This window comes from Limanda limanda, chromosome 19, assembly GCF_963576545.1.
Source record: "Limanda limanda chromosome 19, fLimLim1.1, whole genome shotgun sequence".
Lineage (NCBI taxonomy): Eukaryota > Metazoa > Chordata > Actinopteri > Pleuronectiformes > Pleuronectidae > Limanda > Limanda limanda.
In genome coordinates, this window is record NC_083654.1 from 1,016,994 (window position 1) to 1,089,082 (window position 72,089).

A 72,089-nucleotide genomic window follows, 5' to 3' on the forward strand; every position below is an offset into this window, starting at 1 on the left:
TTTGTCCATCAGGATGCACTGCAACTCCACTGATGGCAACACACTAAATGCATCACAGCTCAGTTGACTGCTGCCGAGCAGAAGGGAGTCATTGACTGTGGATCTGCAGCTTGACAGTTCATTTTTGCTGAGTGGTGCATACTGTAGCTTTAAGACCAGCTAGAATTTATGTTTATTTGTCAAACAGTCAGTAAGACAGAGTGAGTAGATAATCAACAGCCTTATCATTCTATACAATACAGAGCTGAGTGCTGCTATAAAGCAAAATCTTGCAGTTTATTGTTGCTAAATTAGCCACAATGCTAGGTAAAGATATGATTTGTCAATGGAAGACAATTTATGGGCTGCTATTGTGTAACATTATATTCATTCTTCCTATGTGAAGTAAACTTGAAAAACAGATCTGCCTGTTACACTTGTACTTGTCTTTTACTAGTGTGGACATACAAGTGAGCAACTTGTGTGCTACAGAACAGACCAAATACTTGGATACCCTTGGATGGTTTACTCTGAACCCATTGTCTGGCTGTAAATTATCTCTATACAAGAGGTTGCATGACATCAGTTGAAAATAATTTGATGAAAGTTTGATATTGACTAATTGCTGATGATACCTTTAAGGAGGAGGGAATACTTTACAGCAATTTGAAAAAGATAATGCTTAAACTGTCAACAGACACTGCGTACATATCATTTACAGAGAAATTAAAATCAAATCGGAACAACAACCAGTCGCAACTCAGTTGCAACAAAGTATTTTATATTTTGTATATAACAATAACTTGTATGCTACAATTCTCATTTAAGTGTCATAATTTCAGCTGGAAACCTGCAGCTAAACTGGATAAGTTAAAACTTTCACAGGACCACATTCTGACAAATTCACAATGTTACACAGGCAGATAATGTAGTGAGTAGTGAGGGAATCATTTCTGTCATCACAAGCTATGTTTGAAGCAACCAAGGTGGAGATTTGTTTGAGCAAGTTGTTATCTCTAAAACCACCCCCATCATCATCACCACCATCAGTATCATCACCACCATCAGAATCATTGTCATGATCATTATCACAATTGTCATCATCACTATCGTCTGACATAAGACGCTTCCCCAAAGAAGCAGTTCTAGCCATTAACGGCTTGATAGGAAAAAAGTTCCCCACTCCTGCACTAGAGGTCAGAAAACCAGGTCTGTCTTAGTAAGTTGTTCTAAACCCAACCTAAAAAATTGTAAATATGAATCTTATCAGCATGTCATTTCAGATACTTTGCTAACCTCTTGTTTTGTTTGTTCCTGCTTGAACTTTTGCGCTCCCGGGTCTGCGGCTGCTGATGTCCTCTTCACGTTGGCCTGTGACATAATGGTGAGTGAGAATACATGACCTTCTAGGTAGAGACAGAGAAAACTGGGTAAAATTCACTTTATATTACTATGTTTTGCCTCAGACGATTGAGTAACAAGTGTGTCCATGTGACCTACTCCACTTAAATCCTATAAGAGCTGATTCTGACTCAGCGTCAGAGTGGAGGTGACCACAGATGACCTCCTGTGTATTTACTGCTGAGGTGTACTCTGGGAAGTAGATGTGATGCTGTTATTTAAGTGCACATGGAAACGCTGTAGAGGTGTGGAAGTGCTCTCACAAACACGTCATACTCTTCCTTCTATACCTAATTTGCCTAAAAACAAAGTTGATCCAGGTAGAGATAATTTAAGAGGAGACATTAAAAAGCTTGTAGCATAGACATTCCAGGAACTGGTTAAATATTCTGAGTATTGTGTGATTCCAAAGGCAGCAGCTGTATGACACTATAGTACACAGAAAGGCAACATGTTTGTATATATGCAGTGTTTGTTTCTTCATGTTTGTGGTGATTTATTGACTTGCGTTGCAGAGCAGTGTCTCTGTACGACTGAGGTTCATGCAGAATATATTTCACTCGGAGAGGACCAGTTACTATCTGAGTGTTGAAGGTTTGAAAGCCCTTCTCAGACATATATTCTGTTACATCATAACCACATTACCAAAGACGCCATGGTGTACTAGACACTTCTACATAACTGTCAGTAGATAACAGCAGTATTTTCAGCTTCTTAATTTTTTTTACATTTTAGGAAGTTATACCTTAAGTGCCTTCAGGAACAGGTGTAGTGATGTGATGGCCCAGGCATGGGGCCATGCTTTCCTCACCCTTTCAATAATTATCTCCACCAAGCAGGTTATACTCAGGCTGTGGCTGAGGGGTAGAGTGGTCGTCCTCCAACCTGAAGGTCGGCGGTTCGATCCCCAGTCTGACCTATCTGCATACCGAAGTGTCCTTGGGCAAGATGCTGAACCCCGAATACAAATAGAATAACAAAGTGCTGTGAATAGATGCACTGTATGAATGTGTGTGTGAATGGGTGAATGTGAAACTGTACTGTAAAGCGCTGAGTGGTCATCAAGACTAGAAAAGCGCTATATAAATACAAAACCATTTACCCTGATTGTTTGTTTGGTGTTCCTCTGGACCTGTGCCATGAAATGATAAGTAGACCAAACAGAAATAGGAAGTGATTAAAAACAGTTACTCAAGCATTCCATATATATCGTTATAGTGTAAACGTGTATAATCTACCTACTAATCCCATAAACATATGTCTGTATGTGGAGTGCATATTTCCAGAACTGTTCATTTCATCTGCTTCACACTTGGCATGAGTTTGGTTAGATTTGGACAGGTAGTATTTTTTAATAAAAAACTGAATTGAATGGCGGCCAACACTCTGTAGCAGTCAGTGGGGTGTCCTCTGATAAACGGCAGCAGTGGTCAGTAACTGGGTCCAACCATCGCATCAGCATTTATGGAATTACTTTCTTTTTAAGGAAATTGTCTTTAAAGTGAATGCACAATTTTCTTTTTGTTGCTGCAATGCTTTATATTGAGTTAAATCACAGGAGCCTTTCTTGAGAAAATGTGTGAGCTTGAGTTGCTTGCTTAACAGACCTCTTGAATGCAGATAAGCTACGTATGATAAAATTACACAAGTTCAGTAAATCATTCAAAATTGTCATCCCTTGTTTGTTTATATTTCAGATGTGAATGTTCTTAACTCCACTGCATTATTGAACAACTTTATAGATTAATCATTTACATAAAAACATATAATCAATGAATCACATGTAATGAATCATTCTTGAATAAACAACCCAACTGAATCTAAAGTAAAAACCAGTTCCATCTCAACCAGTTACAATCATTTGTCATAATTGAATATATAAAATGATATAACATACATCTTTGGGGATGTGTGGCTTTTTTTTTGTATTTACAGTTTCTCTCCTCTAGTTTCAATATTTAGTGAAGGAACTAAATTTTGTCATTACTCTTCCACATAGTGCAGCCTCTGTCAGTGTCCACCAGACTGCAGCAGAGAGCAGGGCAGGAGAAATTAACAAACAGGTGGCCTCTGACTCTGATGGATTATCATTATCAAATTTCTCCATCCTGATCCAGTGGAGAGAGGAGGGCAGAGTATTTACTCACATCCAGACATCAGGCACAGTCACGATACTCATTGTACTTCTTCTCTATCGGTGTTGTACATATTTAGCTTGTTTTTAAATAGCAACATGTAATATAACCTTGCACTTGTTTTTTGTTTGCACTATTGCAAATGTATTATTTGAGCATACACCTCCCCAGCCTATGTAAAAAATACTTCTTATATTCAGGTACACAGTACAGTATTCATGTATTTCAAAGATTGATAACAATAGGAATTATAACATTAAAGTGTATGTTTGATAAGGGGTCCTTATTTGTATATTTATCTTATTATCATTTATTAAAGAACAGGGCCATTGTACAGTATTTAAGTAGTTTGACCTAATTAAAAAAAATGAACGTCTCTAAATAAACTTAAAGGTACAGTGTGAGATGTTTTGGGCAAAATAGTCAGCTTGTGTTTGTTGTTTTGGACATTGCTCATTTCATCTTTTAATAAACCACCGATTCTTGAACTTGCTCAATAATTAAGCACAAACACGTGTGTCTTTTCAACCCTACATTTTTTTCATAAAAGAGGCAAAATATGTAAGCTTTTTATCCAAAGAATGGAGCTTTAACATTAAGTGGCTCTTTGCTGATGTTTTGCAGTATAGACAGCAGCAGATGGACCTGTTCTATTTTTAGACCAAATTCAGTCTGATGCAACAACAGAGATGGTAACAGACAGCATAGAGAACAAGTTCTTGATTTTGTCTTGATTCTGATCCTTAAGGCTTTTAGGTGGACGGACGATAAACCATAAGATAAAGCACGTAATTTAAGACTGCATTGGGGGCTATTGCCCTAAACTCTGGATAATCCCCTGACATTCTCCTGAGCGGCTGTATGTGAAGGAGTTTCTCCAGATAGCCCCCTAGTAACAATTAGTAACTAACAAAAAGAAAATAACACTGATTAAGATGTCAAGAAACTGTTTGTTGATAAGGGTCCCTTTATTTTTGGCCCAATTTGGAAGACATGATGCTCAATTGCTATAGATATAGATTATAGAGAGTTACCATTAGCTGACAGGTTTATTCTGCATGGTGGGACTGTGTTTGGCTGAGGCTGTAAGAAATGTTCATTTAATATCTTGTTTCAGTCAAGCAGCAATCATACGCTTGTCTCTGTCTACACCAAACCTCATTTGTATTTGAAGTGTTTTGTCTACAAGCTGGTAGTAATCTTCAGGGGGGACAGGGGACAAGTGGGGGTGGTGGTAGGGGTGTTGGATTCTGGTGTTCTCTCTCTGCTCCTCTCTTGGGAGCCTCCGTGCTCCATGCTGTCTCTTCACCTCAACAGACAGTCTGGCTTAGCACCTGCTCCTCACACTGGGGGAAGGGGGCGGCTGCAAGTGATAGTGAAGGGGGGAAGGGGCTGTCAGAGCAAAGGGTGGCCTTTTGTGAAGTGATGGGGGAAGGAGTGTGTGTATGACTGTGTGAGAAGCTCTGACTGTACAGATTGCTGATGCAGGGAGCATTGAGCTGAACACACCCCATCCCAAACAAAAGCTCTCAAAGTGGCTTAGATATGCTGATTATAACCATGATGCTGTATTCATGTAGACCAGCACAATCTTTTTGTATTGTGTACTGGTCTGCTGCATTCTTCTGCACTGCATGATAAAAGTTAAGATAATGATAAAATTAAATTGAATAGAGTTGCCCAAGGTGAATATTACATCTCAGGCTGCCTGAAGAACCTCGAGCTGCTTAACCTGGCCATGCTGATGGCACAGACCCCCTTTCTTTCCCTTTGTCTAGCTCAGCAAGAAGGTGGACAAGGTATTACTTTGCTTCATTTGAATTATATTTGTAGGAAATTGGAAACCCTTTGGCTTGTCTGGAGCATCTTCAACTGGTGGTTTTAGAACAGTGTGTTTGGATTCATCTTGCCTTCTTTGGCTACATGGCTTCCAAGACTTCCTGGATTGAGTCTCCAGATCAACACCATAGGCATGGTACTGAGGATTGTGGAATTGTTATCTGCATGTTTTGTTTCAGCTCTTTTAATAGCCACACTCTAACTTTACAGATGGGAATTGTCTTGAGAGTGCGGATGACATTAGCTGATCCATATTGCAGTTGCACAGGGGTCTGAGTACTGCCAGCATCGATCAGTGGTTTAAGGATTTCCCCATTAATCTGCACTGTGGTCATTTTAATTGACTGATTACCCATAGGTTTAAAGTCAATCTTCTGACGTGGAACGAAAAACATTTGAGTGAGATTAGCTGGATGTTTGGGGGGAACATGGTTTGGTGTGACCTTCTTGTCCGCACGGCTAACAAATGGGTCCTCTACTAGGAGGTTTTGACGTTGAATAAGCTTGTCGATGTATCCTAAGCAGTCTTCCAGGCGGTATTGCTCCGTGGCTGGCTCTTTTTGCGGGTGGCAACTGGCAACAAACACAGAGTGGCAGCTTCAGCAACTGATCTAGGACCATGCTCTTTAATCAAAACCTCAAGCTCAGGGCAGAACATTCTAAAGTATTGTTCTATAATAATGATTTCACCAATTTCTGCAACTGTTTTATCTATAGGCTGGATCCTCTTCCCATAAAGCTAATTTAGCCGGACATACAGCTCCTTTGGGCTCTCTCTAGGTGCAATGTTTATGGAGCAGAACCCCTCCCTTTAAGGGTTATTATCCTGTTTTTGACCTTGTCATAATCGTGTGAATTATCCATATGCACATAGGCACCTCTGGCTTTACCAGTCAACGGTGGAATAAGGTGAAAGTCCCTGTCAAATTTTTTTCCGACATGCTACTGCAACTCTCGTAATAATTTTTGTCAATTTCTCTAGTTATGGCTCAATCGAGACTGACCTGTTGGAACTGTAGATGGATTTATTATTTCCGAAGGGGAAGCATCTTGGGCCTGTGGATGGTGGTTATCTGCATCTGGATACTCCAGGGGCTGTGGCACCGGTGAACTGGGCTCTGGGACAGTATAAGTGCAAACCTTCACTTCTAGCTGCAGAAGCTGAAACTGATGCTGTAGTGCCTTGAAACAACGCTTGTGTCGTGTGGCCTCCTCCTCCTGGTGTGGCCTCGGAGTGTTGGCTCTCAAACCTCTTCACCCTCAGTGCCTCTGGTTCAATCAGAAACATTGAACACCTGTTCTTCTGGTCCAATGTGTGGGTCTTTAGTCTCTGCTCGATTTACTCTTGTAGTTCGTCCTCTGCACTACATTGCTCATAAATAAAAAAACAGAGTGAAAAAATATTTTTTTAAAATTCTGGAACGATTTAACCATTTATTGCACGTATGGGAATACCTTTATGCTTGGATTAGCCTAGCAGCATGCGCATGCGCAAAACCCCACGGGTGTAGCAGGCAAGATACATTTTTTCAAGATGAATATTATTTACCACAAACATCTCAGTGCTAAAAGGCGGAGGCTGGGGGGTGGAGGCAAGTTGCCCGGCAGCAGGGCGTGAGTGGCAGTGTAGCTGAGCAGGGATCGGTGAGGGGGAGGTAGGTGACGAGCAGCTAGAAACCAGTAGCTGACAGCTTATGACCTTTGTTATTTATCTGTTTTGCCGTTGTATATGTGAATGTAATGTTACTAAAAAACATTAAAAAAGAATGTAAACTATAACTTAAGTGAGTTACTGACATTTCAAGTCACTGTCTGGCAGCACCTGCAGCCATCACCTGTTGCCTAGCAGAGATGTTACCGAGACTTTACCACTTAAACACCAAGTACACCATGTAAATTAATTCCCAGACTTATGTAACGGGAGAATAGACTCTTTTCACCGCAACCATTTTAATATGAAATAGTAGGTAGTAAACATCGGTGTTACTAAGCACATTAATTAAGGTTGTGCTCTATTTAGATAGAGCCTTAATTATTCATCTTTAACAGTAGTAAATACTTGAAAACAATTCTGTGTAAAAGGAGGAACACAACAAAGTTAGTGAAGCACCTGCCGACTCTCAGAATACATTTGATAGCAGATAGAAGTTTTGAAGCTGTGTCAAGATTCTGAAGTGATTTAGTGTACAGAAGCAATCATTTTCAATGCACAAGGCTCTTATTTTGAAACTTGAGATGGGAAAGACTTGCGAGATGTGAGGTCACAACGTGGAGGTCACATTCATCATCACAAGCATGGAAGGCTGAACAGATGTTAAGTGAGAAGAGATATGTAAATAAACATAGGGGTCCATATTCATGTTCATCATCACAGCGTGCATGATTTGCTGGAAAGACGTTATATGAGAAGATAGACGTGATCCATATTTTACTGTCCACATTACATCTGACATTATGACAATACCGTTTAGTTTGGAGCTGGAGTATTGAGCTGTTTAAGCACTGAAGCTATTTCTGTGTTGATTATTTTATTTAAGTTACGTTTTATTTATTATGTAATTTTGATATGTACATTTTGTTAAGAGTGTAGCACTTATTTATATTTGTAGATTTAAGTTAAGAACATATCAAACTGTTAACAGCTTTGGTTAGGGTTGTATTTTTTTCAAATTTGCCATAGCAATATAAAGCTGTTCTTCTTCTGTGTGTCATCAAAAATCCAAATGATACCCAACCCTATACTTAATACATAGACGTGAGAGGGACATCCATCCTCTCATCTCACATCTGAAAAAAAGTGAAAGGCATTACAATTAGTTTGAGGAATTCAGTAGTCTCCCTCTCTTGATATGTTGTCTGCCGTTTTGTGTCTGTAGGCAACAACCTCTCTGTTGCTTATTGTTATTTCTGTGTCCCATTTAAAGATTGTGTTCTTGTTATTCATTATTTAGAGGTTCTGAGCAATGCCTGATCTGATCACAGAACGTTGATTCTCATGCTGTCATATGAAAGTAGGACTACTACACTCAATTGTAACAATAACAAATGGGATTGTATCCACAATCTCAACAAAAAGAGAGATGCCGAGATGGTTTGATATATTTTTAAATTCATTCAACTGAATTTAACGACATGCTCTCCTCTTTTACTGATACACTGTTTGCAATCCATGAGTAGAAATGGAGGCATTGATTTCTATGGCAAAGGGATCCTTGGTTACTGATTGTGAAGCTTTGCCATTAACAGCTGCTTCACCAGCAGTGATTGGAGCAGGCTGCTCCCTACACTGCTCCTATTGGTAATTCAGCAAATACACTTGACTTATTACATTCAAAGCTCCACCCTGCTGTACAAAGAAGGGGGAGCCAAAGGGTGTGGGAGAAGGTGTCTAAGCCCTGTGTGCAGTCTTACAGGAAAGATGTTTCTCTGTATCATTTTAGCCTGGCTATTTTGTTCCCTTTGTACTTTTGTCCCATTAGCCAAAAAAATATATAACTAATTATAATTAAATATTATGATTTTTGAAGCAAGCATAGATACAAAAATTGAGTCAGAGATTCAAAGTGGAGGACAGGGATTGTTTTTCAATATATACATAATGGAAAAATGTTTTTATTTAATTATGACAGTCAATCCACTGTTACATAGGGAAGGATGGTATGGTTACAGGCGGCTGTGGATAAAGACCTTACTACAAACATGAAGTCATAGCTAAGAGTTCAGTACTGTAAAATTCAGACACTGGGGTAGAAAACAGTGATATGGTCCAATGAGACCGATGACAGTGCTCATCTCTGAACATTACATGCATACATGCACACTTCTGACTTGACTTATAGCGTATAATTTGCAATCTTATTAAATCAATGTTATAGCATAATTGTAATATAGCCACTGCGATATATTCTAAACATCTTTTATTGTACCATTCTGATATGGGACACAGACACATGTGCCCCTGATGGTTGCTGTCCTGGCAACAACATTCATAAAATAATTTCTTGTTAGGAAATATGTCTTCAATGAAGACGAAAAAAACTTGCTTTATACTGAGCGGAATTACAGAGCTTTAATTTTGAATGGTTGCATTTGAGGTTTGTGTTGAGAGCTCTAAAATAGCACACATACAATGTATGAAAAATATTTGCATTTAAGTAAATTATTCAAAATTATGTATAAAGCACATATATGAACAGTAGTAAAGCAAATTCAGTTTTATTTTAAAAAATACATTGACTATAGATTCTTCATTGCAGATAAACCAGGTCGGATGAACACAAGTTTTCAGACATCACTCTGCATCATAGACTGTTTATGGGAGGACAAGGGCTCACTGACGCCAATGAATAATTCCAAAGCTCTGGAGCATTACCAGAGGACAAGTAAACAGACCATTTCAAATAGGCAGGTTTAGAACAGACCGTGACAGTAGATTAATTCATTCCAGTCAAATTTGAAGTTTGTCTGAAGCCTCCTCCTCGTGGCGCCTCCTCTGACTGCCTGTCATACAACACTGAGGGCACAGGCGACGCCTTCACTCCGTTTGCTCCTGGTACACAAACACATTGTCAAACGCAGCCTGATAACGCTCATCAATTACTATATTAACGGATACTGGTCGGGGACAGTGACCGCTGAGCATCTGCTTCCACACACGATCGTTTTTTCAGCTGGATGATCTGAGAGGAGCGGGGTGAGTGTCCACATCACATGGGAGCTGCCCACACACGCACGCACACACACACACACACACTGTGTTGACATTTTTCACATTCAGCGCCATTTGCAGACAGGTACACCTACCGCCCCTTTTATTGTCCCCGCTGTCAAACGCACAGGTTTCCTTTTCGTATTATGGAGAAAATGTTGCAGGAAAATGTGGTTTAAGATGTTCACACTGAACTGATTTGTGAGGATGTTCATAAAGCTCCTGTGATGATGTGAATGAGAGCAGACGGGCTGATCAGGTCTTTGTAAACAACGATACTTTATTTTATAATCTCTGCCTCAGAATCATCCCAGTCAAACGGTATTTCCATTTAAAATCTGTATTTATGATTTCTGTTTATATTGATCACCATGGAATCAGGTTCCATGTCATCAGCCACAGTGGGAGCAGGCGTTAGTCTGTGGCATCTGTCCTCCTCTCCAGCAGACTATAGAGTCACCATGGAGACTGTCGGTGGTGTTCCAACAGTGCGTTTAATTGTTCAGTTGAACAGAGAATCGTCTGCACCATTCGATTCAAGAGACCAGAGCAAATATATCTGCGTTATTTTGTGTCTCGTAATTTATTCTGCGTAATTTTCAGTCAAATCATATTGATTTACATAATATAAAGAGAGGAAGGAAAAGCATAGACAATTGGAAGTGTGATGATAACATAGAAATAGCTAAAGAGATCAAAGGATTAGGAGAAACTAAACAGATAACAATGCAGTAAAAGACATTAAGATAAAATAATGTTGGATGTGAAGAAAATCACGAGACAAGCTCGGTCTGAATACCAGCTTGGGGGCAGCACTAGAGAAAGTCTGGTCCCCTATAGTTTTAAGATGAGAATGACCTGAGTGACCTGAGGGTAGAACATGGGATCAGTGATATAATGAACCGATCATAAACCAATAGTGAAGGATACAAATCAGTTTTGTAGTTAACTGGGAACCAATTCAGCTGTGATATGTAATTTTTTCTTTAGTTGAAAATTAGGCAGCTCAATTTGGAACAGTTGTAATCAAGAGAAGGGGGAGCTGGTCGACCCAATATACAGGAAGCTGCAGATGGATGATTGTTCAATAGAAACACAGCTTCTAAGTTGGACGTGTTGCAGATGCTTGATATATCTTGTAAGGCCAAAATTTAAATGTGAAATTCTACATTATGAATTCTCAGTTGTAGTAGACTCTAGTTGAAGAGTTGGATTATATCCGTGGAAAGTCTCATTGTGCTGTACTAGTGCAGTGGCCGTTTACACCTGTCTGTTTTCTTTGGGCTCTTTGCTTGGCTCGTGTTGATGTTCTTTAGCTACTTCAGAATTGTTCCTTGTGATTAGTGAGTCCTTCTTAAACAATTCTTCAATATACTGCCACTTTTTATTGTTTGTGTGCTGGACGTTGTGTGAGGATATTTTAAACAGTTTGATGCAGAGTGAGGTTAGAAAACTTTGCATTCATCCTACCTGGTTCATATGCACTAAAGAATTTGCCGTTTGAATTCAACTCAATTTGCTTTATTATTGTCAGTCGAATATGATAAAATGATACAAAAATACTGAAATGATTTGGCAGGGATATTGACCTGCAGTTTGTCCCAGTTACAGACTGCTGCTGTAATTTATCCAAGGACGTTGAAGAAGACATTTTCAATTCGGCCCACAGAGTATTGGCACGCTATGCCACCCCCACTGACTACTACATAGCGCTGGTTGCCTGTTTCTTAAAATATAGTAATATTGAATCCAAATTGCACCAAATGTGGCACTGCACTTCCCTGGACCATTGAGAAAACACATGCCAAGTGTGAAGCAAATAATTGTAGTGGTATGTGTGATATTCATTTCACATAGACAGACATTTCTGGAATAAGCATGTAGAAAGTAGATACATAATAATCATATATCAACATGTATATGTTATAACATTCATATAATGCTACTGGTGAAGGTAGATCAATTTGACCGGTCATAATCATTTTCATACATTCTTTTGGAGAACCCGATCTGCACATCTCTGTTTTTTCATGTTTTAGGTATTTGGCTTACATCCTTGTCATTATTTACCCCTTAATGAGTTTTTTTTTACTGTTTGAAACACTATCTTATGTGTGGTAATTTAAGGACAGTACTCTTCCTTTAAGTTGTATTGTCCAGTGGGGATACATTGTAGACTCATATGAACTAGTATATTCAGCTGTATCACCAGTCATCAGCTGGATGTAACTGGCAATGTGTCAGTTTGAATTAGAAGACAACACGGATCATCAGTTAGGGGTCTTTTTCCTTATGGTGATGTTGTGTGAAATGTGCAGCATGTCCCCTAAGGTGAGCGTGAAAATGAGCTGATGTAAGGTAGCAGAGGCTGACAGGGCTTTATCCTGTACACATCACTTACTCATGAGTGAGGCACAGTGCTATGATGCATATGAATAGAGCTGCATGCAGCTGCGAATGTAAGACAGAAACCTTCATATCTTTAAATGAATTTCATATACATGAGTAAAGATTTATTGTGAACATGTATAAAAAATACAAGCCTCTTTCACTGCAAAATATTGCTTGTGTCAATAAAGTAGAAAAAATGCAAATTGTAGTGGGCTGAGGTATTGGTAGTGGGGCCAAGTCCTCGCCAACAGAGAGCAGGCTGTTGTCATGACTTTTCATGTAATGCTATTTTCTGTCAACTCTGTCAATTCAGCATTAATATTCAGAGCAATTCCCTCCATCGCAAAATCCGCTATAGCATTTTGTTTTTACCAGACACATGTAAATGTAAGGTATCGTTTGTTTTTTTGTAGTTTTGCTCTCCTTGTTCTCAAATTAAAAGACCTCCTGGCTAATTGTAGCTGAAATAATCCTCATGCACCTGCAGAGGCTTTAAACCAATCAAACACTGTTCATGTGCTGAGAGTAGAGAGTAGATGAGTAGATGACGGCTACTTGGTGTGGCACTTCTTCTTCATGTATCGCTTGACTCATCTGCCTCTCTATCTGTGTCTATATTTATCCCTCCCATCCTGATTTGTTTCACACTTACATGCTCATCATGTTTGTTCTTCATCTCTCGAGTCTGCTGGTGAACAAAGAAAATCATGCCGCCTCACTATAAATGTCTTCCTTTCTTCCATATTAACTAGCATTGACATAATCGTGAATTAGACACATATCTCAAACATCACACACTTACTGATGAGTTCAGTCTGAAAGTTCATTCTTGACCTTGGTGATAGTTGTTTGACACAATAAATGTGAGTGAAATGTCACTTCAAACAAACTTCTTTTACGAGCTTCTTCTGGAGCTCAAACCAAAGCTGTCCTCATTTGTAAATATAATTGCAAATGCACTCAAGATACACACCTTTTAACATTGTTTAAACAATTGTTACACTTCTTGATGTTTCATGACTAACACCTTGTGATTTGCCATTTTTAAGAATGTTACTTCATAAGAAATGTTCACACACACACACAACATCATTTTATCTTGTGAACAGAAGTGGTTGTGTTTTACGTTAATACCAAGTCTGAATAGGACCTTTGTACTGAGATATTAGTGAGATGCAATAAAAACTGAATCTTAGGGAAAGAGAAAAATAGAAATACTAAATATAATTAAAATAAAGATATTATATACAAGGCTGTTTTTATTTTGTACAAAATGAAAGTAAAAGTTGCATAATTGTACAATTTGTCCAAATTCTTTGAAGCATGAAATTATCTTTGTTTAATGTTTCAAATGAGTGATCAGTTTTAGATGTGGATAGTAAAATGTTGACATAGAACACTTTACACCTTTATACAGAACTTGAGCATGAATATTGAGTTTTTCCTGGATTTTTCCCTGATAAGTTTGTTGAAATTGCTGCATTCCTCCAAAGAAGCTGCACACATTGTTTCTGAGCATGGCTGAAAGTGTTGGCAGCATTTCATTCAGGGAGCGCGCTACACCAGCATAATGAATTAATGAATAATAAATTAAACTTACAATAAGACAAACATTTTGTATTTTCCATATATTACTGTCACATAGCTGCAATCAAACATCAATGCTGTATATTATCATGATGAGGATTTAGATAAAAAAACAAAAAACTCTTGATATTTGTCTGTGTTTTGTACATTGTAGTGTCTTGTAATGTTTCCTAGCTTCCTTCACTGTCACTGATGCCTCTTGTCAAAAATCGTTATCCCAAGTGCTTGGTCATGTGACCCTTTACTGCCCTCTCCCCACACAGTTTCTGTTATGCCAAATTTTTTTGCGTTTTGCTTCATTTTACTTGTGTCTGTCGTTAAATATTCACTGCCTCAGATTTCATCTGGGTCAACCTGACTCCCAGTTTCTGTGTTGTTGTCAGAGCTCATGCTAGCAGCTGTGTGTGTGTGTGTGTGTTGGGACAGGGGGGGGGCAGCAGTGACTGATAGACATCCGGCTTCCTCTGGCCTCCACATCAGCACACAGCAGCCTTTAATCCCACACACGGCCCGATTAAATTTAAAGCCGATTTCAGTCCTTAAGCTCACTTTCAGCACTCAGGCGACCACACAGTCTGAAACACTACAGATATGCTTAAGTATGTTATTCCTTTTCACAAATGCATTTCAATTTTAACTTGTGAACCAGGCCTCACTCTGTGTCTAAATTATAGAATCTATTTGAAATCTTAAAACTGCCTGGCCTACATCAAACAATTTAATCACATCATTACTTTACTTTGATACGTGTTTGACTGTATTATTACTCAGTATAGAATGCAAGAACGTTTCCATTACTTGAGCTTCTATAAAGCAATGGATTAAGAAAGAAAAAAAATACAGGTATGTGCCCTGTAAGGTTGGTGTGTTTAATGCCAAATGTTGCCGCAGGATCTGTGACCTCTGACCTTACAGTAGCTCGGTGTGAAACCTTTTTGACCCTCAGTCCTGTACGGTGGAGCAGCATAACCCCTCAAATACTTCAGGCTATGAAATACAGTCTGTGTATATTTTAAGTTTGCCAGGGAATGAAGCGATAATGGTCCATAGAGGTCCATTACTTATTATTTGAATTTTTGCTGGATAGTTACATGCTGTGTGTTCCATGAATCATGTTTGGGTGTAAAAAAGAAAAATCCTCTGACAGCTCTCCTGAGCACACATCAGGGCATCAGAAGTATAGGTCTCTTCTTGTTAAACCTCAGTCAGTCATAATCATCAGGAATAATGTCATATTGTTATTTTGTCCGACATCTGCTGCATCATTGCAATATACAATATAGGAGACTACAAAGTTTTACGGCTCCAATCTTGTTTCTGAGTTACTAGATACTCAGTTAGGAAACATAGGTCAATGGGATTTGTAGAATAAACCCACTGACCCATGCTGGGGTAAAGTAGCACTTATAACTTTTCTAAAGTTGCTGTATTATATCATTTTCAGTTTATGGAAGTTCTCACCTGCATTGCAATAGTTTAACGCATACTCCACTGACACAGAAATATGAAGTCATAATCAACATCAGATTTTAGGTCAGGCTAGATTACTTACAGACCAGATATTGCTTTCCTGTTGCATTTATAATTTCACCATTCTGAAACAATCAAGAAACAGCTTGTTTTGCTGACCACACTTCCAGGTAAAAGCTGATGTTCATATTTGTCTCAAAAGCTGCACACTCTGGTGTTCTCTGTGGCACCTGCTACAAACTGCTGCCCTGGACCATACTGTGTCGGAGCAACCAGCCTTTAGAATTTGTAGTAGTTTTTGTGTGTTTTATTCTCATTACAAACCCATCAGTACACCTGGAGCTGTGGAGCACACACTTTGACTTTTCTCTGCCCTGTCAGCAATAATGTGGCTGCGCCAGCATCCATGCTGCACTGCAGGCTGCCAGCAGCTTTTGGAACTTCATGTGGTGGCAAGCTGTCCACCCTCAGTCTGCCAGCATACCTTTAAGTGTTGTTTTAGAAAGTGTTCAGGCCAGTATTCAGACCACTTCAGTCTAAAACGATTATCAGGCCAGTGGCCTTGCAGCTCATCAACAAAGTTTGATTGTGTCTGATCCTGCACTGATCACTGAGTGCTGATGTGATGCTACTTCAGATGAGTAATGATATCTCAGTAACAGCTGAAAAACCAAAGACCAAAATTCATGGAGATCTGATGATATTATAAGCTAACTTCTGTGACTGTGTTGTTGTTAATTATTTGGTTCCACAGGTTTCTTATGTGACCAAATGAAAATATTAAGTTTTGTGACAGTGCGTAGAGTAAAGAGGGGGTGAAGAGGTGATTATTAAGGATATTATTAAGCATGCAAATCTTGCTGCTTTCATATGGCTGCAGGGAATGCCTGAAGAAAAGGTCTTCATTAAAACAGCTGGAAAAACAGATATTGTCAGAATCAGTCATATGAGCCTACTTTACAAATCAGCGCAGACAACATTGTTGACTACATTATTCCTTTCGGCTATTTCTGTGCATGTGCTCACATAATTCACGTTGCTGTTTAATAAAACCCCTTATGCAGCACACAGTGGTGAAGTGTGGGTCAAACCATAACCTGCAGGTTCCACCAGAGACGTTATCCGAGACAATCCATTCCAAGAAATGTCTGTAACACCACAAACATCTCAAGTGTATGACACTTATCCTCCCCCTCCCCTAGTGAGCCAATTATTTGCTTTTTAACAGCCAAGTGTGTGGATATTTAGTAGAAATTTAAGTATGATCTGTGTTTTGGGAATTTTATTTGGGGGCAAAGTCACCAAACAATTCAGTAGTTTTCATCAGATTTGACATTATGTACTTGCAGTTTTTATATCCTAGTTCTCCCATTGAATGTATATCAAGTTAGATGATATGTCTATACTGTACTAAAATGTATTCACGATGCGTACTCTGCCGTTTTGTTTTGCTGATGTTATTTGGAGACAGAGTCTCTGCATTACTGATCGCACAGTTGAGCCATGGCATTGTCATCAGTCACCCTGTATTTTTTTAAATTAAACAAGTAATTATAACCAAACTTGAATACTTGAACATACATTAGTGTGATAAGAACTGCCTAAAATTACAGAAACCATTTTAGAATTAATTTTTAACCAACCTCACACATTACTGTATATGCCACTAAACATAATGTATATATTGTATATTAATTCTGTACAGGAGAATCGTGCCTGTCTAATTCAACAGATCCTCCCTTCTCTCTTCACACTGCCCAAACTCAGGTTATAGATAAAGGGCCAACCAACAGTACATTGTAGTGTCTAACTCACAGACTTTAATATGTAAATCAAATGCGTCAGACAAAGAGGCACCAACTCTTTTACGTATTTCACCAGTGGCAAAACATAGGGACACTATTTGATTTAGGAATGCAGACTTTAGGCTTAACTATCCAATAGGATATGAGCAACTTCATGTAACATAGATAGTGACAACAATTCTAGCCATTCATGGATGTGCTGTTGGAATTAGTGACGCAAGTAGAGGAAGATATATGCAGATGCTGTGTGAGACAGAGTTACACCTCCTGGTCTCCTTGATGCATCAAGTCTACATTAATATCTTTTGCAAATACATCAGCTGCTGCCTAAGTTCTCCTTTCACCAGCTTCCAGAAAACGTACATAACAGTTTGGTGCATGTCCCATCTACTAATATGGGAGGGCAGAGTTTAGGACTTACACCTCAACCAACCACAAGTTGGCAATCAAGGTGATTTAACTTTGATTTTGGGGGCTCTCATGTTGTCCATCTTTAAATAGTCTATAGTCTCTCCCCATTGTTTTTGAGGTTAGCCTGGTGCTGACTTGAGAAGAGACAGAAAATGTTGTAGAAATGCTGCTCAATTGTTGGGTATCAGGATGCCAATATATCAGAGCAGAGGATGTCAAGGATTATAATAACAGAGGCCGTTAGCTGCACTTTATTTTTTCTGAAATAATAGTGGATGAGCTTTGCTACAACACAATGTTAAATTTAACTATTAAAGGTGAAAGTAAAAAAAGAAAAGCTCTATCTGAGGTGTCTCAACATATCTATGGAAGTGAAAAAATTAGACTTGATCTCGCTGCTGTGATGCATCTTCATTAAGCTTGATGACATGAGATGGAAAAAATCCCTGACGAGCTATTGGACCTTAAACAGCAGCAAGTCGATTCATGGATTAGTTGAGCACTAGACCAGACTCTTTGATTGGTAATTAATAATGTTATTTATATTACATTACATGTCATTTGGCTGACGCTAACAGCAACTTACAATTAGTACACTCAACATTTATGAGGGGCCATTTAGGGGTTCAGTATCTTGCCAAGGACACGTCAGCATGCAGGGGGGGGGGGGGGGGGGGGGGGGATTGAACCGGTCCTTCTTGTTGAAGAACAACCACTCTACCCCCTAGGCCACACCACCCTGGTGACATATTAAGTCATGATTTTCTGCTATTCCCAGTTGTATATGGTCTGGATAATCTATTAATTTTTTTGATTTAGCTCAGGTGAATCAGTGAACACAGAGAGGTGTACACCTCTCTGTGTTCAGGCTTTTCAGAGAGTGGAGGAGAGGTGTGGTAGCAGTGTGATACCCAGATGCAGGCTGTGTGCTGTGTTCTTCCCATCAATGTTGTTTATTCTTATTTTGTTGATGTGTTCAGATTCATGTGGCACCTACTGCAGTTCTGTCCATCATGGGACAGGGATCCCTCACACGTGGCCTTCCCTGAGGTTTCTACGTTTTTTTCCCCTGTTAAAAGGGTTTTCTATACTCTGGTTGAGAGTTAAGGACAGAGGATGTCCCACTTTGTTAAAGCCCCATGAAACAAATTGTGATTTGAGAATATGGGCTATAAAAACTCACCTCAAGTCGCAGCTCAGGCGTCGTCTTTAACCTATGTGTCTCACGAGTTTGTCAAACAATGTGAATGTTATAAAATCAGGACTTTATTGGCATCATTATAAGGCTTTATTTTTCGGATTTTCTCACTATACCAAAAGGTGCACTCTAATTGCTCTGCCCCCGCATCGGTCAGGATTTACTCATCAGAGAACATAAAGTCAGTGGTTGGAAGACCACCTAATTTGTCTTGTTTTTTCAGTTCTCCACGATGTTACTTCTGAGCAGGTTCTGTAAGAAAAGTAAATAAATAAATAAAGGTACATTATATCTTACATCAATGAAAAAATTATATTATGTATTTTTCTGAAAAAACTGTAGCAAAGTCAACATACAATCTTAGCTCAATTCAACTATACCCTTGTGCATATAGTGTTGATCTCTGTGATCATGATTCTGCCAGTTTCAAACCCTCCATCATTGATGAAAATGAGAGTGGCCAGTACTGGGGTTTTAGTGAAACGTACACATTTAGAAGCCATGTATCATTTTGTGCCTAACCTGCTTATCTCTCCTGGTAATAAATAACACTTTGTCAAGCAAGTGCCCCTTTTAGAATGATTTGGGTCAATATCAAGATATCCCCTTCGGACCACTGGAATATCACTGATATAAAGATGTAACCGAGATGTCCGATGAGGGATCCCACTTCACATGCAGTGAAGTACAAATATAAAATCTAAATATATGATGAAAAAAGTAATTTCCAATTACGCTTTGCATTTCACGAGTACTCACGTGAACAGAGGTATCTTGAAAAATGCTCTCTTCCTCAGAACCCGCCCCCCCCCCCCCCCCCTTCAAACAAAACAGTAAACTGTGACCCATGCATCACTATAGATACATTTCAGAAGACCAGCTACATGGAAAAGCAGCTTATTAGATTAAATCTTCTGCTCTGACGTGGTTATTGTTGCCATAGCAACATGTCTGACTGTTGTGGTGTGTCAGGTGGCATGTGATGCGGCTCGTGCAGCAGACCACCTTCACTGATATAATGTAGTGACTGTGTGCAGGCATTAGACCATAAATGCCATCAGTCTGTTCTCAGGTGACTACATTAACTGCAAGTGTTGTTGTATTGTGGGAGGCATGATGGAGAATAAAACATTAAAGATTCAGGATTCAAGAGTTTATTATCAAATGCACAACAATACCATTAAGCAGTCGCTGGCAATGAAATGCTTCTTCTAGCAATGCTCAAATTGTATAACAACCAAAAAAAATTTGAATAAAATAGTACAAAATAGAATATCAAAAATTTAGCAGCAGGCAGAAATGTTTATGGCTGGGTTGAAAGCGGTCTTTAATGACCTGGTTGCTCTTCCTCCTGCACAGCTGGGTGTGGAGGTCCTCCATGGATGGTAGCGCCGTCCTGGTGATGTGCTGGGCAGACTTCACCACCCTCTGTAAAGCCTTACGGTTCAGGGCGGTGCAGCTGCCATACCAGGCGGTGATGCAGCCAGTCAGGATGCTCTCTATGGTGAACCTGTAGAAGTTGCAGAGAATCCTGTCATCCATGTGGAGCCTCCGCAGCCTGCAGAGGAAGAAGAGCCGCTGTCTGGCCCTCTTCCTGATGATGTGGCTACGACAGATCAGAGTTGATAATATGATGTGTGTCTGACCAGACCGGCGATAATCCCAGTTGTATCCCAGTTGACCGTAACCCTGACTGCTATTTTATTCTCAGAATATTCCTTGTCATAGTGTGACGTGGGATGTTTGCAGAAATACCATTTCAAGTCTATTTTAATGCTGTTTTCAAACATGCCACTAATTTTTAAATACCTTTTTAAGTGCTGAGAATATTGAGTGTAGAAATCTGTGAAAGTGCATTCATGCACTCAAGACAACACAGGACAGGATTCGTATCCATACATAAATGGCTCTGGGCTTGCTGACTCAAGAAAAAGTGTCAGGAAAGATTTCATTAACTCAAGATTGGTCAGTAGGCAGCTGTTCCATGTGATTGGTTCAATGAATCATCCCTCTCAGAAATGTGTTTAAGTTATTGATGTGTCTGCACAGGTGTCTCTGTGTAAAACCTTAAAAGCAAAATATTGTCCGAAGGTCCTGCCTGATCCAAAATCATGATTATTGAGCTACGTGAAGTGTTAAGTGTTAGCTGTGATGTTCCCTGAGAGACAACTTAAAGTGTAGCTGTCACTTTGGTGCTTGCAGGTGTAGTTTTGGTGGTAGCAGCTGTAGTGTGTGTAGTAGTAGCTGTAGTTTTGGTGGTAGCATATGTAGTGTTTGTAGTAGTAGCTTTAGTTTGGTGGTAGCAGCTGCTGTAGTCTTAGAGGAAGCAGCTGTAACAACACATCATTAGGCTGAAGAATGTGATGAAGAATAATGTTTATGTAAAAAATATATTAATGTTTTCAGGGTTATTTCCAGCAGGATTGGAGATTTCAGGTTTTATGGACTGGGGGCATGGTATGTTAGAGGTTGTGGCTTTTAGGGAAAGAGTCTATTAAGTTGTAATTTCTAGTTTCCCACAGACCGAACTGTATAATGTTCAAATCCTCTCAGGCAGATTTATCAATAAATAAAACACAACAATAGCCATAAACCCATTTCCTCCTGATATTAAACTTTGATCTTTTTTTGTACCTTATTTGGATTTGCATACATACAGAGCTGTTTCTGATTAACTTGATTTTGTCCTCTTCCTCAACAGCTGTTGCCATGACAACAGACGAGGCGGAGAGCCACCAGAAGAAGCCAAGGCCGCAGGAGGAAGCAGGCCAGGACACCAGGCCACCCTCACCGGAGGAGGAGCAGCTGCGGCCTCGCAACCGCAACTCTGCCAGCCGCGGCCTCTCCCGCCTCTTCTCCTCCTTCCTGAAGAGGCGCTCACAGTGTGATAGTGAGGCGGGGGAGAAGGAGGACAAGCAAGAAGAAGAAGAAGCTAAAGCCCCCATCGCTGACCCTGAACCTGAACTGAGGACAGAGGGAGAGGTCGCCCTGGATCAGCACTCAGTAAACAGTGCTGAGGCTCAGGTTAGCCTGTATGCTCTGTATTTGCAGTAGTGTTGGGCCAAAACACAAAATTTGGTCTCAGTCTAATACAAAGTGTTACAAAACCCAGGATCATTGATAGTTATCCTGATACTTTTTATTGTAAAAAGCAGCTACTGTGCCGTCAGGTGAGGTGGACAAATATGTGAATACATTTTTAATGAAACACATATATATTTTTATGACCTGTACATTACATACCAGAAATATATATGTTCACTGCATGAATCCACACACACACCAATAGCAGAGAATATCTCAAGCCCTCTTCATACATGGAATGTAGTAGTAGTTTTCAAGTAATTTTTTTTATGCATAGTTGACTTATCTTAATTGATTTACTAACAAAAACGTATGTTTTAATTCAAGGGAAAAATCAAAACCTGGCCTGCCCTACAACTACAAAACACTGTAGTTGAATACATCCCTAATGTGCTACTCATGCTGCACACACTGCAGACACAGTGTTAATGTTACTAAGATTATAAAGACCGCTTTCAACCCAGCCATATATAAAATGGATGCAAATATTTTTTAATGAGTAAAAGAGCTTGTTCATAAAAAGAAACATTTAATAATATCTCATTTCAGAGCAAAGACACTTGCATGTTTCATGAGGTTTCAAAGTTGTGTCCCCACTTTTTGTCAACACTGTCAGACATTCATTAAAATGTAATAAAATCAGGTAATATTAGGGGCAGCAGTCACTCTGAAGGATCCATTTTCACATTCCACCTATGCAGAGTGCATCCATGGCAGACAGGGTCAAGTAAGCTATAATGTTAATATTTCCTGTGTCACATACATGATATGCCAACACCGTGTTCACACACCGAGTGTTTAGATCATTTTATTCTCCTGAAGTAGGTTCTGTTAGCATCTGGCATCAATCTGAAAAGAAAATGTCTGAGGGTGGGGACAGGCCAATTACGGAGATGACATTCAATCAGAGGTTTTTTGAGTCATTTGAGTGAAATATAGAAATAGGTTATTAGTTTGTCAAATTAATACTAAATGTGTGAAATTAGCATTTTCTGCTTTTGTATTGTTTTTGTGAATTGATAGACATCAACTCTATCAGGGTTAAGGAAACGTAGGGCGTACACACACATAATAGCGAAACTACATAGACACACTTTATGGGTCTAGCATAATGTTAGCGACAATGTATTTGTGTTTTTGGTGTCTGATGGTGGTCTAAGGTTGTATCAAAGCATACCTCAGTAGCTTATTACATGGAGTTTAATTTGTCTGAGCTTAAGGATTCATTTTTTCAATATGGGATCCTGTTTTGTCCCACTTCTCAAGAATCAGTGATCTATTTAATTGTGACCATTATGCAAGATTCACAGCCAGTTTAACTTGATACTGATGCCTTTAGTCACAAAGACAGTTGATGAAGAAAGTGTGAACTGTATTGTGATCATACTGTCTCTGTCAGGCTGTCCAGGTAGAGAAGAAAGAAGCCGAGGCAGAGGAGGAGGAGGGTGGAAAGGACAAAGAAAACGATAAAGAGAAAGGAGAGAAGGCTGCCCTGGAGAACGAAGAGGACAAAGACAGGGAGGAGGAGAAGGAGTCTGATCCTGAAGGAGGCAGTAAGGGAGAGAACGAGGAGAAGGCAACAGAGGAGGAGGCCAAAGCTCCCAGAGCTCCACGCCGACCCAAGACCATGCAGATCAAAATCACTCTGCTCGATGACGCTCTGTATGAGTGTGAGCTGGATGTAAGATCACTTCTCATTTTCATTTGTTTTTCCATACATCATGAAAGAGGAACAAAGAAGGAACATTTAACACAAAGTCTTGTATTTGAGTTATTTAGTTTGTTTGATTAAAAGTCACTGATTTACCAAATTATTTAGTGGAGTGGCAATTCTTATAATAGTTTATTTTGGTCAACAAATGTAACTGACAACCTGTTCCTGCCGTCTTTTCTATTCCTCTATAACACATATAGCTGTTGCGCAATTTGTCTCATTCTCGTTCCCTTTATGTATTTGTATCAGAAACATGCCACAGGCCAGGAGCTGTTCATGAAGGTGTGTGACCATCTCAACCTGCTGGAGAAAGACTACTATGGCCTTGTCATCTGGGACACGCCTACCATGAGGGTGAGCTGGAATCTGACTGTCAGCAGTTTGTATCATTCTAACTTAAATGTGGAAAAAATCATTACTTGAAAACTACTACTACATTCCATGTATGAAGAGGGATTGATATATTCTCTGCTATTGGTGTGTGTGGATTCAGTGAACACATCTAGTTCATTATTTTATATTTACCATGGAACCTGTTTTGTCTGGAAACATGCATGTGATTCAGTAATGAACAGAGAGAGAACATTTTTATTATTCAAACCTAAGTAGAAGTAGAGTATATTATCTGCAATATGTAATGATGATATGCTACTCATTATGGCAGTACTTTAATATTCAAGAAACATTTTAACAACATTATTCAAAGTTATAACAATGAATTCTGATGTATAATATAATCATATATAAAATGTTTGTGGCTTCTGAACATACTTGTCTTTAAAAGTATCACGCTTTGCACACCTCCATCTAATGATTGTAATGATACTTAAATGTCAGCAGTTAGTAACAATCTAACTATTCCAACCTCAATGTGTAGCAGAGGAGAGAGAAAGCAGGAACAGTTGTGCACCATCAGTTTTCAGCTCTGACTAGTTGTTATAATGAAAACAATAAGAGTGATAATTAAAGATGTAAAGATTTTATTAATAGATGTTTGATCTCTCATTTTCTTGATCAGACTTGGATGGACCTGGCCAAGGAGATCCGCAGGCAGGTACAAGGTGAGCTTACATTTAAATATATATTGTGTTCTCATTTTCTTTTTTAACATGTTTCTAATGTAGTTTTTATAATTTATTTTGATCACACCCTCTGTTTTTCCCCCCTCAAGGTGCCGACTACAATTTCACTTTCAATGTGAAATTCTATCCACCGGACCCAGCCCAACTTTCTGAAGACATAACAAGGTAACTCATGAGTTCTAGTGAACGTGTCAGTGACCGCCTAAAAACATAATTTTATTGCATTTAAAGTTTAATGTGGACATTTTTCCAGATGATGACTAATTTTAACATTTTATGTGACAATCAGTGATTTTTAGAGCCCATATATGATGTTCATCAATTTCCTATTTATGTTTCTATCGTTCTATTTTGTCAGAGGTTAGAACATATTAATTTTGATACGTGGAGGAAAAACTTACACCATTTATGGCACCTAAGGGTGGGGGTGAGCTTTAATACAGTTCAGCAAGAAGCAGTTAATTTACTTAGGCCCTTACCTCTGGGTTAACTACCTCTCTCAGGGAGGTTTACACCCGGGTCTGTGGGTTGGTTGATTAGTTGGTTTTATTGTAAGCAAGATAATGCAAAAACGACTGGACATTTTGCCACTAAACTTTATGGAGGGATGCACTCTCATCTGGCCTTGGTGGAGTGTCATTCTACTTCACTCCAAGATTGACATTAATATTGTAAGCAAACATTGCAGGGGCATGTACAGATGAGAATTTGACTGAGCAGGCCAGTTTCTTTGACCTTTGATTAATAGTTTATCTGTTATCAGGATATCAGAACATTATACACAGTACATTTAATCCCTGTTTGTGCATGGAAGGTACTACCTGTGTCTCCAGCTGCGGAAGGACATCCTTCAGGGTCGCCTTCCATGCTCATTCGTGACGCTGGCCCTTCTGGGCTCCTACGCGCTGCAATCAGAGCTGGGCGAGTATGACCCTGAGGTGCATGGCAGTGAATATGCAAAGGAAATGAAAATGGCTCAGGGTCAGACCAAGGAGCTTGAGGACAAAATGATGGAGCTCCACCACACATACAGGTCAGAACACTGCCTCAGCTAAGCAGTGGTTAAGAGGCGCTCAGATTCTAATGCTTTTTGTGTCCATAGCAGTTTTGAGTGGATCTGTCAAAATATATTATTACAAGTCAAACCTAAGTACAAAATATTATCTTCAAATTGTAATAATGATAAACTACTCATTATGGCAGTATTTAAATATTCAAGCAACATTTTAACAAAATTATTCTCATTGATAACAATACATTCTAATGTATAATAGAATCATATGTTTTGTGCATTAAATCTTTGAGCTGTATGCACATACTTGTCTTTAAAAGTAGCACATTTTGCACACCTCCATCTAATGATTGAAATGATACATGAATGCTATTACTAGTTAAATAAAACAGATATTATGAGAAAGGCGGAAAAACTACCTTTCCCAACTCTCCCTCAAACTGTCACAGTGACTACAGGTTTTCTTTGATTTCTACTGCTGTGGCAGGATAATGAGTCCAGCCCAGGCAGACCTGATGTTCCTGGAGAATGCCAAGAAATTGTCTATGTACGGAGTGGACCTCCACCAGGCCAAGGTGAGAGCAGGAGCTGGTCAATTCTTCCCTGCTGTTTGTTGATTCAACCTTCTGGAACTATATATAAATGTTAGAAAAAGTTTTTTCATCAAAGTGTAAAGTGTAAAGTAAAGTGGTCATCAAGACTAGAGAAGCACTTTATAAATACAAACCATTACCATTTAGCTTTGTCTGTTCATAGATTCAATGTCATGCATCACAGAAGCATGATAGACCACCAGGAAGACATGCAACATGTCAGCTTTTACAGTAGAAATCAGGTCAATCTCTTTGCATCAGAGCAGGGATTTAAACAAAATATAGAAGAAGGAATTTTTTGAGGACTGTACTGCCGCCCGGTGGATGATGGTGAACAGTACAAGGAAGCTGCATCGTAAAGCAGAGGTAAATACGAGGGACATCTGAGGACATCTTTTCTACTGACACAGAAATCACTGATGGTAGTACATGCGGTAGTAAACATTTCAAACACATGGTGTGTGCTGATCACCGCTAAAATTTTGCATTAACTGTCCCAATGTCATATTTGTATGAATGGACTGCATTTCTATAGTCTGTTGAACAAAAAGCTTTTTCTATGTTTAATTCACCCATTCATAAACAGATGATAAACCATCTGGAGCAGTTAAGAGTTCATCTCATGGACACTTCAATAATATCTGGAGGAGCTAGGGATCAAAACCTTTGACCAGTAGAAAGCTATTTCGCCTTCTGTAAATGTAAATAAGATATATATTATCATATTAATTATTAACATGTCATCAGTCCTGCAGATAGTATTGTACAATTACCTGTTTTAATGCAAAGTTATTTTAGCATTTACAACTTTACCACTCGAAGAGCAGTACATTCAGGATATAATTTCATAGAGCAGTCCTAGAATCTGGATGCAGAATCAAAGCAGCTCATTGACTTAAAATCCTCATCAAGTCCACACATCAACAATATTTACAAGTAACAAAACTGAATTTGAGTAATTATTTAAAAAAGAGTGAAATCAGATTGTAATCACCCTTTGTTTACTCATGAGATAGAAGCAGCTATAGAGGCAGTCCACCTCAACCTCAAGATACATCCTGAAAAATTGAAGTGGATGTTATGTTATTGGGTATCTGTTAAAATGGACTTATTGATCAATTCATTTAGCCCTCACACTACAAACAAACCGCAGCAGTCTTCTTGGAACTGGACCTAGACCCTCCTCTTCATGCGGGACTAGTGAGGTCATTTAGTCATAAAATGCATCATACAGACAGTTTACAAGTCCCAGTAGCTAAGGTGTGCCTCTACAATGAGAACATATGGCAGAACGTCAATGTGTTACACTTAAGACAGTGCTCTGCAACACCATAGTGAAATCATTATGTGGAGGAATGTTGGTTATCTTTCCAACAGACTCTCATGCTGACTGAAGCTGCTTTGGTTTGCGGTGCAAAAGACATTTTAAGACATTTTTAAGGTTCCGTCAAGTTGTCCAGTGGTCCAGTTGATAGTTGATGGACGTCTTTGTGTCTCTGGGTTTGTCTGTCAGGATCTGGATGGAGTTGACATCATGTTGGGGGTTTGCTCCAGTGGTCTGATGGTTTACAAAGACAAACTGAGGATCAACCGTTTCCCTTGGCCCAAAGTCCTCAAAGTCTCATACAAACGCAGCAGCTTCTTCATCAAAATAAGACCATCAGAGGTACAGAGTTTTTTCATATCGATAAACATTAATCCATCTGTAAAATCTGTTATTCATTGAGTTTAATCAAACCATGAATGAAACCTTAGTGTTCATTTCATTAATCTCATATTAAATGGTTTGTCTTTCAACAGGTGGAACAGTATGAGAGTGCAATTGGTTTCAAACTGCCCAATTACAAGGCAGCCAAGAAAATGTGGAAAGTGTGTGTGGAGCATCACACCTTCTTCAGGTGAGTTGTTGAATTTCTTAAAGCTGGGCTCAGACTGCAGGAGCTTTCAAAACCTGTATGGTTTTTCATTTTTGGGTTGCATCACATACATGAGGAGAAACTTTTTCTTTTTCTGTCAAATCTGTCAAATCTCAAACATGCGCACACACTGCTGGAGTAATGTAGCTCCTCATGTGATCTCACATGATCGTATGAGGTAGGCAGATGTGAACAAAATGGAAACTGTTCTGTGTCATGGACATTTTCAAAGTTAGGTCCGAAGAAGATTACATAGTCTTCCTCTCAATTACAGGCTGGAGCTTCCTTTTCTCTTTTGCAATAACTGTGACACTAAATATTGAGTAAATTATATAAATAGATTAGAACTGCTGGAACAAAATATCCCATAATGTACTCTGAAAGTTGCTTTTCATCTTAAATTGGCAAAAAATATTTCGTCTGAACACATAATTTTTCTACAGAAACTTTGTTCCTTCACAGAGTAAGATTTCCCACAACAACTTGCTGTCATGGTAGTAATACCTCCAGTGAGATTTTTACTGTCTGTCAATAGTGAAGCCAGCTTAAAAATGTATTGTTGCTTGGCAGCAATTACTGAAAGTACTGTAATCACGATCATAATCATACAGATTTTTATTCCTAAAAATCAACATATGAATCTCAAGTAGTGTGAGCCTTGCCTGAGTCAGTTTCCTCAATGTACTTTAAAAGAACTGTGTCCGTTTTGCTGAACACATTTGCTTGTTGTTTATGGATGTAGAGATCAGATAAGTAGTTTCAGTGTTCTTTGTGTACAGGCTTACCTCCAGTGAGATGGTCACCACCCCTAGGAAGTTCCTGGCACTGGGCTCCAAGTTTCGCTACAGTGGTCGGACTCAAGCTCAGACCAGACAGGCAAGCTCTCTGATTGACAGACCAGCTCCTCTGTTCCAGCGTTCATCGAGCAAGAGGAACTCGCGCAGCCTGGATGGAGGTACACCGTTCTTCTACCTTTTGTTCCTGCTGTAGGCATGTGTTGTCTATGCAAACTTTTACTTGGTAATGCGTGTGTGTGTGGTGTTTATAAAATACTATGCAGGCTTTCCTCCAGTTGCAGAATAATACTTTTATTTTTTTTAATGAAATAAGTACATATTTTCACGGATAACCAAACACAATGCCACAGTGACCGCAACTTCCAAAAGAAGAACCCCAAGAGTAGCTTTACACAAATACAGTGACAGCCAGGGTACATAGAGGGAATTGCATTGCAACCTATTTGCTTCCTATATTGTCAAAGTGTGGAGCTAGAGCTTGTTGAAGTATTGGCGATATACTTTTTCCCCACTTCCATGTGAGATTGATTGCAGTTATGAGGAAGAGTGAGGGACAAGGAATAGGGGCTTGCTCCATCGACTCTTGCCAATAAAACAAACAAAGAAAAAGAGGTTTTCAGGAACTGTGCCATGTGACCTGAACAATCCAAACCTATTAAACCCTTGAATGATGTTGAAAGTCTGAATGTGAAGCCAATGCCAAACAAACCATTAGAACCATGGCATGGTGCTTTTGGAGAAAAACATAAATCACATAAAGACCCAACACACCATCTACAGTGTCACAGCTGTGCTGTTTTGTCTTCCAACATTCCAACATCTTCGGTACTTACATTGTTATTTCATCTAGTTCTGTTTGTGTAAAATATAATAAATAATGTAAGATGTAAGATATTCTGTTGAAAACCTGGAATGATTTGCTAATAATTTGATCTTTTTCCCAGTGGATCTCTTAAAGCAGATATACAATGCAGTCAGAAAGTATTCAGACCTCTTTATTCTTTCACATTGTTGCACCATCTGTTATGATTAAACATAAAAAAAATGTCACTGTGACATAAGTATTCAGACACACTCTTATACAAGGTATCACTGGTGACGATGTATATCAGAGCAAACAGACATTTGTTTTTATCATAAGGTTTCAATTTTATCACAAGGCGGTATTTTCCCTCTGTTTTCTGTCTGCCTTCAGTGATTCTGCTTCTCTTCTCTCTCCCCACTAACATAATACTCTCCTCATTACCCCACAGCTCTGTCATCTGGAACCCAGCATTATGTAACTTGAGTACTTAGTTTACTGTTTAACATCTGTTATTTCAAGTCATGCTGACAACACAGACCAGCCATGGTGGATTATTCTAAACCACACAGAATGTCTTTAAAAACTTCTTCTGTCTTCTATATCTTCATTTTCTTTGCTGCTCCCCTCATGAACAAAGCTTTCCTTCCCTGAATTCCTGTCTTCAGTTGGACACAGTTATTTTAACCACAGGAAATACTGCTTTTAAATTACTCTTTGAACTATTCTGCTGCTATGTGCCAATGTTATACAGCCATATACTAAATTCTGCGAAACTATAGTTAATAAGAGGGCTGCTTTGCGCTAAACATCAGTGTCCAAATATGGTCACAATGACATTGCTAACATGCTGATGTCTAAAAGGTATAAGGGTCCCCATCACTGTTTGACATGTTTGCTAACCACATAATTATATAGATTATTAAACCTAACATTTATCTGGGGTGGATTGGATTCAGATTTTGGTCATAAACAGAAGATTTATAAACATTATTCAATTCAATCTTTTTTAATACATGCTGTTTTTATCCCAACATCATTTCAGTGTACCTGCACAGTAGTTTATGTGAAGCTAGGTCAAAGTAGGAAAAATAAAGCTTATGGCGTTATTGTCACAGTGATATTGCTGGAAATAAAGTGGGTCACAACAGTGTTTAAAATACATAAATGTAAAGGACTTGTTAGTATCAGTTGCAAAGTAAATCAGAATGAGTCCAGAGGTTTCCAAAAAAAGGGAAGAAAAGAAAAAAGAAAGAAACTACTACTCATCATCTTTTCAATTCCCCTTTTTTCCTTTAGTGTCTATGTATAAGTTATGTGTTTAATCCAATTCAAATGTATTTCGACAGCACCAAATCACAGCATATATTCTCTTAAGGCACATTATGTAGTTAGGTTAAGATGTTACACACAATTAGCAAATACTTTGGTGACAGTGGAGAGAAAACTGAAACAGGCTCAGGGGTGGGAGGAGAGAGAAGAGAAATAGGAGAGATGCAGTGTAAGAGTTATTGTATAGAGCTCCATACAGCTCAGGGTACCCCTGCTCCTTCACGTGTAATGGAGTCAGTTGAGTTGTGTCCGGCATCTGTTCGGGATGCCTTTTTGCTGAGGTATGTCCAACTGCAAGGAGACCTTGGGACACAACCAAGCACATGGGAATATACTTTGTAGCCCAGTTGCCATGGCTATGATTTTTTTAAAATCATAGTAACTAATGGTACAATATTCTCAAAAGGCATGGATACCACATTAACATGAATTTAATTTAGTTTAGTATTTGTTTGTAAAGTGAAGCCATTGTTTCCCCTGTCTGTCGGATTCAGCCATGGCGTCCACTCCCGACAACAAATCCACTCGCCCGGTCAGCGCCCCTGTTATGTCACCGGTGTCCCTGGGGGAGGCATCCCCGTCTCCGCTGCTGCCCACCCTGCATCGCTCTGTCCACCACGGTGGCTACGCTCCTAAAAGTCACCGCTCTGCAGACAGGAAGGCAGAGATGAAGAGGGAAAGTCAGTCAGCTGAGTATACCAGGAGCCACAGCCCCAGACCAGAGTCCACTCCGGAGATCAAGGTAGTGGGCACACTCCTGTACATCACGTGTCATGCAGCTTCAAGGTTTCACATTATTGAACAAAATGGGGACCTTACAGATTATCTTCAATCAGGCATCAGGAAGAAGAGAGAGAGAGAGCAATGTTCACATGGAGCCTATTCTACCTCTCTGTAGTGTATGATGAAGTTTAGGTGTGGAGCAGTGGGGTAATGTACTAGACGAACAAACTGAAGCTTGTACTGATGACAAGGACACTACCAAAAGGTGTAAGATGTTATTATAGCTCTACATGGAACAGAGGTGCACTGTGGAAGCTTTTATCCGTGCTCAGCCTGGGGATTGATCCTGATGTGTGAGCTTTGTCTGTGCTACCAGACAGTGGCCAGGAGAGAGCGGAGGCACTCCCCCTCTGTGACCACCGCCAATGGAGAAAGAGAGAACAAGAGCCAGGTTTGTTTTTGCTTGATGCATGATCAGACTGAAGCTGGGATGGAATCAGTTAAACCAGAAACTAGACATCAATAAAGTACTATTATTATTGCTAGTGTATGGTATCATATCTACAGATAATTGGCCCAAGCTGGCTTGTAGAATTGATAGTGTACACCTGAACACATAGTAATTTTGTCTTTCCTTTGGTGGAGGAGCAGCACTCTCCTCAGGACAAAACAAAGGCGGAGGTGGTGCGAGTGAGGAAGGTTAGCGTGCTCCTGAGCCAGTGTTCCTGCTGCCCTCACCATCCTCATCCATTCATCAGTTATACATCAAGAGACTTTAATTTGCTTTTCTGTTGCCTGACAGTGCTGACCGTCACTGCACAGACAAGGAGCTTCTCTTGATTGTTCTATGATTTCTGGCTGTTTGTCTTTGTGTGAAGGTTTGTTCACAAGAAGTTGCCGTTCGACTAAGGAGAAATCAATGGGTTGCGCAGGTTATTATTTGGTAGCTGTGATTTGATGCAGCTGCCTTATATCGTGTAAAAGGTTTCTCCTCCATAAGCAAAAAGTCGCACTGGTTTATTTTTAACATGCTTTGGTTACACACATAACACGTGTATTCTATGATGTTAAAGGAATATCTCATTGTTGCTGATGGAATTAGTCCCTCCAGGATGTAATTATTCTGACCAAAATGTTGCTAGAGTAGAAGTCAATGACTGATCGGCTGGCAGTTATATTCAACATGGAGTTCTTAAACTGCTGTTAAATGTGTGTCTTCAGATCATTATAATCGTTAAACCATATAGATGTGTATATTTATTTATAATACAAATGTTGGCAGCCGACACAACTTGAAACATAAAGCAGAGGCACTCCCTTTAAAAAATAAATAAATACATTTAACAAGAAACAATTAAAATCTTCTGTCACCTCCACTGTTCGGTTGTTTTTAAGCATGATAAACTGCTTTGCACCAAAAGTAGGAGGTGAGATCAGGCTTAATCAATGAAAAGACCCCTTAAACTCTGGTGCAGATTCAGATAAAGAGGCATATCCAGTTATGTTTACATCACTGATGTTAAGTGAACTTGTCATCAATTTCTCAGGAAATAATATTTGGATTGATGTATGGAATCAAACAGTTGAGGTGTGGTACTTATTATCATAGAAACACACAGACATGTTTAGCTTTAACAGAGAAAGCTGCTCTACTGAGTTTAATGTTAGGTTGATTGCATTTTGTTATGTATGTAGTAGGATAATGTACATTTTAAAAATTAAAGGATTACAGTTGTGTAGTAGACTTAATGACTCAGGACATTATGTAAAGAGACAATGTGGTGCTCACGGCATGCAAAACAGAGGAGACTGGGATTGAACCGCTGACAGTCTGGTTTTAGTGAGCAACCTGCTGCTGGGCCACAGCTGCACAGTATAATACAGCTGAAACACTGACAGGCTGCTACTTCAGGATAAAGGGCGTACTCACAATAGGCTGGCTTTCTTTTCACCGTGCCGAAGTATTGTCACAGTCACATTTTTTCGAAATAAGCGCGTACTGTATGTATCGTAAGGAAATGATACATTTTCCAATTCTAATATTTTACAATTTTCACCAATCCATCAAGACAGAAATGTGAAAATAGTGATAAAAGAGTGTTGTTTTTTTGTGCAATTTCCTGAAGTGACGCTTCCATCAGACCATCAGACAAACAGTCATACACTGTTGCTCCTCCTCCTGTACACTGCACTGCAGCAGCCTCTGCATGCACTGCATGTCGCCTCCACACTCAGCTTTGAGTGTGTATCTGCCTGGCTTCTCATATACACTTCTGTTTGTGTGTTTGTGAGTGTGTGTGTGTGTGTGTGTGTGCGTGAGCGCATATGTGCGTGCGAGTGCGTGCAAGTGTTTCTGAATTCCACCCCCTGCTGAGCTGGGCACGCTGGAAGCTGCAACCCCATGTGCTGTTTATTTTTGTAGGGATTCTTGTCATTGCTGCACAGTGGATTCTACTGGAAATTTAATGATAAAGTATTGGAATCAATTATGCTTCTGCTTATTTCCCTTTTCCTAATTTTCCACAGAAAAGAGCAAAGAAACTTGAGGGTGAAACTATTTATATCAGACATAGCAATTTAATGTTGGAGGTTTGTATCTTCAGTTGTCAGATATCTGTTTTGGCTGTTTTCCATCATGTTTTTCTTCATGCATGCACTTTGTGTTGATTTTATTTCGTTTTATTTCTTGCCGTGTTTCCAGCTTAATCCTAAAGGCTTGGCATGCACTATTTTCCTCTCTGAACCTCATGCAAGTAGTTTCACTTCACTTTCACATTGTCTTTGTCATTCTAAATATTCATTTTATAAAATATATGATTGGGAAGGTTAAAGTTTTAAACTGCTACTGCAGATTTGACTTTGGAGTTAAGGTAACAAATCATACAAAGAGACCCTTACTGTTTCTGTAATGTATATGCATTTAATGTGAAGATATGGGTCCCCCAAGAGAAAATAAATAGTGGCAAGATGAGTCTCAGTTAGAATAAAATTCAGTAAAACGTAGGAATAAAAACATTGGGTTCTATTTAACACTGCATCTTCATGTACACCTGATGATTCTGTTGATGTAACAGAGTCAGCAGAGGTAGAATATAAACTGGAGGGTGTGGTGATTAATTTATTTATTCTCAGCCACTTACATAAAAATGTCATTGTTCGGAAATAAGTGATCTTAACAGCTTTTATTTAACTATACTATGACGATAGAACCTAATAATAAACAAAGAGGATGAGGCTGGCCACATCAATCAAACTCGATTTCAGTTTTATTTCTAATGCATTGCTCATTGGATCAGAAAATGGACAGAGCACCGGAATACTGAGTCCACTGTTGTTGCGATGTTAATGTGACATAGCTCTCACCAGCTTTTGACAAAAATCCAACAATTTCAAACTTCAATTCACTGATGAACTGACAAACTAACAAATCCGGAAACCATCTGAAGTGATTATTGTTCTTCTGTGTGTCAATGGGAAAAATGTGGGGGAAATTATTGTTTATCATCAACAGTAAAGTAAAAACAACTTTTCACGTGATTGTAAGTGAGACCTTGCCAAAAACTATCAACTGATCTAAACAACTATTAACAACTAAACCAAGATAAAGTGATCTAGTGCTCCCCAAACTCTTTTCCCAGCAGACATTATGATGATGTCAGCACAGGTATAAATAATACCACGGGCATAGGCTCTCTTCCATTAAATGCATTAGGCTACATGTCCATCTACTGGAATATGTAAACACCTTATTCTGCTACATTACCGCCTGGCATCCACCCTACTCCAGAGGCTTCCACCCCTTGAAAAAGATTGTGGAAATGCTCCTGGTCGTGTTTTAGTTTGAAAACTCCAGGATTGTTATTAGTCTGGATGATGAGGCAGAAAGCCACGTTCTCTTCATCATTGTTTCTGATCAATCCTGACCTGAAAACGAGCAATGAATGCAAAGTGTTGCTTACTCAGTAACAGCCTATCTGAAGAGAATGCAGCCATCATCAGTTATAATTCCATTTGGGCTTGTCTTGCTTCTGAAAAAACAAATTGTCTACTATGAAAAGAGTTTATTGACAAAGAAACTTCTTATTTGTACTTTCCCAGTCGTGTATGTGTCAGCTCTGTCACTCACAGATTCTGAACACTGCTGCTGTTTGTTCTCATTGGTCCTCATGGTTACTAACACTCTCTCTTCATGTGGTTAATCCACTTCATGGACATAACACCAATGCAAGGTTCCTCCTGTGTTTCCTCTCTGTGACTCTGTATCTCTGTTGCCCTGATTACTGTCATCGCTGTGCTCTATGAGCATCTGTGCTTCTGAGTCAATTATTTCAGAAGAGTCAAGACACAAGCTCTATAATGCTCACATTGGTGAATTTTAAAGCCTCTACATGCTTGTAAAATAAGTTAGTGACAATCCCACAGCTAATCATTTAAAGCCCTTGCAGCTCTTCTGCCTTGGCCTCTTTAACTCTAAGGAACAGTTGAATTTACAGCTGTCTGCTTGAGATAAGATTTCTCAGGACAAGTGGTTATACTAGGTCCTAACATGGCCTTTGCTGTATTGGTTTGTGTTATTAATACAGCCCATCACCGATTCAGCTTGACCATATAAATATAACAATGAAGAAGTGAAAAGAATGCAGAAGAGAAAAGAGGAAGAAGATATAGTTGATGGCGGTTGGTTGCCACCCGCCAATAAACCGAACAAAGAAGAAAAACAACAGTTGGATGTTATAGTAAATAAGTGTTCAACCATTAAATTGTAAAGAACAGATCTGTATCATTTTTACGCAAGAGAAATCCAGTATCTCCAGGATCTGCTCACATCCAGGAGATCCAACACAAAATAACAACGTGGAAACAGCCACTTGCTTACTGACCCTTCCTTCCTTAACTTACTGAAATTGTTGGGGGCTTGTTATAATCACTCAGCAGACTACCTTTCCTGCCTGCACTTAAAGGTCCAGCGTGTAAGATTTAGGTGAAAGGGATCTATTGGCAGAAATTGAATATATAATAATCCTAGTGATGTTTTCACTAGTGTGTTTCATCTAAATTGTACAATTTGTTGTTGTCTTTACCCTAAAATGGGCCCCTTATATGTAAATACTTTATATTTACATCAGGAGCAGGTCCTGTCTATGGAGGTTGCCATGTTTTTTATAATCGTCCAAACTGGACAAACGAAACACCTTTTGAGTTTTTATGACAACTGAAGGCTAGCAAAGGTTATCTTTCATGTTTGAAAGGAGGGAGTATTCAGCTGCAGCGTGCGACTTCACCACAAGATTTCCCTAAATTCTACACACTGAACCTTTAACTGAGGTAGCTCACCATTCATCCGCTTTCCTACCTTTTGTTCACCATATGCAGGTTTTTCAGAGAAACATGACATCCCCCTGTCATTCAACATTTCCGGACACCAGACCCCAAGTGCAGTCTGGTGTCCGGTTTGTCTGAAAAATAACTTCTTCCTTGACCTCAGCATGTCATTGAGAATAGGCCGACTCGATTGTTGCATTCGAAAAAGACAAGGCCTCATTCTGTTTTAAAGAATGATTTGTTCAATTATCGTTCTTAAAACTTTTTTTCCACCTGGGCCATTCATAATTTGTGTATATTTATCTCTTTCACTTAACTGTTTATAGTTCACTCCTCCTTTATTTCACATTTTCTATCACCCTGTCTTTTCTCCTGTTCTATCATATTATCATATTATCCCTTGTCTACTGATTCTGACTGTTATGTTCTTGTTGAAGGACGTGGATAAGACCCAGACTGGAATCATGCGTCATCACACTAGCATTAGTGAGCTGAAAAGGAGTTTCATGGAGTCAGTGCCGGAGCCTCGTCCCAGTGAGTGGGACAAGCGTCTTTCCACCAACTCACCTTTCCGCACGGCGAGCATCAATGGCCAGCTCCTACCAGCGGTGAGTCCATCAATCTGATGTGCAAAATACATCAATACTGTTTATTATTCTTGATTAGATCTCATTCCATCCCATGTGGGTTAACATAAATTAGTTTTATTTTTAAATGGCAGAATGTGCCTTTAAATTATTATTCTTACTGCGTAAAACTCTGAATAACTTGAGTGAAGGCAGCTCAGTAAACCTGAAAAAACTTCTCTCGCAGGGTATTTGCTATTTATGACAGCTTCAGCTACATCTGCTGGATATCCCAACCCTAATGAGACAGTGATAAAATAATCGAGCCCGCAGTGTGAAATAGCACCCTTTTGCTCCCCTCATGTGATATTTATTAAGATGCCAATTACAGACCAAGTATAACACTGCATACTGTTGTTATCAACAAAAGAAAAAAAAAGCACTTGTCCACATATCTGTACACTGATCCTCCATTTGGGGGTGCTGTTGGCTTTCTCCATGTCATTCCATTGCTTAAGCATGATGTGACTATAACTGCATTGACAAAGGGATTAAAGACACTTCAGGATTTGTTCACACTCTATTTGCCAATGTGAAGATCGGATCTGTGTGTGCGTTTGTGTGTGTGTGTGTGTGTGTGTGTGTGTGTGTGCGTGCGTGCGTGCGTGCGTATGGCGTGCGTGCGTGCATGCGTGCGTGCGTGTGTGCGTGCAGGGGAGGATGTCCGCAGTTGTACCTGCACACAGAATAGTTGATGGCGTGTCTGAGGTAAAGGTGCTCTGATCTAGTGCTTTCTGGCACAGGCTGCAGAAGGTCAACGATGCCTGGCGTTTTCTTCATGAGCTATGAAAAGAATGGCAACCCGGAGGTTGTGGCCCTCTGTTAACCAGCAGCTTTTCAAATTCAACAGACTGTGCTCAGCTGCAGCATTAGGGGTTCAGTATGCTTCAAACCAGCTAGCATAAGTGCTGTCTAAAATGCCTTAAGAAATGTGTTTATAGTAATTCTAACACTTGCACACTTGAAGGGGAAGGGCTTGTCATCATAGAGAGAGACAATAATAATTGTACAAATGGAGACAAAGGCGGACACTTTGGAACAATCTACTCTGTAACACGTTCATGGTGGTGTACTTGACTGTTCACATGGGAAGTGACTGAAGTGGTTCAATTAAAAAATGGAAAAAGAGTAGGAGGGATTTAAATCTTGCGTACCCTCACCAGCACAATCTCTTCATGAAAAAATTACAGAGGCTGTAAAAACTGCAGCCCCCTGAAACGAAGGGGGAAAGGGACTTTAAGCACCATTCAACAACCTGCCAACCACTTAGTTTGAAGCATACTGGCACCTTTGTAGGTGCCTTCTCCTGGATCCCATACCCTTTAACCTTAAACGTGGCCCTTTACCACTGCCTTTGCACCGTGAATGGCTATCGCAAGCTTTTTCATCCTGCTTGATGTGCCAATCGCATGGCTAGATAAATAGTAATGTATTTGCATGACTCTTGTGCCTGATATAATTAGTGAAAGACTGGAGAACAAAATAACCCAGGAAAATAAGCTAAAGAAGAATGATTAGTAGCAAGAAGACTGACAACCCCCTCCCTTCATCTGTCTCACCTTCCAATCTTCCTCCATGTATCTATCCCTACCTGGATGTCTTTATGTGTTTTCCTGTGTCTCTGTCTTGTATCACTGCCACATCTGTCCTCCCTATCCCCTTACTGTTTGAAGTCTGGGCCTGATTGGGCTCCACTCAAAAACCCAGCAACTCCACCCTTTGCCCCACAGCCTTCACCATTTTTTCCTGCGCATTCAGACAATGACACTAAAGGTCAGAGAGGATCTCAGACCTCCGACTTGCCAGTTTCGCCCTCTGGCTCTCTGCTCTCCTCTTCTCACAACTTGAAGACACAGTTTATATCCCAGCCATGGGGTCCTGCACAAAAATGACATCATCTTAATCCTGAATAAAAAATAAAACTCAAGAATCTAGCCATAACAGCACTTTTTAGCTGAATACCAGAGGCATAATTTTGGTATTCCTCATTATTGCAGAATGCTAGGAATTGTGATGACACATGAGATAAAAAACATTTTTTAAATAGTCTACCTACATATACATATAAGCCACATACAAATTATCTGATTCTGTACAGGCCGAACACAGATCTTGCCTTGTGTGCAGTTATACACCCCCATTACCCCCACTGATTGCAGTGCAGATCTACCTTAGAGAGTTTCTGATTGTGAGCTCTTCCAAATAACTGACACGTATATGACAGACTGTTGATGTGTTGTAAAGCAATGCAAGTGACATATTATAGTTTTTTTAGTTTTTTATTTGCACTGCCAAAATGGCTTGCACTGAGCCAAATTTTATGAGAATGCCTGTCCTGCTCCCACCATGGACCATACATTTATTAATACTCTCCGCCTCCCCTGCTACTGTCTCCCTCTTCCTTCTGCTCTTTCAAAAGTGTAGTCTGATTAGACCACGTCACTGTTGCTGCCATCTTTTTTACAAATAAAACATTCTCAGCTAGTGCTAATATTAATGATGGGGTTTTAGTGTTTACATTGATATTCTGTCATTTAGGGAATGTTTCAATTAATAAATCAGCGGGTAGCTTATTCTCCTTTTTTTTTATGTTTATTTTTTAATTGAAGTGTGAGGAAATTATAGTCAAATTATTTCAAGCAACATCAGTAATTTTACCAAGTACAATTTCCATTATGTACTTTTACTATGCCTATATGCAGATGCTAATGTGGGGTATTTAAAAATACAGACCATTTACCATTCTTTTAAAATTGGTTCCCTGATTTAACAGATAGTTAGATCAGTGTTCATATGCTTCCAGCTGAATAGACAACTGGGGCCACTAGCTTGTATCAGCTCAGGCAAAAGCAAAATGTCATAAAGACAGCGTCCTCACCAATGAATAATCTTTTTAGAAGTCATGGAAACAAATGAGCAACTTTTCTCTGTTGCAAGGTAAACCTACATATTTAAAGTACAGAAAAGAAAAACATACATCTTTAAACCAATATAGCAAACATTATATTTCATTTTCACTCAAGGTGAAATTTTAGTTAAAATTCTGATATAGTATCACCCATAGGAGTCACACAGGTGACCCATAGAATAAAAATAGTATGATGTGTTATTAAATTTGTTTATATATCAGCAAGGTTGTAATCACACTTACCAATGATTCAGATGGAACCATCTACATCCACGGCTGCTACTTTAATCTGCATTGTCTGTCTTGCAGCTGTGTCATACATTTAGATTTTCCAGTTTGTTAAAGTCCATCTGCTGGCAAACCGGATGTTGTCATTATGTAGATTACACAGCTGTTATCTTATCTGTGTGCTATTAAACCACAGTTAATATTGGCTACTGTATAACAACCACAGCTAGCTACTTATTACAGCACAATAACAGATTAAGCCTACCTTTGTAACAAGCTTCAGCTAACCTCATTCCTTTTGCAAAATGATTTATTGTACTTATAGGTAATGGTAATTATTGTATTCAAGTGTTGAAGATAGACATATATACCATACAATAGGAGCAAACAATTCTGCAAATAAAACCAACAACACATGATGTAGTTGTAACCAGAGGGATATTTTGGACTTAAATACTGAGTTGAGACTAAAATATTGTCCATATAAGTTAAGTTAAGTCAAGAAATACAAGCAGTCAAATGATTAGACAGGTTTTTAAAAAAACTTCAACTCCATCTGTTAAATTATAACACTCATCACGAGCAATTAACAGTTTTTCATCAGATAATCATGTTGCCATGTCAGATTTTGAAGTGCAATGTTGCAAAATTCCCAGATATTGCAACATTTCACAATAGATTGCTGCAAAAGATATCTATGAAAACATAAGCCAGAACCTTTCCTAAATCAAGTCCCTCTGAATGGTTCCCACATGTGCATTTAAACACAATAAGTAAATCCTGAAAATCACTATTTAAAAAAATAACACATCATGTACAGTCACCACACAGAAGTAAGAACTAGAGGTTTCCTGTTTCATATGACAGTAAGGCAACCAACATCTTAACTGTGTCATAATTAGAGTATGGGCTTATCTCGGTATTTTTAGCTAAGTTACAATATTATATATGGATCTCCAAAACAAACATGGAGTAAATGCATGAAGTGAAGTTAATTGTCTGTACATGTTGACGTTCTTCTGTCAGGCATCATCACAAACAACTTTATTAAAAGTTGAAGGGGACAGGGGACTACAAGAACAAATTAATGTCCCCTCCCTGGTGAATACTGTCTTGACCCTCCCTTTCTTGTTCCTCCCCTTCAGTATCACCTTCCCCATTGCTCTATCCCTCTGTTCCCCTCTCCTGTCAGTTGACCATATTCCACTTCTCTGTTCATTGTTATCTGTCTCTCTTGGTCTGCTGCTGCTGAGCACAGCGAGGGAGGCAGTCTCTGTTTGGACGCAAGGTAAGAGCATATAGTTTATCCCCAGTGCCAGGGGAACCACCGCTGTACAGACAAGCCTGCCTGCTGGAAGAAGAGGAGGCTGACAGTGAGGTTGCTTGGGTTGATGATGATGATGATGAGGAGGAGGAGGAGGAGGAGGAGGAAGACGAGGAAGAACAAGGCCATGGTCCCACTCTAAAGGTGGCTATCACTGTGCCAGACGAGGGGAGGAGCTTGGCAAACCCATGTGAGCTAAACCCAGCCAGGCTCAAGCAGTCACGGATGTCTTTCTTCGTGTCAGGACTGCTGGTGATGGCGTTGACCATGCTGTGGCTGGCTTTTATTTAAAAGACATATATATATGAATATCCAGAACTTTTATTCCGCAAGATGGCCCCAGCGATCTAGAGACTGCTTCATTCAAGTGCTGGTTTGTCCCTCTACCTTGAACTTGTTATTTTTACCTTTTTATACTGCAATTATTTATTTTTTCCTCCATGTACTACATTTGAGCTAAATATGGCAAGATTCCAAAAGAAATGTTATGCTTTTAAGCGAGCATGTGTAAATTTCACTAAACAGCGGCCTCTATGGACACAAGTACCAGTCATCCCTTGATATGCTCCTCCCTTGCTTATTTACTGTTTCTATGTTTTATCTGTCAACTTCTTCACAACAATTATGGAGATTTGATTATGAACAATCTAAAGAAATCCAGTATACATTCAGATAGAGGTTTGCAAAACAGCCTTCTCGTTTTTTACCTAAGCCATCAACTTTTCTGACTGAAATGATAATTGTCACTGGCAGATTTGATTAGCTCCTACAAGCTAACTCAGTGATATACCTGAAGTGCTTGAAAGAGGACTCCTCGAGACACAGTTTTAATCAATTAATCCACACCTACAAACATTGATGTTTCATATCCATATTTAGTGTTGGAAATCATGAATCATTGGAATTATTTAATTCAGTTCAGTTTATAGATTCTTAGTCAATTACTATTTAGTTCATGTCCTGTCCTAAGATGTTCAAATGCACTTCGGTATGTCCTCCAGTAAGGGAATGCATCACCCTTTATGATAAATACACCAAAGTAAGTAAAATAGTAAGTGAATGCATCACTGTTCTTTGTATATTCATTCTGTTTCTGGTGCGAACTTCGAGTTCAGTACAAACTTAGACCTTACATTAACTGCACATAGTGTTAATGGCTCAGCGGCGTATTGTTTTGGATTATGCTTTCTCTGTGTTTAATCAAGCTTTAATGAGGCAGTAACATACTCTGAATTACAGTAGAGCTCTTGGTCATCAATCAGGAGCTCCATTGCTAAAAGCTGCTGAATCAGTCAGTGATATGGTCAGGAATACATCTTAAGGCTTTGGAATGATGACCAACCACTGAGTTTGGCAAACTATCTGGGGTATAAACAGTCTGCAAAATACCCAGTGGCTGAATTCATATTTATGTTTTCATGGTTAAATGGGATGTCTTGTCTTCTGTAACAATGAAGATAAAACACTGCTTTGCGTTATAATCTGTGGGAATAACTTCTCTCCCGTCTGCAGCCTGTGTGTGTGTGTGTCCAGTTGTCTCTGTTTCTCTGGACGTTCCCAATTAATCAATGATGTCGAATCATGAATCCAGATCGTTCCGATCACTTTAATCCTTGTGCGCGTCACGTCTCTTCTCGCATGCGTGTGTTCAAAATGTTGGACTTTCTTTTCAATGTGTTCAAAGTATTGTTCAGATCCTAATAACTTAACTGAATAGTCACAGTATTTATTGTTAATGTGTAAAGTGAGTGTGGGGAGTGAGGAGGGAGGACATGCGGCATGGTACAAGGATACCAGACCTACAATTTGTGTCTGATCCAATCCTGAAGTAGCAACGGGCCGCCCCTGCTAAATGACCATAACAGAAACCCAACCTACCTAATACTGCACATAGTAGCTTTTATAAGACATTTTAATGACAATTAGAAGTGACATTATCACATGCATAGTTGCCTATTCTCTTTATTAGTCAGCACTTTTTGCTGTCTGCTGTCCATCAGTCCAGTGGCTATAGTGGCATGATACATGACAAAATACACAGAGATCTCAGTTCGGTTGTTTGCGTTATACAGTCCCTAGACAACATTCAGTTGTGTGGAACAATTATACTGAATCACTATTCAAAATCCACGTGCAGCTTAGTAGAGTGCTATTGTGATTGATTCGCATTAACCCCATGTTAATCTTGGACCAAGTATCAGAAGACAATCAGGCCAAGTGGGAGTTAAGAATCCATGAGTGGAATTACTCAGGAATGCAACACAGTAATTTTATACATTTCCAGTAACTTGTTGTTGAACAAATATTGATTATGACCACATTAATGATGGAAGTCCAAATACATGATTGAACCAACCACGTAGACATCCTCCATGGTATGATGCAAGGATATAATAACAGTGATGTGAATGGGATAAAACCATAGTTCAGTGGGACTTTGGGAATTTCCTACACCTTATAAGAAACGTGATGGGGATGATGGTTCAGATCAGATCAGCTCCATACTGTCCTGCAGTTATCATGTACCTTCAGGTGCCTTACATGTAAGCTTCTGCACTTCTTATGTTGTGATGTACTTGTTGACATCATTGCTGAGTATTAAACTTATTTTAGTTGTATAAGTGCTGATGGTATTCCTTGTATGTCAAGCTATGATATGCAACTTTTCTTGTTGACACAGACAACGCTTGTTAAAATCCTGCTCAAAGATGTTTGGCACACTGTTGAAATCGTTTTACTCTGAGGGCCAACATCAGTCAAAGTTCCTGATTGTTCAGATATTTTTACTTCTGCAGCTAATAGCAGCAAATTACTGTTTTAGCATGGTGTAAATATGGATAGCAAATAAATCTGATGCGGTTATCTTCGGTAAATCTCAGGATGAAAAAATTATAGATTTCAGTATTTTGGCCCAAGTTGGTTGTTTTTGTGCCTATTAATAAACTAAACAAGCCTATTTTGTTCCTCACTTAAGAGAAGAACATATGCACCCAAAGATATACACGATAATTCATATTCTGAAGGCTGTTTTTTTCTTCATAATCTTAAACAGTTACAAACTTACTTGAATACTGTTGACTCAACTTTAGATGACTTTAAGTAATGTGGGTGTTGATTGACTGATACATGTACATGTGCTTGATACCCATACACTTTACTCACCTCAACTTGACAACCTTTCATTGTTAGTCACTGCAGAGTTTGGAAATACTCACTGCTGCAGTTTAGTTGATAATTAGACTTATTTTAGACTTTTCATTTTGGTAGTATTTGTAAGGGGGACAGTGTTTTAGTAACAGGCATTTTTTTTCATATGATCTGCTTAGATATACAACAGTGAGGCAGTGTGTGTGTATGTGTCTGTCTGTATGTCTCTCTGTGTCTTTGTCTGTGTGCTTACAGTGCTCATAATCCACTCCTGATAATGGTGTGTTGACTGTTTGTAGCTTTAACAACAAGACGAGAGACATTTTACAGTACATATTTAGTGCACCGACACCACATAACCCATGCATAAAAGACATTTGAAAATTACATGATAAAAGGATCCAACACGTCTTAGTTATCTTTACAGCAAAATTACAATGTGGAAAACTTTAAATATCCAAACACAGCATTCATACTGCCTAAATTAACTTTACAATAACATGAAATCTGCTACAAAACAGGCATACAAATGTAACATCAGCACCAGTTGTATTTTCTGCTTTATTATCAGTAGTGGTAATAAAGATTATGGCATATGCATTTCAATTAATTCTACTACTAGAAAATGTCATCAGCCGCACTCAATATAATTTGGTACAAATAGAAAGTTAGCCATCAAACAAATCAATTAAAACCAGCATCACCAGTATAGTGTCTATCAGATGACTGTAGAGATAATATTTACAAAAGTCCAACTACTAATCTGATAATTATGAGAAACATAACCACGTGTATGAAATATACACAAGAAAACCCTTGAAAGGATATACTACAGTTTAGTGGTAATATGCAGGTGTGCGGGAGTTCCCAAAAAAGCCCTTGGTTAATTAATAATTCAATTTTACTTAACTGTGAAAAGTTGCCTATATAACTTTACATCTGGTCTCTGCATGTGTCCACACACTGCCATAAACAGTGGAAGAATTGAAACCTTCGCTCAGCCTAATTAGCTACAGTGCTTGTGCATTTTATTAAGTTTTGTTGTGGTTCATTTGTAAAGGATCATGTAATATGATATATCATCTCCTTTTACACCTGATCATTACACTACTCTGGGACTTCCACAGAGGCGCAGAGGCTCTAACACAACCTCTCTTGTAAGAACGCATTGCTATATTAAAATATTTATCAACATAATTTCAAAGAATAGAAAGGAATGTTGTGACCACAGTGTAGGTGATGCTCAGAGCTTTTAGAATAAAAATTTTAAATATCATTTAAAAAAACAATGGGAAAGTGTAATGTTTAACCTTTGAAATGATGATTGGACTGACAGGATATAAGTTGTAATGTGTCTTTGCTACTTTTAAAACAATACAAATTAAATAAATACAGTAAAAAAAAGACTGTTTATATGCTCAGTAAATGTACTCAGCCTTTTTGGTGGATATTTGCACGTCTATTATGACCTGAGTCAGTGTCATTGGATTTTGTGGATAATTCTGTATTTAAAATTTGGACTGGGTCAATATTAGAAATGAAACTTTTAACACTCATGCAACCGATGGATTTCTTCTCTCTCTTGGTATATTGTCACATTATAGTAATAATTTAAAGCCCCAGTAAGTGTGAAAAATAAATTAATCTAAACTGACATGTTTAGATGTACATCTAATACAATCATGTTTGCATCTGTTTGTAAGAATCATAGTTTATTAGTTTTTTCCTGCCTCACATATGTTCGATGATTGTCCAACCGGAGCCTACAGAGTAGACTTATGACATCACCTTGTGAAAGTCACTACTGCCACTCCGCATGTAATGAACAACTGATCCAGTCTTCACCTTACACGACTGTCACTGTCTGTCAACCTGCCTCCTATCTCATCATTTAGCATACAGAAGACTAGCTGACGGTCAAAGCAACTTGCAGTTTGTTGTATGTATGTAACCTATTCATTAGCTCTCATAAATGTCACCAAATGCTGTTAATTACATGTTTGTGTTTACCGGGATAGTTCAACCAGAAATAAAATTCACTCATTATCTACTCACCCCTATGCTGATGGAAGGATGGGAGAAGTGTACAAAACACTTTTGGAGTTTCAGGGGTAAACAGTGTTTCAGCTGAATCCAATACAATTAAAGACATTAGTGACCAAAGCTTCAGACGTAATGAAACAACGGAAAAAACACAAAATGCCTCCATACTGCTCCTGTGGTGTCATCAAAGTGTCTGCAAGCCCAGACAGTCAACTCAAAACGAGGTCATGTGCACCATGTTTTAAGCCTGAAAGTCCAGCAGAAGTGGCTAAGCTAGCGGACGTAAGCATTTCCGACGGTCCCTGAATACATCTCGTCGAAAGATATCAGAGGACATTTAGGCTGAAAACACCTTGCAAATGGCTTCCGGACACCAGACGAGCAGTATGGAGGCATGTTGTGTTTTTTTCTGTTGTTTTATTTACGTCTGAAGATAGGTCTGCAACATTGTTTAGCCCTGAAACCCCAAAAAATGTTTTTTGAACTCAATCACTTCACCCACACCTCGATCGACATATGGGTGAGTAGATATTGAGTGAATTTTCATTTCTGGGTGAACTATCCCTTTAATTTCATGAAATTTATTTCCTGGTTCAAATGCAAGTTATTAAGCTTCTTTTACTAAGTTAGTTCCTTTCGAGCCCTCAGAGTGGGTTTTGGGATCTTTGAAACCTTTTGTCACAAATACTGTATATTTCCTGATTGTAATAAGTCCACTCTGCGTTGATGGAGGTCATTTCTCAAATTCTTTGACAAAACCTTTCCCACTACTCATTTCAACTGACAAAGAAATAAAGCACACACCACCAGTGGACTGTGGTCCACAAGTACACAAACATTGTGTAGTTCAGGGAGCAGTATTTGGCTCTTTTTGGAGTTTTGTGTTTTGGGGTCATTGACAATCCGCCAGTGTTCAGCACAAGCAATCAGTTGTTCAGTGCTTTCTTGAGTTGAACCTGTTGAGAAGCTGCTGTATGGGGATGTTTTCGTTCTGGGTATTGGTGGTTTATTCTGTTCTAATATAGAGTCTTAGACTATGATATTTTATTTTTACCTTTTCACTGGTTGTGTAAGGTTTGTGTTTAGCAAACTAAAACACGAGGCTTTATTGTTTCCATATTGCAGATTTAGTTTGCACCTAATTGAAAGAAATGGCACAGGAACATCACTGAAATCCCTGGGGATTTTTATGTTCATGGTGGCAGTTAAGTGAATTGCAGAGCCTCAGGATGCTGAGCATTGGCCAAGACTGTGACATGATGCTGACACTGGGAAAGAAGATGGTGGTGTTTGGATTGTGCACGTTTATGCCTTGTTTTCACAGTTTTAACATAGAATGTACTCTAGTGTTCAATGCAAGAAAGGGGGCAACGCCGGCGAGCTACTTCTGGCAGGCAACTCGAGCTGCGCTGCACCAATCATGTTACTTACATCATGTGACATACATCATGTGACATACCTCACTCTCCCATCTATACACAACCATCTATATTACACACCCACCTTATCAGGTTGTCTGTTTAACCAGAGAGACATTTCCCATCAACTCCTCTTGCTCGCACTGCTGCTGCAGGATTGCCACCAGTTGCTTCAGCCCCTCCACCACCCCATCATTCCTGTGTAATCATATGGGGGAGTGATTAAGTTGGAGCCTAGACGCCAAACACTAATTCTGTTGTAATGCTGCAATAAATGTTCAAACGTGAGTTGTCTGACTGAAATGCATTTCTTTATAGATGAAAAGAAATACCACTGGAAAGCTGTGAGAGAGAAGCTAATTATCTCCAACAAGAGGTTATGTTTTTTTACCCATGTCTGTCGGATGGCTCATTTGTTAGCGGGATTACGCAAAAACAGCTGAAACAATTTTCCTCAAACTTGGTGGAGGGAGTAGGTCTTAGAAGAACCTATAATGGGATTGTATCCAGTAATTATATTTCACTTTCTAGACAATTATGTGCAGGATAGTTTCTGTTCGTGTCTGTTTTTTTGGGACATTACATACATTTCTTCTATCTGAGGTCATAATGTTGCCATCTAGTGCTGGGCACCATTTTGAAAAACAGGAGCAATGTACTTTTTGTGAATGATGTAGTAGATGAGACCAGTTTTCACCCTCATATCACCTGTCTCACCTAAACTCTGCAGAGGTAAATTTAAGGGAAATACATGGTTGTGATTATTGTACTGCACTTGCTCAGTGAACCATCAGTGTAGCTCTGGTTAGGATTATCTAGGATTATACTGACTGAGTAATGTAAAGAAAATACAGATACTACAGGCATGTGCACCTCCAGATATAAATATGGACTGCGACTGATGTTACAGACACTTCACTCTTCTGATGCTTCATACGCACATACCATGATTACAAAGACATAACTCAAAGTCAGTAGAAACAAACTTGAATTAGGACTTATGTGTGAAATAAACCGTAACTCATTATGTGTAGTCCATGTAAGAGCAAAACTCAAATTAACTTCATGAAAATTAACCTTGTGCCTTTTTTAACTAATGTAACACTACAGCGGTTACCCCAGGAGTCAGTATTAATGTATATGCATGCTTACAGGACAATGAGTACCAATGTTTTCTGCCCACCAGTATGGTACCAGTTAGAGGCTATAATGTGCGAGTGTCAGAGAGTTTGCACCTGACTATTAATTTTATCCCCCCAGTCTCCTGTGCTAAAGACCCAGACAATCACCATCTCAGATGTCACCAACTCCCTGAGAGGAACCGTGACCTACAAGGACGTGCCCTTAGTTCACACTGAGACCAAGACCATTACATATGAGTCAGCACAGGTGAGGGGAATTCTGGAACACGCACAGAAAATAACATTTCTCAAAGTATCTGAGGCTCTGATTAAATACAATTAGTAAAGCCTGAATGGTCTCACATCGTTTGGAGGGTAGAATTATTTTCAACTACACATGTTGACATACCAAATCTTTGCTGCAAAGAACTTTTCCGACCATATCTCTTTACCCTTTTCTCAACTCTGGCTATCTGTTTAAATCAGGCGAAGCTTAAGCTATTCACATGTCTATAGGAAGTTAAATCTTCATATTTTATAAACCTGTGACTCTTTCACTTTGCGGAAACAGTCATATATATATATTAGGTTGAGATACTGGGGCCGCAATGCAGTTGCTCCTTTTACTCAATAATCCAGCCTCTATTATTTCTATTCCCATTTAACTTTTCAATTCAAATACATAATCTATCATCATAACAACTTTTTGATTATTTTGAGAAATATGTATACAGTTTTTGAATCTACAACAAAGCCAAGATTAAAGTAATCTGAATAAAGCAACCTATAATTGGAAATGTAGTCAGATTGAAGAAAAAGAAAAGAAGATTACCAATTTGGTAAATTATGTCCTGAGGTTCAATACACAGCTCAATTTCCAAAATGAAATGCTGTTAAATGTCTAACAATTACAAACATTACACATAATATATAAGAGATAATTGAGTGTGTTTAAAATTGATTAATTTGAGATTCTTTTCCAACACTTAAAAGGTGTCTCTCCCACAGCCAGTGGACAGCCTGGCAGAGAGGGACTCAGGGGTGCTGCTGAGTGCCCAAACCATCACCTCCGAGACCATCAGCACCACCACCACCACCCAAATCACCAAGGTCTGCTCACATCACTAACAGACCTCCAGAAACTCAATACACATCAATACAGTAATTTACTAACATGCTGTGATGGATATTTACTTTCAATCACTTGTGCCATTGGTATTGAACCACTGTTTGAGTACCTGCTTGAGGGTTACTGAAGACTATACAGCCTCCCATATCATCCTATCAAAATCAGTCAAAACGTTTTTTGCTTTTTTTAAAAGGATGAGGATTGTTTATGTAATTTATACTTTATGAAGAAAACTTCAGTGGGGTACTAATGGTAAATGGTCTGTATTTATATTGGGCTTTTTTAGTCTTGACCACTCAAAGTGCTTTACAGTACAGTCAGTTTCCATTCACACACATACAGTTTATCTCTGGGCAGTACTGGGTTCTTTGAGTAATTATTATCCACCTCCTGAGTTGTTTTTTTCTCAGAATGAGGCCAAAAACTAAATACACCCAGTGCCTGACATTTCTGCAAATGGAAATGCTTTGTTTATGAGAAAGGTCAGAGGTCAATGGCCATAGAAAGGCGGCAGTAGTTGCAGTCTCACCAACACTAGTCAGTTAAAGCCTGAAAAATGCAGTCTGGTTTGATGAATTTGGAAATCTGCTGAGGCTAGAGAAAGTAGGCTCATTTGACATTTGACATTCAGCTGCTGACAAATCTGCAGATATGATGTGATGCAGTCATGTCAACATGGAGCAGAATCCCAAAGGGAAATGTCAAACATTCGATGGCATTGATTTTCTTAAAAAACTGAGGCTATTTGGGAGCAGATGGAGGAACTTCCCAGTATTAGTGTGTTGTTCCTAATATATGTCTAGTGGGTGCATTTCAGTTTCAGTGTGACTTAACTAAAGTCTCTTCCGATTATACCTTGATAAAAGTTTGTTCGCTTTGGATATAAGAATCAGCTAAATGAAAATGTAATGTAATGAACTTATATGTCCTATCTGCTTATATCATTGCATGAATATGCTTCAGTCTCCAGTACTTGTACTAGTAGAATGATTATACTTTTTGCCAGATATCCAAAAGTTGTCCCTCAGCATAACTCGCTGAATCTAACGCATTCTTATACTGGCTGTTTACGTCCTCTAAAGCAAGGGGATTTACTTATGACAATAGAATACTTACAAGAATACTATACAATAATATTTCAAGGATTCTAGCATAACCTATCGTTGACACAAGAATGCTGATGTATGCAGTTGATATTGGCATAACCAGCACAGAAATTGTATATTGAGCAGTTAGTATGTTTCTGCAGGACATGCTACTATTCTAGTTATTTGATCTCATTTAAATGCATGTACGCTGTCAAATGTTTCAGAAAGATTTTTGCATGCATCCATGTTGACATGCAACATTTTCCAAAACTATGCTTGCATCCACATTTTTTCTCTCAGGGACACCACATGATTCTTGCAGGGCCATAAGTTTCTTCTCTTATTTCAGCTCGTATCATGTTTTTATTGTAGACGGTGAAAGGAGGGATGTCTGAAACTCGCATTGAGAAGAGAATCGTCATCACTGGAGACACTGAAATTGATCATGACAAGGTGAGAATGTAATTGATGGAGGAGGAGAAGCATTTATATCATATTTCCCTACTCACGATAAATAGTGCTAAATAATGTTGTTTTTCCCTAAAGCTCTACTAAGAAAGTGCTGTAATTGTGTGTTTGGCTCAGATGTCTGCATGGAATGTTTGTGAACATGATTGAAAAAGGTGGAATAATTGGAAGGCCCAATTTGCCTTATATAGTTGTGTTCATATATCACGTAAATCTGTTTTGTGCGCAAGCCATTTTAATTAAACTCATAAATTGTGTTCTCCTTAACCAACCTAGATTGTCCTTGTTCACTCCTCAGGCTTTGGCTCAAGCCATTAAAGAGGCAAAAGAACAGCACCCAGATATGTCCGTTACCAAAGTGGTTGTGCACCAGGAAACAGAGATCACCCCAGAGTAACATAGACTGATCCTTTTGAAGGTGAGTGCCTACGCTGACTGCTCTGACTGAAACCCTGTCACAATGATGCTGCTGTTCCTGTAGATCAGGGGTATTCAATTAAAATTCAGAGAGGTCCAGATAGAGAACATTTCCTCAAGCAAAGGTCCAAAAAAAACAAGCACTATGATTCAGTGTATATTGAATCATATATATATTTGTTGAAATAGAAGTTGTATCAACGTCTGGTCTAGTCAACAACTGACAAATCAAATAAAGTATTAGAGAATAATGTTTTAACAATATTTATTGCAAGTTTTCACATTTGATTTGAGGTATTATAAATTAGAAATCTAATAGAAAATAAAAGCTGGTTTCTTACGTCACGTTAAAGATAAAAATACATAACAGAAAGCTTTAATTTTTTTAAAAGGTGCACCTCAAAAGCGGTTTGTTCTAAAAAATAAAAACAAAGTGTCAATTCACTTCCCCTTTTTGTTATTCTATTCTATCTAACACAATCATCTTAACAAATGAACTGCTTTAACAACTGCTTTTCTCTTCTTTTCTTTTCATCTAATATTGCACCCCACACTTTTCTTGTTCTGTAAGAGAAGTGAGTTCTAGCTTGTGCAGTCGGGATTTTAAATCTAGGTTGGAGTGATGTAGTGTTGTTTCACATCTTTTGAACAATCTCTATGGCCCTTAGCAAGAAACTTGGGCTATCAAACAAATGTGAGGGGAAAAGTTGGTAGTCGCCCTTCAATGACCTGTTCGATTTAAAAATATACAGTCTAGAAGCACATTAGACCGCCTGGTGGGGTTTAACTATATTCAAACGAACTCTGTGTCATGTCAAATTCCTTGTAGCTTGATTTTTTGGGAAAGTTGACAGTCCTACAAGACACATACTGTTTTTGAACTGCCTGTTGGACAAGTAAGAGTCTAGTCTTGATTAAAAAATGTGTTTTGCTCTCTACTTTTCTCTTTTTAGAAGTTACTATTTTTGCTTTCCTCTGCCTCACTTATCACTGTCAATTCTTCCTCCTCACCAACTCGGCATTAAAGCTGCACTGGTTCTAGTAGAAAGGCTCTATCAAAATTTGACAATCCTCATCTGCATGTTTGTGCTTCTGTCAGTGTCTAAGCCATTGTGAGAAACATGTTGATTGTGCGATATATAATCTCAAAAAAATATTTTGGGACATCACTGACTAAGAGTCATAAGTGTATAGAGTCGGACCAGTGATCAATAGCTAAGAGAATCTTTTGATCCGAGGTTACAAGTTGATTACTAAATCTGGAGGTGTTGATGATTTAAAAGGTAATGAAAAGCAAATCTGAAAAGAGAACAGTTTTGTAAAATATTTAAAAGTTGTGATGTATACAACTACAATGTTAAACCTTGATCCAGATAAAAATGTGCTGCAGGAGACACCGCAAGCTGGCGTCACAGCTTTCAAGTCATTTGAGCAAGTGTTTGCAAGGTGCACCTCTCCACATTCCATATGCATTTGACAAAGAACAAGGACAGGAAATAATGGGATTTAGCCTACGGAGCCTAATGATTTAGAACAAAGACATTAAAATGTGCTTTTGGCTGCATTTCTTGCAGTAACATCCATATTCACTTTCTCCACTGTGAGTGTAATATATTTAAGATGGAGTTCAATCACGTGGACTCAAGGTGAACTACACCATTATTTATCTTCGGAGCTTTGTGATTTTAGTGAAATCTCTTCGCTGAGCAGCGCCTGTGTGTTCCTGTGTGTTGCAGGGCAGCACGAGGCTCAATTCATAGCCTGACCATATAATGAGCTGCTGTCTTAGTAAATCAGATGCTGCAAACAGATCCCAGCTGCAGGCTTACTTGCTTTAGAAGTAAGCCTGGAGGCAAGACTTCACTGTAATGATGAAAAATGTGACATCATTGTTAATTAACCCATAATGAGAATCTGAAGCCATCAATGTAATTACACCAGAAAACAACTGGTGACCAGTAGACCAAATACAATTATGTGAATGTAGAAATGGTGATTTGTATATTACATTACATAGGTCTACATTGGGACTCAATTGACCACAAATCTCTACTTAATATTCTTCTTTATTACACAGGTTGCATGCAAAAGAAAATGTGCAAGAACCAAAGTGGTGTATAGATGTAGTTTGGTTTAATCTGATTCATCATGAAACAAGATGCCTCAGCAGCATGACGTACGTTAAGTAATGGTGCCCATGAGGCTTTAATTGTGGCCTTGTTTATGAGGGTCCAGGCTGGGAATCTGGTGCTGTTTAACCCACTGACTGCCTGGTATGTAAACATAACAGCCCTACCTCCCAGCCTGTCTTTTCAGTGATGAGGCGGTTATCCAGAACTAAAGACCTTTTAAGCCCCAGTGTGGTCTGCCAGACTGCCAGTCCGCAGCATTCCTCTCTGTTCTTGTAGACTTGCAACATCATTTGTCATGTTTCAGTTGTTTCAATGCCCCAAACAGTCCTCAAGTATTCTTGCTCTGCTCATTTTACAAGGAGGCTTTGGAACTGAATGTTAACACAAGTATTCCAGTATGTGTTTCCCACCAGCCATGTAAATGTATAGCTATACAACTTGTTTGTAACTACATTTAGTTTGGTTTTTGCTCTAAAACAAGCACAATTTAAGTATTTTGTTGGTAATATAACTTCTCACGGGCCAAAGAGCAAAAGTATTTCAACAAAACAGGCAACACATAAAAATTAAAACAGTACAAAACTATGATAGCTCTTACATGACTGTTGGTGATTAAAGTGCTGCGTGCACATCTAAATGTAAATACAGAAAAAAAGAAGCAAGCAGAATACATAATGAATACTAGTGGGATTTCTAATACAATTTACTGTCCAAGCGGTCTGCATGTGATGGGTTAGGTCTGGGACACACGATAATACCAGGTCCAAATAGAGTCTGTGAGACCTCACTGAAGACCTGAATGCCCCAATGTACTTTTGGCTTACTGGCTTATTCTGACAACGTCAATGTGTTTAAATATTAGAGTGGCGCCTGAGAACAGCCACATCCCCTAACTATAACTACAGAGTCTTTTATCAGAGTACTACATATTCCATTACTCTGGCAAAGACATGCTGCTTTATTCATGTTCAGCTTATAGAAATGTAAGCTGCTGTGACATGGAGCCTCTTATTGCCTTCCCTCCTGGTTTTCATAAACATTAAGTACACTTTATATTCGCATGTAATGCTGTACTGCTATGTACTCCTTCGTTGGGTGTCTCTTGTTGCCAAGGTATACTGTATCTGTATTTGGGTCATTGACGTGACGCCTACATTTTCTGTCCGACTGCATTTTCTTCCGTTAAAAAAAGGTTTTAAAGGGGACATATTGTGCCCATTTTACCACAGTTGATATGGTTCCTTGGGGTCTTAATGAAATGTCTGTAAAAAATTTTGGTCAAAATACCACAAGGATCATTGAAACCCTCATTACCCTGTCTAAAACAGCCCTCCTTAGATCGACCTGTTTTGAGTGCCCCGCCCCCCCCCCCCCCTCTCACCGCCCGCCCCCCCCTGTCACTCACACACACACACATCCAGTTTCACGTCTTAAATCTCCCCTTAGCATATTTAAGGTTGTTAAAATCATTTTAAGTCACTGTCCTACACATATATTTCTGTATCCGTTTGTTGTGTTTCTTCATTGAAGCTACAATTTCCAAAAGAAATGCACTTAAAACCACGGGTATGAGTCTATTTTAAAGCGAGCGACGGAGGCGGCAATGAGCTGCTGGTGACCGGCACCGGTTCCTGCAGCTCGGGCTGCGTGGAGCAAATCTGTACGAGCAACAAAAGTTATAAGGCGCAGCTCTCTCCCCCCCTCCTCCTCAACCGCTTCGCCGCCCGGGCATCATAGGAGAGGCTGTCCGCTGAGCGAGTGCACAAGCACGGGTACAATGCAGCCGGAGACCGAGGGGGCTCTCCCCCCCCCCCCCCTCCCCCTGAAATGAACGAATGACTTGAAAAAAGATTCGTTCATTTTACTGAACGAGATTCAAAGAACCGAGTTGGCAAAATGATCCGAACTTCCCATCACTAGTGGCTCGTAGTTTATCAATCAATCAATCAAGTTTTATTTGTATAGCCCACATTCACAAATAACAATTCGTCTCATAGGGCTTTAACATTGTGTGACATCCTCTGTCCTTAACCCTCAGCAAGAGTAAGGAAAAACTACTAAAAACCTTTTTCACAGGTAAAAATATGTAGAAACCTCAGAGAGAGCCACATGTGAGGGATCCCTCTCTCAGGACGGACAGAAGTGCAATAGATGTCAGGTGTAAGAAAACATCATCAGGATTTTTAGCAGCATCGATGAGGGTAAACATTTTTCAATACTATGTGTCAGGCAGTCCCGCTCCAATCACAGTCTCTGGCCAGCAGCCAGCAAGACCACGATCCAGCATCAGGATGGGATCCACTATAATCCACAGTCATTGTCCACCGCCGCCAGTTAGAATCCATTATCAGCTGCCGCCTCGGTCGTGGTCCCTCATCATCCGATGCCAACGCGACAAAGGATCCTCCATTACAACGACGATCAGCTGGCACGATACAGAATCCACCGAACTGGATCCACCATTGCGACCTCTGACGCGCGATCCACAATCATAATCCATGGTGCGGCCACAGCTGTGGCCCTGCATCCGCGGGCGCTAAGGCACAGAAACTCCGGGAAAGGGGTCAAGTTAGTAACATGTACTGATGAGATAAGAATTATCTTGATGTGATAAATATGGAGAAAAGGAAGGAGAAGCAGGAAAGAGAAGCTCCGTGTGTCTTGTGTCATAAATTCCCTGTGCGTCTTAGCATCATCAGGGGTTTTTGCCATTTAATCAATTTTGGAACATCGCACTAATTAGCTCTAACTATAAGCTTTATCAAAAAGGAAGGTTTTGAGTCTACTTTTAAACGAACAGAGCGTGTCTGCTTCCCTAACTGAAAGTGAGAGATTATTCCACAGGAGTGGGGCTTGATGGCTAAAAGCTCTGGCTCCTACTCTACTTTTAGAGACTTTAGGGACAACAAGTAAACCTGAGTTCTGGGATCGGAGTGCTCTAGTAGGTTGATATGGAACTAACATCTCTTTAAGGTAAAGAGGTGCCATATCATTAAGGGCCTTGAAGGTGAGGAGGAGAATTTTAAATTCTATTCTAGATTTAACAGGAAGCCAGTGTAGTGATGCTAATACTGGAGAAATGTGCTCTCTTTTCTTAGTTCTCGTCAGGACACGTGCTGCGGCATTTTGGACCAGCTGCAGAGTCTTTAACGACTTGCTGCTGGAGCCTGATAATAGTGAATTACAGTAGTCCAGTCTCGATGTAACAAAGGCGTGGACTAGTTTTTCTGCATCTTTTTGCGAAAGGACATGTCTGATATTTGAGATATTACGCAAGTGGAAAAACGCGGTCCTAGAAATTACTTTTAAGTGACTATTAAAGGACAAATCAGGATCGAAGATCACTCCCAAGTTCCTGACTGTGTCATTGGAAGCAAGGGCAATGTCATCTAGCGCAGCTATATCATTAGATAATGTATCTCTAAGGTGTTTAGGGCCGAGTATTATAACCTCTGTTTTATCTGAGTTTAATAAGAGAAAATTGCGGGTCATCCAGGTTTTTATGTCCTTGAGACATGCTCGAAGTTTAGTTAATTGATTACTTTGATCAGGTTTTATTGACAAATATAACTGGGTGTCATCCGCATAGCAGTGGAAATTTACCGAGTGTGTCCTGATAATGTTTCCTAGTGGAAGCATATATAATGAGAATAAAATTGGGCCGAGCACAGACCCCTGTGGGACACCATGGTTAACTTTGGTGCGCACCGATGACTCATCATTGATTTGAACGAATTGGGAGCGATCAGCAAAATAAGATTTAAACCAGTTTAAGGCCGTTCCTTTAATGTTCATTAACTGTTTTAGTCTCTCTAATAAGATTTGATGGTCAATTGTGTCGAATGCTGCACTGAGATCTAACAGAACGAGGACAGACACAAGTCCCTGATCTGAAGCTATTAGAAGGTCATTAGTGACTTTTGCCAGGGCTGTCTCTGTGCTGTGATTGGTTCTAAACCCCGACTGAAAGTCTTCATATATATTATTTTCCTGGAGAAACTCACACAGCTGATTGGCTACAACTTTTTCTAAGATTTTAGACAGGAAGGGGAGATTAGATATTGGCCTGTAATTTGCTAAAACCTCTGGGTCTAGGGTGGGTTTTTTGAGTAGGGGTTTGATTACAGCTATTTTAAAAGACTGTGGTACATAACCTGATGATAATGACAGATTGATTGTGTTAAGTAACGAATTATCTATTAGGGGCAGAATTTCTTTAAGTAATTTAGTTGGAATCGGATCTAAAATACAGGTTGTTGGTTTAGAACCTGATATTATTTTGGTAAACTGATCACGGGTGATCAGAGAGAAGCTGTCTAAGTAATGGGAAGGATTCTCAGGCGTTTCTGAGATCTCTATTGTTGGGAGGGTATTAGTGCCAATTGAGGGCAGGAGATGATTGATTTTATTTCTAATAGTTAGAATTTTATCATTAAAAAAGGTCATAAAGATATTGCTATTTAGGGATCGAGGAATACTGGGTTCGGTGGAGGTGTGACTCTCTGTCAGCCTGGCTACAGTGCTGAAGAGAAACCTTGGGTTGTTTTTATTCTCTTCTATTAGTTTTGAATAATAGGCAGCTCTTGCTTTGTGGAGAGCCTTTTTATATTCTTTAACACTACTCTTCCAGTCTAGGAGATTTTCAACACTGTTGCTGGAGCGCCACTTCCTTTCTAGTTTTCTTGATATTTGTTTCAACTCATGTGTCTTGGAACTATACCACGGAGCTAATTGACTATGTTTTACACATTTCTTTTTTATAGGCGCTATTGAGTCTAGTGTTAATCGTAATGAGTCTGCAGAGCTGTCTATGAGGTGGTCAATCTCAATAGAGCTCGGGTTTTTAAAGGATTTGGTGTTTATGTCGACGGATAATACGGGTTTAAATGTAATCGGAATTATTTCCTTAAATTTAGCTACAGCACTATCAGGTAGACATCTAGAAAATGAGTTTTTTATTAGGGGCATATATTCAGATAGTGAAAAATCGAAGGTTATTAAATTATGGTCTGATAGTACTGGATTGCGCGGAAGTACTGTTAAATGTTCAATTTTGACACCGTATGATAACACAAGGTCAAGTGTGTGGTTACAACAATGAGTAGGTTGATGTACACACTGACTGAAACCAATTGAGTCTAGTATTGAAATAAATGCTACGCTCAGGCTATCTTTATTATTGTCAACATGAATATTAAAGTCACCAACAATAATAATTTTATCGGTCTTTAGGACTAGGTTTGATAAGAACTCAGGGAATTCTGTTAGAAATTCAGTATAAGCCCCAGGAGCAGGATAAACTACAGCAAATATGATTGGCTGTTGGTGTTTCCTGGATTGACGTGGAAGACTAAGAACAAGACATTCAAATGAGTTGTAGCTGAGTTTAGGTTTAGGATTAATTGATAGACTGGAATTAAAAATAGCAGCAACTCCACCTCCTCGCCCGAGTTCCCTGGGAACGTGTGAATTTATATGACTGGGGGGAGTAGATTCATTCAAACTGACATATTCATCAGGATGCAGCCACGTCTCAGTAAGGGACAATAAATCTATATTGTAGTCTGAGACTAGTTCATTAACTAAAATAGCCTTTGAGGACAGTGATCTAATGTTTAAAATACCACATTTGAAAATCTTTGTTTCCTGTGTTGTTCCAGAGGTTGTGTTAATAAGTATAAGATTATTGTGTGGAGTTCTCGCTCTGTTATTGTTTAATTTAAATAATTTAATCGGACGGTAGACAGAGACAGTCTCTATGCGGTTGGGTGACTGATCCAGAGGGAGCGCAGAGAAGTGTTTAGCACTGCAGCTCTGCTTCCTGGTCCCAACTCTGGGTTGTCATGTGATAGACTTAGTAATATTCCTAGATAAGAGAGCTGCCCCATCCCAAGTGGGATGAACGCCGTCTCTCCTAACAAGACCAGGTTTCCTCCAAAAAGTTTGCCAATTATCTATAAAGCCCACACCGTTTACAGGACACCACCTCGACAGCCAGCGGTTAAAAGCACACACCGACTCAACATTAACTTTATTGACCTCCGACATACGAAGCCGGGAGTCTTTGCTGCCGACGTGAATTATGATTTTACTGTATTTACGTTTAGTTTTAGCCAGCAGCTTCAATTTGGATTGGATGTCGCCGGCTCTGGCCCCCGGGATACAATTGACTATGGCCGCTGGTGTCGCTAACCTCACGTTTCTGAGAACCGAGTCGCCAATAACCAGAGTTTGATTCTCAGCGGGTGCGTCGCTGAGTGGAGAAAATCTATTTGAGACGTGAGCTGGTGGCTCTTTAATCGTGGGCTTTCTATGGGTGGTACTATGCCCCCTCCGGACCGTCACCCAGCCGCCCTGGGCTCCCGGCTGCCCGGGGCAAGTCGAGGGACTGCTAGCTGAAGCTAAGCTAGGTGGCTTCGCTGCGGCTAGCACGGGCCGGCTAACTACAGCTAACGGGGGTTCTAAGCTGAGGAGCCGAGCTTCTAAGTTGCTAAGCCTCGCCTCCATGTCTACCAACATACTACATTTATTACATTTACCACTACTGTTAATGGAGGCGGAGGAGTAAGTAAACATGAGACACTCGGAGCAGGAGAGAGCGGTGGAGCGAGAGGGAGAGAGAGAACACATCGCTGCTAAAACTACGAGGGTGAGATTTAAACAGAACACAGAGTCACAAAGCACCAGAGTGTAGGGGCTGGTATGTGAGGGTGCTGAACTATATACCGGTGGTTTTAGCCGTAGTAGAACAGAAATACAGTTGTGTTTAGCGGAGGAGCTAATTCAGATAGCGACTACACCACCCGTGACAATAACAGGAAGTGACGAAATGACGCAGCACGCTTACCGTAAACACTGGAGCACTATCTCACATTGATCCTCAGCTCATCGAATGAGGAACAAGAAAAGCTGAGCTCTGGTTACCCTGGTCTCCTCCTCCGCCAGATCTCCGCCTCCATGGGGGGGGGCTATGCCATTGGACGGACTCTAGCGTATAGTTTCTGACATAGAGGAACCACAACAAATCGCAGTTGGTTTTTTTTCAAGAGTTTTTGGGACGGCAGACACGCCAGATACCCAAATTAACGTGTAGAAGCACTAAAAAAGTGGAATTTTCATAATATGTCCCCTTTAATACATAAAGAAATACCATATATATGTAGTACCTGTCCAGTATATGTACACACTTTAAATTTCCAAAAAAGATGAGTTATTTAAATGTTTCTGTTTTTTAAGTGTCAAAATATCATGTGGTGCAACCGTCCGGCCATGACTGCTGTTGTGAAAACCTCTTTGAAAAAACTAAAAATCTATTCAAATTTATTTTCTGCCATATTTGGCATGATTTCCAAAGTCTTTTGTAATCCTATACAAAATTGCCACGCATTTGCATTTATATTTCAATCATAGTATACAAACAAACTTTGTCCGATGATGTCCATTTTATGAAATATCATATGGTGCGACCATCAAGAAATGACCAATTTGGGACTTTGATGTTGAAATCCATTCAAAGACAGGAACTTGCATCATAAAACATTTTGCCAAGGACCCATGGAAGCGGCAACAGGTTTGTAACTCTCTCTCAAATTTTGAAAAAAATAACATTTTTCACAGCTGGTATGTAGTTGCCTCATTTGGAGACTATGTTATTTTTCAAAATATATATTTAGATTATAAATTGCATAGTGACCTTTTGTGCTGACCTAGTTTTTTTTCTTTCCAATTCTGTGTCTGTAAATTTTGACTGAACTAGAAAAATATCATGTGGTGTGACAAAATGTGGTGCGACCATTGCAAAGTGTTTTACATGATAGATATATGTCCTAGATTGGGAGTTTTGGGGCTTTTTTAAAATTCATTTAATGATTTATATACATAAAGTACTTTATCTTAGTATTATTTGGAAAATATTTCTATGCAATTAGAGTATTTTTTTGTAATATTTCAGAAACAATGAATTTATGTTTAATTTTTGTACAATATCATGAATAAATACCAACCCAAAAATGTAACATGTTTTTATATATATATATATTATATTATATACTGCTTATTATGAATTTATTAGTAATTTATTATTTATTTATGTATTTATTTAGTTATAACTGTTAACATTTATTTTACCAGATGCCACTTCCAAGCGAAATAAAAAACGCTCACCATATGCAGAGGGTTAATTCTGACCCTGTAGCAACAGCGGAGAACCTTGCTAAGAGAAGAGAAATGTATTTTAAAACATTTTTTAAATGAAAATTACAAATAAAGCAACATGAAGTACATATTGCTCTTATGTGTTTTTCATTACTGGACGAAATGCATACTTGCATTAAAATGTTCATCTATCATTAGTCCAAAATAACTTATTGATTCATGGCATGACATAAACAGCAGGGAGAGATTCCATATGCCAAGTCAAGTGAGTTGACAGAGAGAGAGAAAAAAGAACCAGAGAGAGAACTGGAGGGCTCCATCCAGAGCTTACAGAGAAAGTTGCGTTAGACCTTGCGCCGCCATCTACAGAAAACATTCCACCAGTTCTGGTTGATGTAGATGTAGCACAAGAGCAGCCAGTTTAAGGAAATGTTTGTTCACAACAATATGTGCTGCACTTTAATGTTCTTGATGAGATTTTTATTTAAAAAAATGTTGAGGAATTGTTTGTATGTTTGAAAATTCTATGAAATTTGAATAAAATCTGGTTTAAGTCAAATTTTTTGTATGGAATTTATTGTTTATTGATGTTTTTAAACGATAGGAGGTTTTCATATCATTTGGAGCGACCACTCATCATGTGGTGCGACCAATAATACCAAGACATTGGTATTATTGGTCGCAGTAAAATATAAAATTTCAGTGGCTGAAATAGTAATCACTGATACAATATGCTTAAATTAATGGTATTTTTTAAACATTTTTATCAATATTATGCACTTTACCGGAAAAATAAATCTGTTAACTATATTTAATAAGGGGACAGTGACATTAAAGAACAAAAATATGAGATCATTATTTACAAAAACTCTAAAGAAATGCAACTACTCTGTTACTAATGCGCTCCCAGATAGTGCACACACACAGGCCCCAGGGCTCCGCACCCCGCTCCACTCACTCGCTCAGAGAGACACAGTGAAATCAGAGCTCGTTCACGTGAAGCTGTCAGTCAGTGACTGACTTCTTCTTTACAGTGAAAACACAGAGTTTCTCTGGTCACAGCTGCTCAGAGATCAGCACCACAGCTTCTTGATCAGAGCAGAAGTTGCAGTTGGTTTGTACCGAGCTTCAGTTTATGGGTCCGCCTCCAGTCTGACCTGCTTTCACGTTTTGTTTTAATATTTCTAAACTAAAATATGCATCACATCCTATTACGTCAACGGTCCGGCGCTCTTCCCTGCAGGTCGCTAATCCATAGTTTCCGACCACCAGCCTCGGTAAACTAACCATGGATAAATCCCAAAAAAGAAATGTCTCAAAGGGAAATAGAGAGTTTAATTCTGCGTGGACAGAATAATTTGCTTTCACTGCCAACGATGCAGGTTTACCTGGATGCCTGATATGTGGCGAAGAATTGGTAAACAACAAAAAATGTAATGTTTACAGACTTTTCCAGAGCAAGCACACAGCTTTTGCTGAAAAGTACCAAGCTGGAGATGAGCAAAAAAAGCATCGTTGTGTGTTTCATTTATTTCAAAGTAGGCCTACACATGTATTTTGTTCTCCTCCTCATAAGAGCTTGGTGTTTTCCTTTTGTGTAACAGGTAAAAATAGCAATAAAATTTCAACAGTTTTTTTATTGTCGTTCTATAATTTAATAAATGCAACAAACTATAGTTTTTATATATATTGTACAACTGTATATATAACCTATAACCTTGCGGCTCCAGACAGATTTAGTAAAGGTTGCCTACCCCTGATCTAGATGAAAAAACACTAAAATCAAATAATTTGAAATTTGTATATGATTTTATGTGTACACAACATTCCTATTGTTTGAATATTATAATAGATATTCTTTTTTTTGTATTTTAAAATTGGCCTGTTGAAAATCCTTATACGTCATTGACCCACTTACTATTGTCATTTTATTCTTATATATTTGGTCTGAAAAAGCAGTTCATGCTTACTGTTCAGCTATAATCATTGGACATGTTAAAGTGCAATTGTAACAAAAGACGTGATATTATCAGCACCTTTTTCTCAACACATGATTTAAACATTTTGTATATTTCTGGAGCTTCGGAGCTCTAATCCTAACCCTTTTAATGTGAAACCTGAAGGAAGTGTTGAGGTGCATTGTCAACAGCTTAACAAGGCAGGACACACTGCAAAAGGGGAAGCATTTGTACATTTGAGTTTAAACAGTCTTTCTGTGAAAGGAAAGTGTTTTCAGCAGAATGGTGATTCTGACATGATTGTTTAGTTAATTAGACTGAATTTATAATGTGAACAATCATAGCACAGGCAACGTTGTGGCAGATTAAGTATAGACTGATTTTATTTGACAATGAACTGGAGCAATCATTTTCAGTTACAGTAAAATTATGAATCCAACTTAATGCAAATATTTAAATGTTCTTAATTTTCTGTTTTATGTTCTATTTTTACTTACTTTATCACAGGAGCTGCAATCTATTTTCATTCTGTGCTCACATTGAATTTGCTGGTGTTGTCACGATGTGATCTGAAATCTTGCTCTTTTTTCCCCCCATTCTCTGTCCATTTGTCAATCTCTCTTTCTACACCTTAGACCCATCAGCTGCCCCCACTTCTCCCTCCTTTTGTGTGTCGCCATCACACCATTTTACCTCAGCACCCCCCAGCCATTACACCCAAATGCACTGCCTTTGCGACGTGAATCACCAGACCACAGGAGAACAGAGAACAAGCATCAACTTTGAACTATGAACTTTTCCATGAGCATGGAGTTCAGCCTGAAGGAGACAGTCACCAGAACATTCCCAAGAACCCCCCTGTATTCCCCACAATCCCCATCTTGTTCCAGTTACTGCCAAAAGAACAACCACTGGACTCACAACAAAAGGGAAATTTAAGAGAAAAAAAAGAAAATAAAGTACATCATGAGTGGAAATTTCTCTGGGTTTAAAGAAATTTTTTCAAGGGCATTTGGTGTTTTAATCTTGAGATTACTGGTACTTTATTTTTCTACAGTTTTTCTTACCATCAGAATTGGTTATCAATAACTTGGAATTAAGTGTTTTTTAACAATGTAATCAAAAAAGTATCAACTGCGGGATTGTAGGTGATTTTTCTTGGGATTGTATACAATGGGAGATGAGGATTCCTCTCAAATTTTAACAAGGGTTTGGTGTCTTTTCTTGTACAGTAAATATTTATTTTCCCTCTCAATGTGAAAATAATATTTTTTCAATTCATGTATAAAAAAAGATTGATTTTACCAAACCAGGGGGCTATTACTCCTTCACCTTATTTAAAGTTATGATTTGTTCATTTGTTGGGTGATTTTTAAATCTTTGATTGTTTTAGTTGTTCTTGTTGTTCTTGTTGTCGTGCTTGTGTCACTAGAACAGGGCTTTATCAAGACCAAGGAGACAGCAGTGTAATGAAATTACCTTTTCTTTATTTATACCCAACCCTATCGTATTTTTGTGTGTTTTGCATTTTGAGATATACTCAGCACACTGTTATGTCACCTCAAGATTTTTTACTGAGAACTTTTCAGTCATCCCATACAGTTAATTACATTCTACTAAATGATTTTAGCATTTAAAGTGGTTCTGCATATTTTTCCATTTCTACTCCTCCACTAAATGGGCAGTGTGCACTCATCCAGGGAGAGGTAAGTCAAATGGCAATTTCACAAGTATTGCATGTCATTGTCAACACATTCCATTCTAAAATTACACCAGGTCCAAATGTAAAAGCTGTGAATTTAAGATCTCTGCTTAAGCTTAAAATCGGAATTCCAATTTAAAGTTGTTTTCATAGTTTTGTTTATCATCATAACATGTCACCAAGTAATTGATCACATCTGGGAATAACATGGCATCACTAAGAAAGTCAATAAACACAGTGAGAACAGTTTATCAAGAATATCTAGACATTTTATACAATCTATAATCATGTTAAATGGGATGATTTTATACTGCTTTTAAATGAATAACGTAACAGTCAAAATTAAATACAAATATTGAATGAAAGGTTAGAATAAAATTGGCTTGTTTTGTTTTTTTATTTTGTTTGAATGAATGAAGCTGCAGCAAGTTTCTGTTTCAACCTTGATTGACTTTAATTACATTATTCTGTTTTTGCTCGGAAAATGTATTGTCAAACTTCATTTTTTAATTTAATATTCTCGTAACATAAACTCAGGAATTAGCTCTGAGTTAAAATTCTTACACTCATACCAAATGTCTGTGACACAGAGTATGGATGTCATTAGTTACTGCTAGCTGCTATTTATTTGTTAGCCATCAAATTTAGCTGTAAATGAGTGATGCAAAGTAAGTATAATCAAGGTTGGCAGGTCATACAGTCAGCATGACGTCTGTACAATGTAAATCTTGTCGAAAAAAATGTCAAGCAAATGATATTAAACCAAGTACGACATGTTCACATAGCTTAGGATCTGCATAAAATGTTAATGTCAGTGTGGAGTAGGAGAGATAATTTTCATTTATGGTAAATAGAAGAAGACCCAGAGAAGATCCTTGTGGGACACAAGTATTAGCCTCAAGAGCACCTTAGTGAACTGCTGAGTTATTCCTGAGATGATGTCAAAAACCATTTAATGGACAGTTCATGTGAACCCAAAATTTTAATTTTCAGTTGAATATTAGTCAACAGTTTATAATGCCTTTAATTTATTTCATAAATTCTCCTTTAAATAGGGTTTGATAATCTTTAAACTATTACTTTAATCTGAAATACTGCTTGTGTTATTATTATAGTGTACCAAGACAAGATGAGCAAAATAACCCCCTGCTCAGTACACACTGCCCATTCAGATCATATTTATTATAGCACATGCAATTTACTTTTTGTCAATTTTAGTTATTATCATGCCTCTTTAGAACACAATATTTTGTACAGTAATCCCAAAATGTTAGATATTTTATTGTGATATCATCTTAATTGTGGCGATCCCTTTTCTCATCGGAAATAAGCAAGCCATCATTTCTACTTTTCTTGAATGTGAACCCTTATTTTACCATCACAGTAAGGCATCTAATAAAAGAGCTCCACACATCACAATAAAAATCAATGTACTTGAAGTCTTTTTTATTATTGTGTTTTGCCTGCTGTACATTTGTCCCATTGTTGATTTTGGTTTGTGTTTGTTTGTCGGCACAGCCGTTGGTCCTCCACAGCCGGCTAATGCTAGCCCTTCTTTAGATAAAACCGCAGGCATGGTCACAAGAGAGCAGAGCACTGTGGATGGCGCTGTGGCGATAGAATATTTTAAAGCACATGATCTATGAGATCACAAATCATGCGCAGGTTTGATCAAGCCGGGATGCCACACAGAGGGAGCAAACTCTCATGGATTTTGCAAAGATAACAGAGTTATCACAGAGGCTGGCCTGACTTCCCTTCAGCATCCTGGTAACATGGACAGAGCTTCTCTACACCTGCAACTGAGGATGCTGGGCGACCTCACCAAACAAAAAACACTCCACACAGTTGCTCCAATTGTGTTTGTTTATACCTGTGTCCACTGCTTCCTCTAAGACAGGGGTGTCAAACTCAAATACGCAGTGGGCCGAAATCAAAAAAATTGCTTCAAGTCGAGGGCCACAATTTCAACGTTTATTGAAAACTTATTGAAAGAACCTTAGTGCACATATTGAACCTGGAACTAACAAGGCCTATAGAGTATTGCCGAGAAAACAACATTAATTATGAAATAAATGAAATACAAATAATAAATAATACATAAATAAATATAAAAGTAATAAAATCAGTTTCATTAATTGCTTTCTGGCTTTATCTGCAGTATTTCCAGAGTGATTTCCAGTGAAAACATTTTCTACAGGCAAACAACAGCCAAAAATAATTGACTTCAAAGAAAAATCAGGTTTTAAGAGCCCTAACTGTAGCGTACATGTCAGTGATGACACGACCCCCCCCCTGAAGCTGCAGGTTGAGCGCATTCAGGTGGCTCGTGATGTCACACAGACACGTTTTATTTCGCAGCTCTGTTGTGCCTTTCCCTTTGCTTTCAATAAACTCACAGATCTCCTCACGCAGCTGGAAAAATCTTTCCAGCACCTTTCCCTGGTTCAGCCATTGCACCTGTGTGTGATAGGGCAAGTCACCATATTCTGTACTTAACTCCTCCAGAAAAGACTTGAACTGGCGGTGATTTAAACCTTTGGCTCTGATAAAGTTAACCGCTAATGTTATGATGCTCATCACATGTTCATTTTCAAGGCTTTGCCACACAACGACTCCTGGTGTATGATGCTGTGATAAGCTGTCAACTCACTTTTTCCTCACTTTTTCCCTCCTTCATCTTTACTCGGATCCACCCTTTACATCCGCGAACATATACTCTGCCTCCCACCTGTCTTGAAAGCTCCTGTATTCAAATGCCACCTTTCCTTTAGACATTTTTGGGAGCGGGATAGTTGAAAGTTGTCACAAGTGATATGTAATACAGACTGTGAGACGCGCGTTCGTGGGACCGTGATTGACATGCCGACACACGGGCAGTGCATTGTGGGATCTGTCATTCACCATTGACCCGCCCACTCGTCAGCCAATGAGAGCCTGCCATTGGTCTAGAACTGTCACGTGCCCCATCCCGACGTGTTCACTGACCCTCAGGAATTCTCAATACTTATTTTGTACTGAGAACTTGCAAAACACTGCCGGCGGGCCAGCTCTAATAGTAAATAGATTTTATCATGCGGGCCACATATAATTAATTCGCGGTCCACATGTGGCCCGCGGGCCTTGAGTTTGACACATGTGCTCTAAGAGGTCTTTTTCAGCACTTGTCTGAAAACTTGGCTCGGTAACACTGTCACTCAGAAGAGATTAACTCATATGACATTACTACATGTCAACATAGGCATTTTGGATGATATTAATGTTCTGGACATCATGAGGGAGTTTATCAGTATCACTCCAGAGCGCAAGTCCACCTTTGGAGTGCCAAAGTCTTCATTAGATGCTGTTTTTTGCATTTATGACACTGTGTTGGCTTGTTCCTGCTGCTGTGCAGTATATATGTATTATATCGAGTCTCTCGGCTTTGCGTGTCTACATACTAAGTTTTTAATGACTGTAACCTGATTCAGTGGTTTAACCTGGTTGCTGTGTCTGTCACTTGCATTGAGCTGGGTTGCAGAGTAAAACTTCCTCTTTCCTCATCGCCCATCTCTCATTCAATATTTAACTCATTGACAGTAGTGGAGTAGGGATTTCAAATGGTTTTGTAGATACTTGAGGAAACTGCATTTATCAGCAAAATGATGGTTACCACTGGTGACCACCAGTGCCTCGGAAAGTAGGGGTGCTGCAAGATCTGTTGGAAAAGGCAGATATCCATTTTTTTAAATCAGTTTCCTGATCTTATTTTCTTAATAAATAATTGCCTGGGGATGTTTTGTGAAATGATTAATGATTAATTATTAAAATTGTGGAATTCTGGACTCTTTTTATAAAGAGTATTTTGGATTTAAATGTTTTGCTTCTGTTGGTGGGCTCTTTTGTTTATGGTCTTTCCCTCTGTCTCCCTGTTTTTTTAAGGGTTGTATTGGAGTTATTTTTCTCCCTGAGTTCTGTGTTTCCTGTTTTATTTTGTAGTTTTTGCTCCTTGTGTGTTTCGCCCTTCCTGACTTCCTGTCTTTGTGCTGTTTCTTGCCCTTGTGATTGTCTGTAGCTGTTCCTCATGTTTTGCATCTGTGTCCAGCTACCCCTGCCTCCCCTGTGTATATAAGTCTCTATGCTTCCCTTTGTCTTTGTCATTTCGCCGTCATCTTCATGCAGCCTCACCTCACCCCCCTCTATCCTGCACTTTTCTTGCTCTGCGTTTTTGGATCCTCCTGCTTCCACAATACACCACTTAAATCAATGCAATGCATCATGTTCAATAGAAGTCACGTATAGTACCTGGCCAGCAATGCTGCATCATTTAAAGTAGCTTGCAATGGCACAACACATTTGGACTTTATCTCTGCAACCACTGAGCGCCAAACCACATTTGGAGTATATAACTGTAGCAGACAGCTCAAGGTAAAGTGTTTGGTTCATTATGACCTGCTGCTGAGCAGTTGAACATTATCATTAACCAGTAATTTCACTCCAAATGTATTTGGTTATGTCGTTGTGTGGTGTGCAAATGGGGCGGTTGGACCGGTTAAAGTATACTACATATTTGCATGTTTCCACTACATTACCCCCAACTTAAAGCCTCTTCCCACAGCCCTAGTTGACAACCCTCCACTGAAAAAGAGCTTTGAGATTGTGTCAGGTCAATTGGTTAAATAATTCACTTATTAAGTTGATGCAGGTGATCTTTTAGATAATTCAATTACTGTCTCATTTTATTCAGGGTCATCACAAACCAAGAGAAAGAAGTTGTAGAAGAAAAACCCTTAGGACTACATCCCCTCTGGGAAGGTTCCTGACACTGGGAAAGCCAAGTTTCTCAAGTGCATTGAGACTTCACCTGTAGCACTTAAAGGCAAGAAATGGGAGGAAGAGACATTTTAAGTAAAAACTGCATTGGTGCCTTAAAACAAGACTCTGTG

General features: G+C 39.0%; 1 protein-coding gene across 1 annotated transcript; it reads left to right on the plus strand.

Moving 5' to 3' along the window:
* The first annotated feature begins 21,633 nt into the window (after window positions 1-21,633).
* On the plus strand, window positions 21,634-53,198 carry epb41a (erythrocyte membrane protein band 4.1a). The gene is made up of 19 exons (XM_061092725.1): window positions 21,634-21,948; window positions 23,408-23,689; window positions 23,972-24,076; window positions 24,741-24,783; window positions 24,894-24,969; window positions 25,619-25,837; window positions 26,304-26,391; window positions 27,923-28,075; window positions 28,210-28,307; window positions 29,105-29,280; window positions 31,751-31,998; window positions 32,356-32,430; window positions 32,631-32,678; window positions 34,506-34,568; window positions 37,739-37,909; window positions 50,256-50,384; window positions 51,125-51,226; window positions 52,706-52,786; window positions 53,100-53,198. Exons 1-19 carry the CDS (start codon window positions 21,634-21,636, stop codon window positions 53,196-53,198), a joined length of 2,571 nt encoding a protein of 856 aa, XP_060948708.1.
* Window positions 53,199-72,089: the final 18,891 nt, after the last annotated feature.

Coding starts and splice junctions, on each gene's coding strand:
- epb41a (XM_061092725.1), top strand. CDS start 21,634: ATGACAACAGACGAGGCGGAGAGCCACCAGAAGAAGCCAAGGCCGCAG. Junction 25,838..26,303: donor GAGCTCCACCACACATACAG/GTCAGAACACTG, acceptor CTGCTGTGGCAG/GATAATGAGTCCAGCCCAGG. Junction 32,679..34,505: donor AGGTGGTGCGAGTGAGGAAG/GTTAGCGTGCTC, acceptor AATTTTCCACAG/AAAAGAGCAAAGAAACTTGA.